We start from the raw sequence: 72,089 nt of genomic DNA on the forward strand, positions 1-72,089 counted from the left end.
TTACTTATATAGTTTATTTTATTATATATGAATGAAAATCTTAACAATATTACTTCCACCATTTATTATATTAAAAAACTAAATATTAAGTAAAAATATTTATTTAGTTCTTGAAGGAGAGAATCAGTAAAAATAATTATAATAATATTATAACAATTATTTTAATCATTTTTGCAGTCGACAATAAAATTTAAATACAATAAATATTTTGTATAAATTTATTATCGGGAGTTAATTTATAGTTTACTAACTTTGAAAATATTGCTTTACTAACTTTGTTGCATTATTTTAATTTATGCATTTTTTAAAATTTAAATAAATGTACCTCGAACACACTTTTTTTATATATATTTTCATAACATTTTTTTATTAATATAATGATTATTTTATTTTAAAAAATAATAATAAATATCAATTTATCCCATCTTATAATTTAGATGTAAAAAATATATAAATATTCTAAGATTCGAAATTAAATTGTGTTTGTAGGGCTTACATTCTAAAGATAATAGAACATAGGTTTTCAAGAAAAAAAAAAAGAAAAAAAAAAGCATATATTGAATAAAAGCTTAGTGTAATATAACAATAAAAGGTCATATTTATCACTAAAATTATTTATTATTATAAATAATAAATAATAAATAAAAATGAGTGCGCAGCATCAAATACACTTAAAACACTGAATTTTTTTTAAAGAAATAATAAAAACGCTAGATCAAATAAAAAACAAATATAAAAATACTAGTATATATTAACACATCTCCTCCCTTTAATTATTATTTTAATAATATAATCTAAATTTTTTATTACAAGAAAAACACAACTAAATTAGTTTATAATATTAATATTTCTAATTAATTTATATAAGTTTAGAAAAATTTATATAAAAAATGTAATATTAAAAATGGATTAATTTAATCTCTTTTTAACTTTTATATATATATATATATATATTATTTATCTTTAATTCATTTTTTTTTTATATTTTTATATATTTTTTTTAATTATATATATTTTTATGAGTTTATATTATTTTTTAATTTTTAATATAAACAAATTTTTGTCACCCAAAATTATTTAAATTAAATAAAATTTTATTTTAAATTTTATTTTATTAAAGAAAATAAACATAAATTTAAACTTAATAATTAGTGCATTAATTTTATTTAAATTATGATGAGTTGTTATTTGAATAAGAAAAATAAGTTTTAATAATTTATTAAAATATTATATTATATAAAATAAAATAATATTAAAATTTAAATTAAAAAAAAATATAAAATTAAACATTTTTAATTTAAAGATAAGATTTTGTTAATATTAAAAAAAGTATAAATATATTTTTATAGTAAATAACTTTAATTAGATAAAAACTAACTAATACTTTTATATACATTTTTAATAGTTCATCCTTTAAATAAATTAACAAAATAATTTATTACTAATTTTTTTTATCAAACACAAAAATATATTTAAATGGGCCCTATTATGGGTAAAAAAAATGTAAGACGATCCGACCCTGATATTGAATACTCTCTCTCCTTTCAGATCCGGAATTTGAAAATCCCAATCCCGCTGCTATTCGCCATGGCATCGCAGTCATTCAATGGCATAAACTTCTCTCTGTAAAGAAACGTATGAGAGTGTGTTCATGACTGCTTAGATCCGAAGATGTCAGCGATGGAAAAGTTGTTCGTCCAGATCTTCGAGCGTAAGAACTGGATATTTGATCAACTTAGACAACAATCGGACCTGTATAATCAACATCTAGCTTCGAAACTTCTCATCGAAGGAATTACACCCCCGCCATGGCTCTGGGAACCTAAACCTCTCTTCAATCTTACGGATCCCCGAGGTACATTCCTTTACTGTTGTTTACTTCATACTTTAGGGTTTATATTCTTCATTACATTGGAATTTCTTATTCTAGGGCTTTTTCATTGAAAATTTAGTTTGAAAAACTCAAATCTTACTTCCTTTTGCGAGGATTAACAAAGCTGAGGTTTCATTTCTCTTTTTAAGCGACCAAAGAAAGTCAGTGTTAAATTGATTTCAGTCAGTTGAGTTCGTAAATCTCCAAAACTAAAACCATATCCAGCTAAAATACAATCTTCAAAGGCCTGCCAATATCGTGGTTTAAATGAGTATAATACAACAAGGGAACACGATTTTGAGTATCAGTTTCATTTTTTATCCATTTTGACTGGTATGAATAGAAAATTATAGTAAGCTGGAATATTAGAAGTGGTCAAATAATTTTGTAACTTGAGCCTTGACTTACAAATCAGAAATGGATTGCTATGTATCCTTTCGCTAAAGTGGATGGATATCTGAAATTTATCCATGCATATTTCCTTATATACAATAAGATTTTGAGTTCTTGACCGTCCACCACTCTGGATATATGTTTGCTTTATAAAACCATCTAATGTTGGTAGTTCACTTTGCTATGGTGAAGTTCACTTTGTCATTGACTATTTTCATTGCAGAGTTGAATAAAGAAGAGATGATATCTGAACTCCTCTTTCCACATCCGAATCATGTATTCCCTTGTTCTACTGGTTTATATCCTTTGCACAACAAGTTCGTTGTCAGTGGAGAAAATATACCGTTACCAGAACTGCTACCATTACAAGTTCATGCTCCCAAGAAAAGCTTAGGTAATGTTCAACGTGAGTTGGGATTTGCCCCTGTCCTGGATATGTCTCCTCAAGTGAAGATAAATCTTAGCAACCCAGACAGTTGTATGTGGGAAGATAGGTCCCTTGTTCAAGTTCAGAGATCAAAATCACGACAAAGAGCTTTAGAACTTAGAAGTGCTTCTAAAAGAGCAGCAGATAAAAACTCTACAACTCAAGAAACAGGTATTTCTTTTTGCTGTGATACAATGTAAATATTTATTGTCAACATAAAGAGCCATATGAGTGAGGTGTTTCTGATGCTATTATTGGTTTGAATGCAGGTAGCGGGTTGCAAGAAAAATTCTCAAGCTTGAAGAAGAGTACATCCATGGAACATTCTGGTAGAGTCACAAGGTCTAGGTTTTCTCGTGAACAACTAAACCATGCAGAAGAGTCAATTCAACTGAAGGACTCCTTCAAGATCTCCAAGAAAGGGGATAACCGAAAGGTAGATTCAACAAGTGTTTGCCTAGGTAAAGATTTATTCGAGAATATAAGTTCATCGGATCTTGGAGTAAATAAAAGACGTAAGTTGAGATCTGGTGCTTGTGAAATGTCTCCAATAGTTAACGATTCCACAGGGAATGAATATCAGAAGTTGTCAAGTGCCCAAATAAGCTCAAATATTGTGGACAAACATGATGAAGAAACCCAGATTGCTGATTTTGTTGTTTATGAACCATGCCAACACCAGGAGAATTGCGGAAATTTTGAGCTGAACAGCACTGACCCTGTTGTGGCCTCAGAAAATATTGGCTTGAACGTGCCTTCTGATTTTGGTATTTTAGCGAAGCCCAAGGCTCTTGACTCCAGTGATTTTGAAAAAAATAAATTTATTAAATTAAGTGGACTTTTTGTAGACAAGGAACCATTGGATAGATTGGTAGGAGGGATATGCAGTTCAACAGAGAAGCCCCCAGAATCTCTAGAGATAACAAGAGTTGACAATTGTGATACTTGGCATCTTGAGGGGAGATCACTTGAGCTAGAGGTTTCAAACAAAGTAGATGAATTTCGAGAAAGCATATCAAAAACTCATGTTGAGGTGCATGCAGAACCCGGGGTGGAGAAATGTAAATCAGATATGAAAGAGAATCTTACATCTGATTTTAATTGTATATCTGTATCTGTCCCAACTATGCATCATCTTCCTTCAGACGGGATGGAATCCGTGTCAACCAATGACGGTTTGGGAAAGATTGCAAGTCCTTTGCTGGTAAAGGAAAAGTTGGACACTGACAACAGATCACCAGAGGAAAGCAATTTTGACAACCCAAAGCCCTTGCATCTTTCTGGGCAACCATCTGAACCAAAATGCCGATCATCAGGTTCAAAAGTCTACTTCAAAGTAGATGACATATCTGTTTCTGTCCCAAATATTCAACATCCTCCTTCTGATGGGATAAAATCTCTGTCAAACAATGATGGCTTTGGCAAGATTGCAAGTCCTTTGCCGGGGAAGGAAAAATTGGACACAGAGGTAGACAAGAGCAACATTTTGTTAGAGACTGACAACAGATCACCAGTGCAAAGCAATTTTGACTACCCCAAATCTTTGGAAGTCCCAAATGAAGTAGATGACATGTCTGTATCTGTCCCAAATATACAACAATCTCCTTCTGAAGGGATAAAATCCATGTCAACCAATGACGTCTTGGGCAAGATTGCAAGTCCTTTGCTGGAAAACGAAAAGGTTGACATGGTGGTTGACAGTAGCAGCATTTTGTTAGAGACCGACAACAGATCACCATTGCAAAGCAAGTTTGACAACTCCAAAACTTTGGATCTTTGGGGGCAATCATCTGAACTAAATTGCCAATCATCAGGCTCAAAAGTCCCAAACGAAGTAGATGGCATGTCTGTATCTGTCCCAAATATACAACATTCTCCTTCTGAAGGGATGAAATCCGTGTCAACCAATGACGTCTTGTTCAAGATTGCAAGTCCTTTGCTGGAAAAGGAAAAGGTTGACATGGTGGTTGACAGGAGCAACATTTTGTTAGAGACTGACAACAGATCACCGTTGCAAAGCAAGTTTGACAATCCCAAAACTTTGGATCTTTGGGGGAAATCATCTGAACTAAATTGCCAATCATCAGGCTCAAAAGTCCCAAACGAAGTAGGTGGCATGTCTGTATCTGTCCCAAATATACAATATTCTCCTTCTGAATGGATAAAATCCGTGTCAACCAATGATGTCTGGGGCAAGGTTGCAAGTCCTTTACTGGAAAAGGAAAAGGTTGACATGGTGGTAAACAGGAGCAGCATTTTGTTAGAGACTGACAACATATCACCAGAGCAAAGTGATTTTGACAACCCAAAAACTTTGCATCTTAGGGGAAAATTATCTGAACCAAAATGCCAATCATCAGGCTCAAAAGTCCCAAACGAAGTAGATGAGTTTCAACAGGGTTTTTCTAACATACATGTCAAGGTGTTTGCGAGACCTTATATGGAGGACTGTGAATCAGATAAGAATACTCCTGAATCCAACATAGTTGATATTTCTGCTACTGATCGAAGAATTCAATACTACCCTGATTCTTGTGGCGAAAAAAATATGGTTATAGATGATGGCCCTCACTCGGAAATGCCGCAGAGTCTAAAAAAGCATTTAACAGAAGGATACAACTCTTCATCAAATGTGCAAAGTGACGAGGTGTGTTCATTTTGTTTAATCAGTTAGTAGTTGTGAATTATGTCGGAGTCATTTGATTATGTTTGCCTGAGTTTGTCTTGTCTAGGAGTGCTAAATAGAGGTACACCAATTTCCCATGATTATGACAATTTTAGATGTGTATTGGCCCAATAGTGGCAAGTTGCATAGAGTTGGAAAATGGTTTTGTTGATTAGAGCTGACATTTGCAAGTAATACTGCATCTCTGACTGTGAATATGCTATGGTTTTGACCCAAAAAAAGTGATATTGTTCAAAGAGCTTCTTTGGGATTTTAATAGCATACTCTGAACTTAACAATCTAATCGAATCTAATAATTTTTTTTTGTCCTTGATGTCTATGGTTGAACCTGACAGTACTGTTTAATATTGAGTGTATCCAGTATCCACCATCTTCATATATATGTTTTTTGCTTAGGTGCATGTGGCAATGTTTCTTACATGTTTTCTATTTTCTATCAGGGTGAAAACGCTAATTACAGAAAGGATAAAAAGAGAATTTTCTCTTTAACCTTTCAGGAAACAGAAAACTCTTCTAGTTTATCAAGTTTGATTATCCAGCCAACTGGAGATCATAACAATTTGTGTGAAGAATTGGGGTTGGAAGCTTCAAATGGCAATACCTTTAATTATAAAGGTGGTTGTGCTGAATATAAGCAAATCCTGTCACCTGAACAAGATGACCTCAATAAGAGAATGAGAGATCCTATTTCTACAGAGATAATCATGCAAGAGAACTTTAATCTGCCTGAGAGTGGCACCTTGGATTGTGGCTTAGTCAATGGTAAGGATGGTTATCTTGGCCCTTCTTCTTCACAAGTGGAAGAATTTGATAAGTCTTGTTCCCAGAGAGGAGTAATGTTCACGAACAACTCCTACCCTCAACTTAAGCGGAGAAAGTTTGAAGGAGAAAAGAAGAGACCTTTGTCCGCTTCTACAATTGTCCTGGGCGAAAAAAGTCAGAATGTCACGCAACATCCTGTCAATGTAGAAACTAGTTTAGAAGTTTCTTCACAATGCCAATCTTTACATGTTTCTCATGACAGTGAGACTACACATATAGAAATAGATGCAAATCCCGAAGTTGAAATGCATCATAAGCTGTTATGCCATCTCACAGCAGGATCTGAGCTTCCACCTGTGCTACAGGTACTTTTAACTTTTTTTTTGTAGTTTGTGGAAGTGATATTAGTTATTCTTTGAAAATCATTAATGATTGGTTGTTTATGTTATTTTATTTTATGATGCTTACTTGCATCACAAAGCAAAACAACACTAGTTATTGGCAATTATTTGAGATATGGATTTAATAAAACCATCACTTTTCTTGCAATGTTTGTACTTTCTCTTTGTTTTCCATGTAAAAATAAAAGGCAAAGTAACTTTAAACAGAAACAAAACTTGAATAATTTCTCAAATTTGACTGGCCCAGCTGAAGTTTAACCTTATACTTACACTTGTATTGGAACACTATGATTAAAGTCCTGAATAAGTTCAGTTAATGTTGTACATTTCAAGTTTGTAGAAACTGCATAACTTTTGTAGATTTATGTGAATCTTATAAATGTTTTGGTGTTTTTGAATTAGAATTTTCATGTCCTTTGTTTGTAAAGATAAAAGGGTATTCACTATCATATAATTCATTTACTATTATTATTTGTTATAAAATGCTTGAATTGCCAAGTTCTAGTTACTATTCCTGCTGGTAGAATTGTTCTGATGCAGGAATTTTTATCTCAACTGACAGGATGAAATTGACACTAAAGAGGGTGATACAGATACTGATTCGTCATCTATTATCAGAATGGATTTCTTAGGTGACTCAATCTTGAATAAACAGAGTTATTCAGATTCCAAAGGTGCCGCCTTTTCATACATGGAATTTGAAGATCCAGCAAGCATTGTCTTTGATGTGAGAAAGTCTTTTAATATGAATACTGGCAGTGTAACACATACGGAGCATGACACTAACGTGGGTAACAACAGTAACTTGACTTATTTGGATGGACCATTGCAGGAATTGGAAGATCCTCAGGCAGAATATGGCTTACAACCAAGTAGCTCATCTGCATATACTAACAAGAAAGATCCAGAGTCAGTTGGTGCTGATTGTATAAGTCCCGAGTTTGAGGGTTTCACTAGTTTTGACGATGTAGACTTTCAAAATAAAACGATAGAACAAGTTAGTTATCTGAAGCAGCTCAGCATATATTCTAGTATGTGCACTCCTGTGCCCCAATCTTCAACTGCATTTATGTTACCAGAAAGTTTATACAAGTCGGTGCCTAATGGACTCCTTGAGCAGATAAACTTTGGGAATTCGCACTTTGAAATTGATGACATTTCCAAGCAGAACAGAGCCAGCCATAGTTGCACCCAAGAAGGAAAGCATAAGAACCAGGAGTCTGCCTTTTCACATTGTTTACTGTTTTCTGATTCCCAGTTTGGATGGAGCTCAAAACGGAGTTGTTTGCCTTCTTCTGTTGGAAATGTGCGGGATCATATGGACTTAATTCCATCAAAATCTAGCAGTTCTGAGAAGCATCGAAGCTTAAACCCCGAACTCACTTGCTTTCGAATTGAAGAAGATCCAGGGGACTATAGTGAAGAAAGCGAAAATGCGGACGGAATACCTAAAGAAGTTGAAGAAAAATCTATATTCGAATTGGTGCATTGTGGTGATATAAGAGAAGCACTAGCCGAAATTGCAGAATCACAAATAAATGATTCGGAACAGATAACAGCAGCAAACGATAGATGTCATGATAGAAATAGTTTATGTACTGAACCCAGCTTCACTGGAAACAAAAAGATGGTCAGACAGAACCCTGCAAACCGCTACAGCAAGAGACATCCCTCCGAAGGAAAGGAGAACTTTACTTTGTCTGTAGAGGTAAATCGCAAGAAAAGAGCTGAATCATCTAATAATAGATTCAGTAAGTTACAGCTATCAAGCAAAGGCAGTGAGAGGCAGGGAAGGCATCGTCCTTCAGAGAAACAGTCAAAGCACAAGAACATTGTTTCAAACATCACATCATTTGTTCCATTTGTTCAACAAAAACAAGCTGCTGCAGTCTGTACAGGTGACTCCTCTTTATTTATTTTATTACTATTTAGCCACACCATTTTTTCTATGAAGAAATTATAGTATCAGGCTATCAGCTGAGGTGGGACCAGTTAAAATATTTCTCAACTGATTAAAATTCTAAAATGGTATTAGTGAGATAGATTATTTCGTTGATGTTAATACTTCTTTTTGTGCTAATTTTAAAGAGTTTGCTCGTCATACTTCATATGAGACATTCCAGAAGTTATACTTTTTATATGATGAATTGAGAAGTACTCATGGTATTATTGTACAGGGAAGAGGGATATCAAAGTGAGAGCACTGGAGACTGCAGAGGCTGCAAAGAGGCTAGAAGAGAAAAGGAATAATGAGCGTATCATGAAGAAAGAAGCATTAAAGCTTGAGCGAGAACGATTAGCAAGAGAGAATTTGAAGCAAACAGAGTTATTGAAGAAAAAAAAAGAAGAGGAGCTTAAGAAGAAAGATGCTGATATAGCCGCGAGAAAAAGGTTAAGAGAGGACGAAGAGAAGAGGGCCAAGGAAAGAAAAAGAAAACGCGTTGAACATGCACGGCAACAACTGGATGAGCAGGAAGGGAAGCTCCATGCTAGAAAAGGAGAAAAGGAAATAAGGCCCACTACAACAGTAAGTTTTCACCGAAATTTAGCACTGTAATGTCTTATTATTGCTGAAATTGCAGCTACATTAACTATCAACACACTTATCATAGGTTGGAAAAATGAATAGCCGGGAGTCCAACGATAGATTGCATGAGCAACAGAAAATGGAGAAAGGTAGAGTTGATGACAAGGCTCTTTGCAAAACCATTGATGCTCGAGGGGTAATTCTCTTTACATTGACCCTATATGGAAACTCTATTTTCTCACAATTGTTTTTCACAGAAAATGGAGAAAGTTAAAATTGTTTGTGATTTTGTTTGTTATATGTTTTTCTTTTGGATCATGATCAGATTATTTTCTGGATCACAATCCAGAATATAGTATGTTTTTTGCTTCTTCATTTGGCATACAAAATGATTTTCTCAATAATGATTTGAATCATTGTGTAATTTTTTTCTTCATATGATATATAGATTTATTTTTTTCTCTTTTCATGATGATATATTATAAATCATTGTAGTTTTAGCAAACATATCAAATGTAGATTTTTCCGAACCTTGTTTCACATGAAAAAAATTGATATCTAATAGGTTGGATCTTACTCTTTGTAAAGGGGAAAAAACTGATAAAAAGACAAAATGACCAATAATCATGATAAAATTATAGGAATTACCAACCCTTATTTAAATATAGGCCATCTCAACTGGAATAAGATATCCATTGAATGCCTAACAAAGAACTAAGGTCCATAAGTGACAGCCCGTCGATGAAGGAGGTTAGTAAGGGTATAGAAAAAGGCAAGAGCTTGTTTGATGTAGTTGTTTTTTCTTTTCTTTAAAGTGGATTATTTTGGATTAAATATCCTTTGTATTTAATGTTTAGAATGTCATTTGGTTTGATGATTTGAAATGGAATCAAGTAAAAAAATGGAGCTTCATACTGAAAGCTGAATGGTCTGTTGTAGGTAATGGGTGATTCTGTCAGGGATACCAGATCTTATATGAAATCTCCAGAAAAATCATATGATATATCTCCATATCAAAACTCGGAAAATGAGGATGATGATGAAGATGTTGCACCTATGATGAAATTTATTCCTCCATGGGCCAGGTTATTGCTTTCATCTTGTGAAGATTGTCTGTCTGTCTTCTTGATTGCAACATAATAATAATAACAATAAGCTTGTTATTGTTTGTGATGACGAAGAATAAGGAAGGAAGAGGATGTTATGATTTTTAATGATTGTTTGTTTGTTTGTTGCAGAAAAAACTCTCAGGATATAGCTAGTTTCCTCCAGGATAAAATGGATCCAGATGTGATATTTCCTCCAGAAAGTTTTCCTACTACAGGTTCTTACTCTTTTCGCCGCCTTTATCATTATACCTAAATAGATAAACTGAATGCATAATCCTTTGTGTTATGGTTTTGTAGTTAACCTAGGAAAATGGCCGTCTTTCGATTTTTGAAGTAATATTCTGCGTAGCTGTTAACTGGAGATCGATGTACAGAGTTGTAAAAAATAATGGCGCTATCATCTATCTCATCATTGATTCGGTTTTGTTAACCTTTCCTCCTGGCTATGGAAATTCAGGAAAGCATTAATTTGTCAATTCCGATATGTTTATTTTTCTCACCGTGGTCTGGTCTTTGCCAATTGACCGCATTTGATTACTTGGTTAGATTATTTTTCGCTTTTGAAAGATTAGTTCTTCGATAACCCTGATTGTCTATGTCTCATCTACAAATCTCTATGTAAATTTTTAATACTTTTAACTTTAGTTGACCGACTAGCACTGAATATTAAGATTTAGATGTGTGCATTTATTTGAATTCAGTTTATCGGTCATGTTTTGGAATCCCCTTCCCTTTTATGCCAAGAAAATGTATATTTCAAGACATGTATTTTGAACCTTGAAGTCATTCATTATTTTATAATAATAAAATGCAAGCATATCTTACTATAATCAAAATGAATATTATGAATAAATGTGAAAATAACAACTGGTTCTCTTCTGTTCTTTAAATTACAAAGTTTGTAAGTTAAAAAAAATAGAATTAATTGGAATTTCATACCTAATTTTTTTAATATTATAATTTAGAATTTAAAGTAATTAATTTGTTATTTACATAAAAATAAATAAATAAAAGATTTAGGGAATGGAAGGTTTAATTATGATTTTTTTTAAATTTAGTATTTAAAATTTTATTGAAATTCATAATTAAATTAATGATATTGATATTTTATTTATTTATTTATAAATTCGTTTTTATATAATTTTAACACTAAAAAGTTTTAAATAATAATTTAAAAAATAAGATGATTTGAAATTCTAATTACCCAAATAAAAGATCCAATTTGACCATTTCGACTTAAAAGAAAAGAATATTTAGTGAGAACCATAGTGTTATTTAATGAGTTCAAAATTTAAATTTGATAAAATAAAAAAAGTAAAATATTTTAATAGACAGAAAAGGTCGGAAGAGAAGGAAGCTGAGGGGGCAGTCATCTTCTTCACACTTCCATTGTAGAGAGAGAGAGAGAGGGAGAGAGGCGGAATCGGGTCGGGTAGCATTTTCCGGTTAGAATGGCTCCGAAAGTTGCAGTTTTCACAGACACAAACCTGGGAACCCACATCGCCGTCCAAGTCTCTGAAGACATTAGAGCCGCCGATTTCAAGAGTAAATAAAAATCTCCCCTTTTACTTACTACTGTAAATAAATAGGTTTTCTTTTGTATATATGCAGAAGAAAGATTTCATCTTTATTTAAGATTTGAGAATTCCATTGTTCTAACTTGTCTGTCTGTCTGTCTACTAGGAGAGCTGAAGAAAGCCCATTTCAATTGTTTCCCCAAACATGGAATCATCAACATACTCTCATTGATGGTATATACATTACCATTTTAGCTAGAATTCCATTGATTGGGTTTTTCTTTATTTGACAATCAAATCATCTTCTTCTTCTTTAGGTGAAGCACAAATCGTTTTTCTACCATCTCCCAGATTCATTGCTTCTGAGAGACGTTTTTCGTCACATTAAAGGATCATGGTATATCTCTGTAAATGCCCGTTCTTGCTCCAACAACCCTCTTTCAAGAAAAATTAAATGGATGAGATTTCAAACCCTCAAGACTAAGAAGAAGAAGAAGAAGAAGAGAATCACAGTTGAAGATGATCGAATAGAAAACTGTGTTGTTGTATCAGAAAATGAATCAGTTTCAGGCATCATTAAGAAGTACTTTTCAGATTACAATGATACGGAAAGCCAAAACTCTGATTTGAGATTCAAACAACATTGCAAATATAGAACACCACCGCCACCAAGAAAGGTTATTTCTTCAAAGGAAGAAGAAGAAGGTGGTTTCATTGGAAAAGGAATTGGAAAACGTCTTCTTTCTGCTTCAAGTGATCTTAGGACCCAACAAAAGAGAAAATCATTTGGGTCCAATTCCAAAGTCAGAAACTTAGTATTTGAAATTAGTGATCATGAAGATGATTAATCAAAATCCCATCCTGTTGTATATTATTATTATTATTAAATTTTCAGTTGTAGCATTTTATATGTTAATTAATCCAGTCCTGTAGTTACATTTTGATAATTTACTATTTTTGCGAATGGAAGGAAATGATCGGTTTGAGTTTATGAAATTGTTAAGCGGTGGTAGAGAAATCTCTCTCATTTCATCATTTTTTTTTTCATCCGACAAAAGAGAAGAACAATCAATACCCAGAGAGAGGGCAGAGTCGCCATCATCATCTGCTTCCTGTTTCTCTCTCTGTATTCCATAACCATCTGGTGATGATGATGATGATGACGACGAAGACCCATTTCCATTCATAAAAGAAGTTCCTTTTTTTATACGTTTATACACATTTTAAGGAGGATTTTCTCAAGCTATAACCTCTCTCAAAATCATCTATTTCTAATTATTCCCTTTTAAGGATTCAATTCATGACGGTATGTTTTGTGGGATTATTTGAAAAAGAAAAGAAAAGAAAAGATGTAATCTTTGTGTTTGGGTTTGCAGGATCAAGGACGTCCATTGCCGAAGTTTGGGGAATGGGATGTGAATGATCCTTCATCGGCAGAAGGGTTCACGGTGATATTTAATAAGGCTAGAAATGAGAAAAAGACTGGTGCCAATCCTCAATCGCCGGCAAAGAAATCCAGACCTCAAGGACTGCATCAATCTGGGAAACCTCAAACTGTATGTTTTTTTCTGTTTTTTTTTAGGTTTTTTATAATCCAATACTTATGTGTGTTTTTTTGCAGAAAAAATGGTTCTGTTGCATGCAAATTCCACAAGCAGAGTCTTGAGAATGAAGATGATGAAATGGGACATGAGGAAATTCATAATATTTGAGTTTTAAAAAAGAAAGCTTAAATGTTATTTATTCATTCATTCATTCTCATGAATCAACCAAAAAAACAATATTGTATCAATGTGTACTGATTTTGTGGGTTGTATTTTAAAAAGCTGTTTGTTTTATTTGCCTTCAAATGGCCATAAACTATCTAGTTTTGATAAACATTTGTTTGTTGCTTATAACTTGAATGATAAAAATCAAATGAACAAAAGAACAAGTTACATCAAGATTGTCTTTATGAATGCGGATTATTATCGGAAAATCTTCTTAGAAACATGAACAAACAAAAAAAGAAAGTAACATAGTAGATTAATTCAAACTAACATTTATAATCGCCCCAACTAACGAACTTAATTGATAATAATAAAAGAACATTAATAAACAAGATAGAGTGGTTAATGCATGCATCTTCTAAACTCACCTTCTAAAATGTTAACCTTGGTTTTTTTGAAAACCAATACACATAGATGGAATGCTTTCCTGCGACAAATAAAAATTTCATGAAAGCCAGTCACATGATATAAATGATTTAATTGGTACAATTTAATTACTTCATGTGTCGATTTGAACATGAAGCTCTATTTGGTGGAGAGCCCAATTTCGTTTTTGTATAAGACAATCTGTAAGAAATTTCATTATATAGTAATATTTGTGTAACATTAATTATAATAATCATGGTATATAATGAAATTATTATTAGTGGATGATACTTACCCTGCTATGTTGGGTCCTCTTTAGAGATGGTATTCTTTTTGAGATTCCTACTTCCTAAGACACAAAGTGAGTGTTGGGTCGATAAAACGAGATAAGATCTGCTGTTCCAAAACTTGTGTTTTACTTTGTACCACCTTTATAAAATATATATGTGAGTTTTTTCTTCTCTTCGTTACTTTTGATTTATCCTGTAAAATAATTAATTTTTGGGAGAGTGGTACAATGGAACATATAATTTGAAACAACAGATTTAAAAACAACCATTATAATTGTAATAGTAGGACCTGTTTGAATTCACAATTTCACAAAGTATTAAAGTGAAAGAGAAAAAAAGATATCTAACGCCCACTTGATATCAAGACGCTTTCTGATATTAGTTCCGGAAAGTCTGTAATTAAATCGTCATTCTCGAGAACCTATGAGCTCGATATCCTATTAGGTAACGTGATTCTATTCTATTTTTTTGTGTCATATTTTATCGCTGTGCTCAAACGATTCTTGTCGTTTAATATACATTGATAGCATTTATATTATTGTTTGATTACAAAAAAAAATTAAACTCTGAACTAAAATAACTTATTGATCATATTTATAACTTATAATGGCCTTTAACCCATTAAAAACATATTTACTGTAGACTAAGAAAATAACAAAAAAAATTATGAGCTAAACAATATTACACTATTTATAAATAATTTAATTTACTTAGCGAGTCTAACTTGTTAGTAGAGTGCAAGGGGTGTTGGTTAGGAGTTAGGACTTGGGATTGGTAATGGAGCGGCCAATTAAATAAACCAGCAGATTTATTTATTTATTTTTAGATAAGTAAGTTATGTATTTGAGATTATTTAAATAATTTAAAATATAATTACTATTTTACCCCTTTAACCTATTATATTTAAATAATTTAAAATATAATTACTCTTTTTTTAATCCCGAATTATGAAGTGGTTGATTACTTCAATTATTTTCTTCAAAACTATTATAACACATGCAAAAATAAAAGCAGTATAGTCAAAGTATATGATTTCAGTTGATCAACCATCAACATCTGATGAATGAAAAAATGTGTTGATATATGATTATTTTAGTTTGGGTTTTTAAAACTTAAATTATGACTTTTTTTTTTTGTATTTGTAGAAGAAAATCTAGTTTTTATTATAGTGATGACTATGCTCTTATTTGAAATTTATTCTTGTCACATTTCTATTTTATGAGTTTCATATTTTCTCATTAAAGACTATTATTTTTATTGAATGTTATTTCAAGTTCTTAAAATAAACAGCAAAAATTAATATTTCAATTTTTTTATCATTATATTATATGAATATTAGTATAAGTATTAATAGGTTTTAAGCACCATCAAACTAAACATAACAGCAACTATTGATCATCATGTGTATTTGACACATTATTAATTGTTTATTGGGAATCTTTTCAGAAAGTTTAGAAGAATGATAATTATTTTGTTTTGGAAGATGCCCATATTATTAGTGTGCCTTATATATATATATTAGTAGATAGATCCAAAGTAAGAGTTATCTTTATGCATCATCTTTCCAAAGTTGTGTTTAAATAATGAAAAAAAAGTAAATATATAAATTATATTTTAGATAGTACATACATCATTTTACATTTTATAAAAAAAAAATAAAAATAAAAATAAAATTAAATGATAGTGCATACATTATTTATCCTTTTTATAATCAAATTATATTTTAATATACTTACATTATTTTACATTTTTTGTTATTAAAATCAAATAATAGTACATGCATCAATACTCTATTCAAGGAATTCTGTAGGGAGAAAGATGTTCAGGGCATGTTTGATTTAGCGTTTATAAGCAGTTTACTGGCGTTGCGTAATAAGCGGCTACGGCTACAGTAACTTTGCTTAATAAACTCATGCAAAAAATTATAATCAAACACACTTTTACGTTTAAACTCAAATTTCTCTCTACCTCCCTCTTCAGTGTTTAAGATTATAATCTCAGCGTTTTTATCTCTCATCAATTTTAAATATATTTTTTTATTTATTTTCTCTCATCTATTTCATTCATTTCTAATCATTTTATTCATTCTCTCTCATCAATTTAAGCTCTCTCTAATCATTTTATTCATTCTCTCTCATATATTTTATATATTTATAATATTTATATATATTTATATAAAATTATTATAATAAAAAAATACATTTAAATATATTTTTATTTATTATTTATAATATATGATCTTAATATATAAAATAATTAAGCAAAATATAAAATATAAATACATTATGATTTTTTATTTATAATTATAATTTTAAAAATTAAACTAGACTTAATTATTAAAAAGTATAGAATTACAATTTAAATGAATGATAATACAAATAAAGCGAGAGAACTCAAAAATAAATGGAAAAGATGAGGGTGGAAATGTGAAAAATATATATAATAATAATAATAATTTTTTTTTATTCATATCATTTATTTTAGAATATATTATTTTTTAATTTAAGTCATTAATTAATATTTAAAATTATATATTTAAAAAAACTTATAAAAATTAATATATTAATATAATTTATTTTAAAATATATATTATTTTTTAATTTAAATTATTTATTAATATTTAAAATTAAATTAATAAATATATATAACATTATATATGTATATATATAATATTAATTATTAAATAATATTATAAATATAAATAAATAAATAAGCTAAACGTACTAAAACTTAACGATTAAATAAGCTAAAATCATATCAAACGTATCTGAGAATAAGCTGGTTAAGCTCGCGTCAATCAGCTGAATCAAACTAGCCCTTAATGAAAATGAAGGAATTAGGTTGGCATATGAAATTTCATAGATTGAATTGGGTTACCATCTTTTAAGAGTTACATATTAGGTGTACGGTGACTTAAGTGAAAAAAATTATAATTATTCTAGTTGATGGTATAAAAACATATATTGTAGAAATAAAAATAATAAAATGACATGGATACACATATAAATATTTAACGGTGTAATCTTAAATATAACCAAATATTGTAACGTTAGTTTTTAAAACGATAAAAGATTAAGAGAGACTTACACTTTGACAAACTTAAACTTCTACAACTAAAGTCTTAAATTTATTATTTATCTCAATCTTAAACAAGAAGTTAAAAAAGTGCTAGGTTATTTAACTTTATATTTTGGTACTGTTGGTATTAATTATATTTATATCCTAGACACTCAAACAAGTGTTAATCTTACAAAAAAAATTTACTCTTAGATTTTGTAGAAAAGAGAATACAAAGAGATCTTGTTATTATTGTAGGAAAAGATGTCTCCTTGTATTTACATAAAAGAGACTATTAATAGGCAATTAATAATTAGCCGTTAGACACAAACCTTTCAGCTTCTTAACTATTGACTTTATCTATGAACTAACTAATAAATATAACTAATATATTACATATTTTTAACACTCTCTCAAGTCAGGAGTAAAGAGATTGATTATTCCTAACTTGTCGATGATGCTATCAAAGTTTCTTTTATCTAGAGCCTTCGTAAAAATATCAGCAAGTTGATCTTTGCTAGGTACAAAGGGGGTTTCAATTTCACCAGATTGAACTTTCTCACGAACAAAGTGATAATCAACTTCAATGTGCTTGGTGTGCTCATGAAATACTGGATTTGATGCAATATATCTAGCAGCATTATTGTCGCAATACATTTTTATGGTCATGAGCTCAACTCCCAAGTCTTTGAGAATATATTTAATCCAAATGAGTTCTCCAGTAGTAGCCGCCATAGCACGATATTCAGCTTCAGCGCTTGAACGGGAAATAGTATTTTGCTTCTTACTTCTCCACGTCACTAGATTTCCTCCAACAAATGTACAAAAGCCGGTAGTGGACTTTCTATCAAAACTGCCTGCCTAATCAGCATCAGTATAACCAATGACGTCAATGCGGTTGTTTCGCTTCATCCATATGCCTACTCCAGGAGTAGCTTTAAGATAATGTAAAATCCTGTAAACAGCAGAAAGGTGTGAAGTTTTTGGAGCATGCATGAATTGACTTACATTGCTAACAGCAAAGGTTATATCAGGACGAGTAACTGTTAGGTAGATAAGTTTACCTATAAGTCTTTGATACATACTAATGTCATAAAGAGGTGTACCTTCTTCAGTGTTTAATTTAGTAGTTGTTTCAATGGGAGTCTTTGCAGGTTTTGCAGCAAGCTTACCAGTTTCTTTTAATAAGTCCAAGACATATTTTCTTTGAGAAAGAAACAAACCTTTCTTAGAATGAGCAATTTCTATCCCAAGGAAATACTTGAGAGTGCCAAGATCTTTAATATCAAACTTCTCATGTAGATACTTTTTAACCTTGAGGATATCACTTGAGTTATTACCTGTTAATATAATATAATCCACATACACAAGTACAATAGTAGTAGTATTGAAAGTAGTTTTAATAAATAGAGAAGAATCAACAGAGCTTTTTCGAAAGTTATGATGAATAAGAGCGTTACTAAGTTTAGAATACCATGCCCTTGGAGATTGTTTGAGTCCATAAATAGCTTTATTCAACTTACAAACAGATTTTGAGTTAAGATTTTCCTTATATCCTTGTGGGATAGACATATATACTTCTTCTTGCAGATCGCCTTGAAGAAAAAAAACATTTTTTACATCCATTTGATGTAAATCCCAATTTTGATTTGCAGCAACAGATAATAATATCCTTACCGTGTTCATTTTTGCTACATGTGCAAAGGTTTCCTCATAGTCTAATCCATAAGTTTGGGTGTATCCTTTGACAACAAGTCGGGCTTTATATCTTTCAATTTTTCCTAAGCTATCATACTTGATTTTGTATATCCATTTACAACCAACCACTTTCTTACCTTTAGGAAGAGGGACAAGTGTCCATGTATTATTCTTTTATAGAGCCTCTAATTCGTTATGCATGGCAACACACCAAGTAGGGCTAGACTTGGCTTCTTGAAATGTTTTTGGCTCTATTTTATCAACAGATGTGATAAAAGCATGATATTCATTAGATACATTTTCATATGATAAGTATTTTATAATAGGATACTTTACCTAATAAAGATGATAATCTTTAAGCTTTTTCGATGGTTGAACAACCCTTGAGGACCTTCGAACATTGTCATCCCTTGTAGTTGTTTCTGAAATGTCTCCGGATATAGATCCATTGTTACCTTCTCCCCCTGAAGGTGTACTTAGTGTCTCATGAGTAGTGTCTGGAATGTCACTTTGAGTTTCATAGTCATTATTTGTGACCGAATCATTGTGACTTTATTCTTGTGGGATATCACATGGTGTCCCTTTTTCTACTTCTTTATTTTGAGAAATATTTGAATCACTATCAGAAAATATATTCCTACAAGAACAATTCATATCCATGGGCAATACATGATCTTGCCAATCAAACTCATTGAGATCATCATTATTATCCTCCTTATTTTTGTAATAAAATTCATCTTCATTAAAGATGACATTACGAGAAATATAGAGTTTTTTAGAAATAGAATCATAACATTTATATCCCTTTTGGGTAGTCGAATAACCAAGAAAAATAGCTTTAACTGATTGAGGACTTAATTTATCAATATGGTTTATATGCACATAACATACACAACCGAAGACGCGGAGATGATTAAGGTCACTTTTCTTGTTTTTTAATTTTTCTAAAGGACTCAAATTATTAAGAATGCTGCTAGGAATACGATTAATGAGATGAGTAGCAGTAAGTAAAGCATCAGACCAAAATCTTTTTGGAACATTAGATTGAAATAATAGAGAGCGAGTAACCTCAAGAAGATGACGATTTTTCCTTTCCGCCGTACCATTCTGGGCCGGGGTATGGACACAAGAGGTTTGATGTATTATACCTTTTGTTTTGAGAAAAAATGAAATTTTTTTATTTATATATTCAGTACCATTGTGAGTTCTAAATAATTTTATTGAAGCTTGAAATTGGTTTTCAATAAAAGAAACGAACTCTAAAATTTTTGAAAATACTTCTGATTTATCGTGTAGTAAAAAAATTCAGGTGGCTCTTGAAAAATTATCTATGAATGAAACATAATATTTAAAATTATTATAAGAAGTAGTAGGTGCTGGACCCCAAACATCAGAATGAATTAACTCAAAAGGAGCTTTAGATATACTATTTGAATTGTGAATTGAAAGTCTGACTTGTTTAGAAAAATGACATACATCGCAATCTAAAAAATCAAACTTCGATTGAAATAATTTTCTAAGCACATGCTTTGATGGATGTCCTAAACGACGATGCCATAGAAAATCAGAATTATTCTTGGATTGTAAAGCGTAACTAGAAAGTTTAATAATGTAAAGGTTATTTTCAAGTCTTCCTCTACCAATCGTGATCCCGGTCGACCTCTCTTGAAAAACAACATCAACGTCAGAAAAAATAACTAAACAATTAAGGTCTTTTGTGATTTTACTAACCGAGATTAAATTTGGTGATAATTCAGGAACATACAAGACATTATCAAGCTGTTTTGAGAAAAGTTTAATTGATCCAATTCCATGAATGAGAATACTAGAATTATTAGCTACTTTAACATTTTGATTGAGTTTTTCCAAATTTAAATTTTCAAAAAATTCTTTATTTTTAGTCATGTGATCTGTGGCACCGGAATCAACAATCCAATAGTTTGAAACGGAATTGAAATTAGAAGAATGCGCAGAAATACCTGGGTCCACTTGATTAGTGGACTTTTCTTGTCGGGTTTTCATGAATTCAGAGAATTGGAGAAAGTGTTTTAAGTTGTCTGGATCCACGCCATGTATTTTATTATGATTAGGCTTTGGAGTATTCCCTTCAGCTTGGGTCTGCTTGTTTGAAGGGAGAGCCCAATCTGAGAAACTCTCCACCTTAAAAACGTTAGAAGCCGTTTCTTCATTTGACCCAATCAGATTACAGTTTCTCATTATAATGTCTTTTCCGTTTCCTTTGGCGAGAAATCCTCTCTGACCATTTCCGGTGGCCATTGCTGGTCCTCTCCAAATCGATGAAAAAGAGAAAAAAGATTCAGATAGCCACTTGGGCTTAGAAAAAATAGAAAAAAATAATATAAGAATAATAGACAGTTATGAAGAGAATCAGAGTCTGGCGAGATTATATTGTTGTTCCTCTCCAATCCGATGAAAAAAGAGAAAAACAAAAGATTTAAAGATCCACTTGAGCTTGGTGAAAATAGAAGATCTAGTTCCTCTTCAATAGGATGAAGAAAGAGGAAAACAAAAGATCTAGAGAGCCACTTGAGCTTGGTGAAAAAAAAAAGAAGATCTAAGGTCAAATTTTCAATAGATTAGATGGAGCCGGATCAACCGTGCTCTGATACCATGTAGAAAAGAGAATACAAAGAGATCTCGTTATTATTGTAGGAAAAAGATGTCTCCTTTATTTACATAAAAGAGACTATTAATAGGCAATTAATAATTAACTGTTAGACACAAACCTTTCAACTTCTTAACTATTGACTTTATCTATGAACTAACTAATAAATATAACAAATATATTACATATTTTTAACAAATTTGATAAATATTCAATCATTTAACAAATGTTCATAATAGAGATATATAGTTAAAAACAAATTATGACCTTAGCTTATTAATCATAAGTTACAAATAGTATTAAAGAAACAAAGAAGAGGAGGTCATATAGTCATGTTTTGTTTATGAAATTCAAACAAAACATAAGCCTTCGTCATCTTTCAATTGCTTACGGGGGGTTCTCTATGTGTTTTCGAGACCATTTTTTCAACATATTCACAATACTATATATTAATTAATTTGATTTCTTATCTATTTGACCATTAATAATACTATTATGGGACCCTTTTTCTTCTTTACGTGCCTTGACCAGTATTAATGTATTTTTTATATTTATAAATTTAATTAATTCATTCCAATTAGTACCATGACAGGTGAAATTAAAAAAAAATGAGAGAACTGGACCTATAATAAGAAAATATACATCTTCTTAATTATTAAATTATTAATATAATAATATTATTATTTTGAAAAGATTAAAATACATTAAATTTTAATAAATAATAATAATAAATAAAGTTTAAGCTGAACTTAAGACTATAATAGAAGAACAATTAATAATATGGACATTAATTCAAAACTAAGTTATGTACAATGAATAGTAGTTGAGAAATATGACCATCAAAGTCAACTTTTGTTTCTTATTAAAGTGGCATATATAATTCTTTAATCACTATTTTATTTTAATGTATGTTTCTTACAATTCTTTGAATCACATTTCTTTTTAAGCTTTCTTTTTCATATCATTATATTATTTAACATCCAACACAATACTTATTTTTATCTTTTAATCAAATAAGTTAAATTTTAAAATAGATATAAGCTTTTATTTTTTTATAATATTATAATTATTAACAGGTAAATTTAGCTCAATAAGTTGAATGATATTAATGACTAATGAGTATATTTGGTTTGTGATTTATTTATTTATTTATATAAAAAGTGGTCAAGAATATATACAAAAAAATCTAAAATTTTATTAAAAAAATATATTTTTCATTAACTTCTTCCTTTACAAAATTTCATTCAATTAAACATAATTTTTATAAGGTCAAATCAATCAAATTCAAACAAAAATCAATAAACAAAAGATATTTGTCAAAAGCTAAGAATATCATCTCACAATAAAGACAATTTTGAACACATCTTCATTATATTAGAACTATATAGGTTATTCGGTTTTGAGTTATTAAATAAATTTGATTATTTGAAAGAAAAAAAATTACAGGATATTTTAATATATAATAATTTAAAATAAAAAGATATAATAAAAAAGAGTGAGAATGATGTGCAACTTTTAGGTTAACTACAACCGAACAAGAGTCTATGAACTGCACAATAAATCTCGACAATAAAAACAAAACCCTATTAAAAATTATGAAACGGCAAATATCATGACCTAACCGTTCAAATTAAAAAAAAAAAAAACAAAAAGAATTCCAAAAACATTTGTTGAATCCAGACATCTTCAAGCTAAATGTGTTATGCATGCACATTATTGGAAGGAATTCCTCTTTGTAACGTTCTTTTTTTTATTTTATTTTGTCTCCATTTAAAACTCTTTAATATGTGAAATTTTATCCTGTAAAAATAAAATAAAAGAGTCACTCACTATTTTAATTTTGACTTTTAACAATTATGACTCAAGTAAATTCGATGAATATAATTTTTTTTTTTGTCTTTTTTTTTTTTTTTTTTTTTTTTTTTTTTTTTTTTTTTTTTTTTTTTTTTTGTAAAAGCTCAATATTAAATCTAACCGACCAATTAGCCCGAATCGAACATGAGCACACTGCCGTCGTCATTTTCTTGTCCGGTTCCCTCCTGGCTTTCTGCACGACTGCACCTCTCTCTCTCACACACACACACACATTTACACTTTTCAGTCTTTAAATAGAGAGTAATCATAATGAAGAACACACAAGGAGAAGAGAAAGAGAGATGGGTTCTGGTTCTGGTTCTGTTCCTCTCTTTGAAACTAGAAGAGCAAAAGGCAATCTGATTTACAGGTCCTTTGCCCTTTCAATTTTTGTGGGTATAGCTTTAATCTTGATATACAGAGTAGCTCACCTGCCAAATCAGGGACAAGATGGGAGATTCCCTTCTATCGGCTTGCTGGTTTGTGAGCTCTGGTTCGCTTTCTATTGGATAATCACTCAAGCAGCACGCTGGAAAATCATCTTCCGCCATCCCTTAAAAGATAACCTTTCTCTAAGGTATAATATATATATATATATACACATGTTATATACAATGTGTCCTCTTACTCTTAACATATCTCTGTCTATTTTATTACATGAACAGATTCGAGAAAGACTTGCCCAGAATAGATGTCTTTGTTTGTACTGCAGACCCTGCAATTGAACCGCCATTAATGGTTATCAACACTGTTTTGTCTGTCATGGCTTATGACTATCCACCGGAGAAGCTGAGCGTTTACCTGTCGGACGATGCCGGATCCGACATAACCTTCTATGCTATGTTGGAGGCGTCTCGCTTCTCAACCCACTGGCTGCCTTATTGCAGGAAGTTCAATGTCGAGCCTCGTTCGCCGATGGCTTATTTTGCTTCTCAATCGGTCGTCTCTGTTTCTAGTCAACCAGAAGAATTTGTATCAATCAAGGTTAAATTTGATTTATACTATAAAGGTTTAGTCTTTCCATAAGTAGTAATTGAGGGATATTGACTTATTTTGTTTAATGTCATTAGAAATTATATGAAGATATGGCTGGAAAAATCACAAGGGTCACAGAGCTTGGAAAGATCCCAGAAGATGTTAAATTACAGCATCACAAAGGATTCTCTAAATGGGATTCTTATTCTTCCCGACGTGATCATGATACGATCCTTGAGGTGCAATGCAAATGCTTCTTATTCTCTCTGTTTCCTCTTATATATCGTATTTGGATTCTTTTTATTAAATCATTGTCAATTTTGACTTCCCAGGTAATAATTGATGGGAGAGACCCAAAAGCAGCGGATACTGACAGTTTAGTGTTGCCTACTCTGGTTTACTTGGCCAGGGAGAAGAGACCGCAATATCATCATAACTTCAAAGCTGGAGCCATGAACGCTTTGGTTTATATCCAAAACCCATAATCTATTTTGAACAATTTATAGATATTTACTTTTGTTTGTTTGTTGTTTGATCATATCAGATAAGGGTGTCATCAGAAATCAGCAAAGGGCAGATAATTCTTAATGTAGATTGTGATATGTACTCTAACAATTCACAAGCAATGAGAGATGCACTCTGTTTCTTCATGGACGAGAAACATGGCCCTGAGATTGCATATGTTCAGTTTCCCCAGGAGTACGCCAACGACACCAAGAACGGATTGTATGGAAGCTTAAGAACGATCGATGTGAGTTTTCTTTTTCCTATAACCCGATTGATAAAATGTCATAGAAATGATAGATTTTTATTAACTTGGTTTGGGTTTCTTATCAGATGGATTTTCGTAGTCTCGACGGGTTAGGAGGCCCTTTGTACATAGGTTCCGGCTGCTTTCATAGGAGAGACACCCTTTGTGGTAAAATACCCAACAAGGAATTAGGTTACAGCAAATGGAAAACTGAGCCTGAGTCGAGAACAGAGGAAAGCTTAAAGGAACTCGAAGAAAGAGTCGTTAATCTAGCAAATTGCGCTTTCGAAGATAACAACACCCAATGGGGAAATGAGGTTGGTCTGAAATATGGATGTCCGGTTGAAGACGTGATAACAGGACTATCAATACAATGCAGAGGATGGAAATCTGTATACATGAGCCCAAAAAGGCCGGCATTCATGGGGATTGGTGCGACATCATTGGAGCAGATACTCGTGCAACACAATAGATGGTCGGAGGGAGATTTTCAAATATTTCTGTCGAAACACAATCCTTTTCTGAAGGGATTTGGGAAGATCAGCCTTGGATTGCAGATGGGTTATTGCACTTATTGTCTTTGGGCTGTTAACTCGTTTCCTGTTCTTTACTACTCCCTCGTGCCATCCATGTTTCTCTTGAAAGGTATTGCGGTGTTTCCTCAGGTCTCGAGTGCATGGTTTTTGCCATTTGGATACGTGATAATAGCCAAGCATGTTGTCAGCCTTATTGAGTTCTTGTATTGCGAGGGAACTGCCTTGGGGTGGTTGAACGAACAACGGATATGGCTATACAAGAGGACAAGCGCGTATCTTCTTGCGTTTGTGGATACCATCATGAGACAAATTGGGTTCTCCGAGCTCAAGTTTGTGATCTCGAGTAAGGTGTCTGACGACAATGAGATGGCAGAGAGGTACGAGAATGAGATTATGGAGTTGGGAGCGGAGAGTTCCATGTTCACCATCTTGGCTAGCTTAGCCATGATCAATCTCTTGTGTTTGGTCTTTTGGGTGGTGAAGAAATTATTGGGATCTAAGAATGTGGGTTCTTTTGATGGTTTGGCCTTGCAAATTGTTCTTTGTGGTGCACTGGTTGGGATTAATTGGCCCATGTATGGAGCCCTTTTCTATAGGCAGGATAAAGGAAAGATGCCAAGTTCTATCACGACCAAATCTTTGTTTTTCTCTGTATTTGTTTGTACTTTGTTTGCTTTCTTATACTAAGATTGTCCATTATTACAACAAAATTGTATCATCTCATTAATCTATCCGGTTGTTAAAGCATTGTATGTATATTTTGGTTTATTTGGAGCACCTGTTTTATTTAAACTTAAATCTTAGAAATTTATATTTAACATTTAATATGATTAGGACTTAAAACTTCTGATTTTTTTTGGATCATGTCATGAAGGATCATGTGGCTGCCTTTTTGATAAGTTGCTCCCGCATTCTTAAGATTGAAAGACATGACACGATAACATAAAATACATAATTCTGTTATGAACATAGTCTTTTCCTTGTCTTGGGGGGCCATTAGGATTTGATTATATCCTGAGAATCCATTCATTAATGATAAAAGCTCATGAGCGGCAGCATGATTGACAAGTATGTCGATGTGAAGTAATGATAAATGATTTGTAAGCTGGCCTTTTTAGATCCCGATAGTCCAAACATACACGTATTTTCCCGTCTTTCTTTAAAACTGGAACTACGTTGACTATCCATGTAGGATAATCCACTATCTCGAGAAATCCAACTTCAAGTTGCTTTTGGACTTATTCTTTTATTTTAGTCACAACATCATCTTTCATGTGTACGAGCTATTATTTTATTGACTTAGCATCTAGATAAAGGGGAATGTGATGTCGTGTAATTCTTGGGTCGATGTCTGGCATATCCTTGTATGACCAGGCAAAAATGTCCTTATTGACTTTTAATAACTCAATTAGTTCGAGACGTTCTTCTTGGTTCAAATTTTGACCAAGTAAAACGATTTCAAAGGATCGTTTGGTGTATTTAGGTTTATTTCAATTATCTTTTCAACAGAAGAGACAATTTCATCCTCATTTTCTAAGAAGTGTTTCATTTCGAATTTGCATTAGAGTAAAATGAAAGATCGTCTTTACTCGTGGTACATTCGAAATCTTTTTCTTGCATCGCATCAAGGAGTTTATTACATGTAAGAGGAGACATTCTAACAAGACTGTCATTCTTAACTTCCTTATAATGTACACCATTTAACATCTCTTTACACATGAGAAGGTGGTGAGTTTTTTTCATCGATTAAAGTATCGACGAATGAAGGGATGTCGGTTTCGTGTAGACTTGAGGGGATGATTTCACGAATTTGATTAGTCGTCGTGGGATTCCGAGCCAGATTTTCCAGTGTGTCGCACCAATATTTCGTTCTTTTTATAATCATGCAAATAGAAGGGTTATATGAACAATTTGAAAATATTTTGAGATCTAGAAAACGTCTTTGTAAATCAAAGCTGGTAGAGGATTAAGGGAAGTTGAAGCACAATGTTCTTTGTCCTTCGCGGATGAATTGTTCATTTAGGGTTAGAAGAATGGGTATATGTTGTTTGGATATCTTTCCTTCCCAGATTTTCTCACATCATGTTGGAGCATATCCTAAGCCAAAGTGGTTTGGGTCGTAGAATGACTGAGGAAATGAAGGGATGCTGGTGGCATTCGGGCCTAGGCGCATGCCTGAGAAATATATCATTTTGCACATCATTTTTATTGAAGGGGAGACTAAATGTGCTAAAATCGAGATCATTAGATAAGTTTTTACATTCTCGGAAGATTGAACATATCTCGAACCCGTTTATTCAACCTTTAGGGTATCAATATGAGTTGATCTGATGACAGTAGTAGCATCAGTCTCACTGTTGACCATGATCACTTGATTGTTGACTATGAATCTCAACTTTTGATGGAATGTGGAAGGTAAATCCTTAACTTTGTGCAGACCCGGTCTTCTTAAAATAAGATTGTAGGATGGTTGCATGTTTTAACACATAATTCAACATGAAATGGTATGTCGGCTATTTGGATGGTGCATTTTAATTAGGCAGCCCGTCGCGAGCTATCGAAACATCTAACACATAAGTCAGATGATACTATCTTGTTTTTAGGAACGTCAATCTTCTCAAGGGTCCTCCAGGGACATATGTTGAGGGCTGAACTGTTATCGATAAGGGCCATTGGAATTGTTTTCCCCTTCATTTGGACAGAAAAGTAAAGGGACTTGGCATGATTTATCTCGACTGTTGGAAGATCTTTATCTTCGAAGACGATCATGATGTGTTGTGAACTGGCGGAAATTATTCCTATCAGTTCTACTGGGGTGGTGTTAGTAGGGACATTTGCATTACTTAACTCGTTTATGACAATTTTCCTATGTTCAATAGAGTACATAGAGATTTCCCATATGGAAATATAAGAAATTTTCTTTTTGAGTTGACTTAGGAGACTATACCCTAGATTTAGTGCTTTGGGCTCACTCTTTTCTTCTCGGGTTGTTCATAGGTTATTGGTATGTTAGCTTTCGTGGTTTTCATAAAACTTGGTTAAAAATAGGCTCACCACGAGTTACTGCGATCTCTGTTTGCGTAGTGACTTGTGGAGTTACTTTTGACTCATCTTTAATCCACCATCGTACGATTTTGGGGGGATCTGGTTAGAAGACCGACCGACGCCCACCAGACTAGAGGATCATGTCTGTGGTTTCCTCATTTTTTCTTCTTCTGTCGGATCCTCCTTATCTCCTAATCGAGCTTGTGTAGGTAGATGTTGCAGAAAATATTAAAATAAGAATCATACGATTATATGAAGAATATCGATAACCTTCCCGTCCTTATAATTATCCTAAGGAAATAATTTTTTAATGGACTCGCTTGAGTTGCTCAACCGCCCCCGATGCTCGTGACGCGCTACGAAACCTCCACCATTCCAGTCGTACTTAATAATAGAAGGATTTGACAGAAATATGTAAAATTATCCCTTCTAATAAAATTATTTTAGGATTTTCTTGGGCCAAGGGTTGATTTACGACTCGCCATCGTGGATTAGATCCAACAATGCATCAATGTTGAGCGTTATCTCATCATCTATTATCATGTTGACCTGATGATCTGGTAAATGATTCTTTGTTATCTCTGGCTTGACGATGATATTTTGATCGATCAAGTCTTGAAGGAGATGCTTAAGGGCTCTACAATTATCAGTAGCATGCTCCTACATTTGGTGATAGTCACAGTAAGTGCCCTCATATTTTACAAAGAATGGCTTGTTAGTTCTCGATGTTAGAGGTTTGATCAAGTCTTTCTTTAGAAGAAGTTTCATGACTTGACTTAAAGGCATACCTAGATCATCAAAGACTCTAGGTGGTCCGGATGCCTTTGGAATCGTGGGTTTGGTAATAGTTAACATATTTGCCTTGGCCTATAGAGGTTTACTAGGGCCTGTCTTTGGAGGGGGGCGTTCTTGCCAAGCGGTTGCCACCTGATGTATTTTAGTCTTTTTTCTTTCGGAAACCGAGTTACAGGTTGGTATTTCTTGATCATTTTCCCTCATTTTTTTCTTTCTCGTTCGCGTCATCGAGATTATTGCTTGTTTTTAACAGCTTCTTCATGTTTTGGAAGGTCTTGAATGCGAATCCTACAAATAATTGGTCGTTGACACTTTTCCAATGAGGTAAACAATCCTGAAGAACATGAGTTTTCAACATTTGTATGTGATATCGTTTCCATTTTAACTACTGTGTTTCTATCCACGGGGCAACAAAATAAGTTTATCAAAAATTTTAAGACTAAAATAACTAAGTAAGAGAATATGCATAAATGAGTAATCTCAACCAAAATGATTTAATAATTTGATACTTAATATTTGTCAAGTCAAAATCTCAAGTTAAATAATATTGTCTCATAATATACCAAAGAATGTGAATGAAGTATTCTCAAATATAGTGATTATATAATTTCATTCAAATCACAATCACTATAAAACCAACATTAGTAAATGATATTATTTCCATTTTTGACTTTTGTGTTTCTATCTAGGGCAAAAAATAAGTTTATCAAAAGAATTAGCACGTAAGAGAATATGCATAAATGAAGTATTCTCAACCATAATGAATTATTCAATTGATATTTAATATTTTTCAAGTAAAAAATCACAAGATAAATGATGTCTCATATTCATATTAATCAAGAGAATATGCACAAATAAAGTATTCTCAAATATAGTGATTCTATAATTTCAATCAGAATACAATTTTACAATAAAATCCACAAGTCATTCAAATCACAATCACTATAAAACCAACATTAGTAAGTGATATCATTTCCATTTTTGACTTTTGCGTTTCTATCTAGGAAAAAAAATAAGTTTATAAAAAAAACTAGTACGTAAGAAAATATGCAGAAATGAAGTATTTTCAACCATAATGAATTATTCAATTGATATTTAATATTTTTCAAGTAAAAAATCACAAGATAAGTGATGTCTCATATTCATATTAGACAAGAGAATATGCACAAATAAAGTATTCTCAAATATAGTGATTCTATAATTTCAATCAGAATACAATTTTACAATAAAATCCACAAGTCATCCAAATCACAATAACTATAAAACCAACATTAATAAGTGATGTCATTTCCATTTTTGACTTTTCTATTTCTATCCACATAACATAAATTAAGTATTCTAAAACATAAAGATTTAATCATTTGATACTTAATATCTGTCAAGTCCAAAATCACAAGTTGAATGATGTCTCATATTCATAATATCCAAGAGAATAGCCAAAATATAGTATTTTCAAATATAGTGATTATATATTTTCAATCCGAATACAATATTACTTACCAAATCCACAAGTCATCTAAATCACAATCACTATATAACCAACATTAGTAAGTGATATCGTTTCCATTTTTGACTTTTGTGTTTCTATCTAGAGGTAACTAAATAAGTTTATCAAAAAATTTAAAACAAACTATTAGGTAAGATAATATGCAAAAATTAAGTATTCTCAACCATAATGAATTATTCATTTGATACTTAATATTTGTCAAGTCAAAAATCACAAGATAAATGATGTCTAATATTCATAATAGCCAAGAAAATATGCAAAAGTAAAGTATTCTCAAATATATTGATTCTATAATTTCAATATGAATACAATTTTACCTCAAAATCACAATCAACCAACATTAATAAGTGATGTCTTTTCCATTTTTGACTTTTATATTTCTATTCACGGGGCAATACAATAAGTTTATCAAAAATTTTAAGACTAAAACAATTAAGTAAGAGAATATGCATAAATTAAGTATTCTCAAACATAAAGATTTAATGATTAAAGACTTAATAATTTTTTTGAAAAACATCTTAGTGTCATTTCATTAAAATCCAAAAGTGGGAGAATAGTTCAAGAGTTAAGATCAAACATATATAAGCTCTAGTTTTCACAAAGAAACAAAAAACAAATCGGAATTACAAACAACAAAGAGAATTACAACAACCAAAAACTACCTAAAGCATTTTGGTTGCCAGTGATTATTCCATAGTAGATATTCCATCTTTCGCTTAAGCTCCAGTTTTCTTCATTCGTCTAAATTCCTCTCCAAGTGTAAATTAGTGCATTGTCGTTTTCAACTACATCTTCCTAGACTTTTTCCACTAATTTGTGCATTATATTATAAATTTTTACATTATTTCCTCCATACATTGTAGATTAGTGCTTCATAGAAGAATTTCAGTAAATTTGCATAAAAGTTGTCTCTCTTCCCTTTCATCATTATTATTTCCTTGATTTTATTCCATGTTCCTGGAGAGATGTTCATATTCCTTGCAAAATTAGACCAAAGTATAGATACGAATGAACATTATCTAAATAAATGGTTTATATTGTCCTCGTTCCATACACAGAATAGACAATTAGAATAAGATATATTCATGTATTTTCGAATTTTATCTCACGTCGTCAATCTCTTCCATAAATCAGTCAAATGATGAATTGGTGTCGAGAGAATATCTTTGTAGACCAGACCACTTTATGCCAGTCGACTACCTGCTCCTTTATTCTAATGCTTTCCAATGCCAAATCAGCAACACACTTTCAATTTCTTTCGATTTCTCGAGATAGATTGTCACTTCTTTTATTGAACTGCAAATTACTAATCAAATTCAGAATTCAGTCTCCTTCTAGAATTCTCCTCAAAATTGATTCACATTTTCCTTTATAAGCTTCTCTATCCGAGAATTTTAGACAACTTCATCTGATTATGCATTCTTGAAATTCATCTTTAAGTATTATGCGATTACTTTCTAGCCAAGGATTATGTCAGAATAGTATTCCCTTTCCATTTCCTATGGTACACTACATCATTTTGTATGCATCCTTCCTTGATCTTTTGATTTTCTTTAGTGACCATGTCATTTGATCCCTAATTGCACATGTCCAGATGTTTTATTCTCATTTCATATATCTCGTATGAACTAATTTTATCCATAAAGAATCAGCTAGCTTTCTACTCTAGTCCCCATAGGTAACGTATAGTGAGTGCTTTATTTCATTCAACGCATTTCTTTATTCTCAGGCCTCCTTCTTCTTTGAGAGTATAAACATTCCCCCATTTGACTTTTTTTCTCCCTTTATCTTGTGTACCCCATATATAGTTTCTCATGATTTTATCTATTTCAGCCATAACATTTTTTAGGATGATTATTTGCTGTGTCTGATAAACAATTATTCCCATTATAACTCTTTTCATGAGTTTTATTCTTCCCGCATAAGACAGTTCTTAGTTGCCCATCCCAAGACAGAATTGTTAGAATTTCTTAGTTCTTAATTCATGATTCTAATAACATGTTAGATTTCCTTTAAATATTAATCTACAATCTTATCTAACATACATCATGAATCATAAATATACTACATATAAACGGAAGCGTACCTGAATTCATGATAAAAGGCTTTGAGTTTCTGTGGGTTGATCTTCCAATTCTACAAGCCGTTCTATATCTTCTCTCTAACAATGGAAGTTATAAGAAATAAAAACTTATTACTTGTGAATCGGGGACCACGATCCTTTTATCTTATATTTTATTTATTATTTAATCCATCATAAATAATAAATAAATTGATGGTTTCTATACAATAATAAACGTTACATACCATTAATTATGTGACTGACTCAATAAATAAATAAATACTTTAATGATCACTTTATTTAATTGAGTTCCGAATAAAAATAACCCAAACACATTATTTATATATATTAGTCCAATAAATCCAACAATCTCCCACTTGAACAATATATATAATTATATATGTAAATAATGTGGTTATCATAATTTAAAGTCACTTCCAAATCAATCTCGTCCATTAATCATATCAACATTGAACCAAAGCGGTTTTAATTACATTAGTTCGTAATTCAACCCATCAATGATCACGAATATAAATATAATTAAATGACATAGATCATAGTACGAATGTGTATCATAGAAATGACATCTAATGTGATCCATCATGTCAACTTTTAACTGGTCCCTAATAAGATCAAAATTTTCCATAAACAAAGCAACAAAATTCTTTATTATCCATAAACTGCAGTAATCAATAAGTCTGTATAACATATATATAGAAATAAACTCCCACTAAATATGAATATCTTCAAATGACATAACACTCATTTGAGCAATATGCTCTAAAAATACCTTGGGTGGTAGTTCCTTAGTTAATGAATCCACAATCATAGAGTTTGTACCAATATGTTCTATATATAAATGACTACTCTGAACTCTTTCTTTAACAACTAGAAATTTGATATCAATGTGCTTTGACTTAGTTGAACTCTTATTGTTGTTCGAATACATGACTGCTGATTTATTGTCACATTTTAACTTTAGTGGTCTTTCAATTCCTTTCACAATCTTTAGCCCAATAACAAAATTCTGCAGCCACATTTCATGATTGAATGCCTCATGACATGCTATAAATTCAGCGACCATATTGGAGGAAGCAATGAGTGTTTGTTTAACACTCTTCCATGAGATTGCTCCTCCAACAAGCATGAAGATATAACTTAAAGTGGATCTCTGACTGTCTTGTCATCCAACAAATCTGAATCTGAATACCCAACAATCTCTAGTTGGTCTGATTTTTTATATGTGAGCATGTAGTCTTTAGTTCTTTTCAAATAACGCATAACCCGCTTGACTTCTACTCAATGATCCATACCAGGGTTACTCAGATATCTGTCCAACATTTCGACAATGTATGCCAAATCTGGTCGAGTACAAACTTGTGCATACATCAAACTTCCCACTGCAGATGCATAAGGAATTTTCTGTATTTCTTTAACTTCAAGATCATTCTTAGGACATTGTTGAAGACAAAATTTGTCTCGTTTAACAACGAGGGTATTTCCTGATTTACAATCTTACATGCCATATTTCTTTAGTACATTTTCAATGTAACTCTTTTGTGATAATTCAAGTATACCTCGAGAACAATCTCGATGTATCTGAATTTCTAATACAAAAGAGGCATCACCAAGATCTTTTATTTCAAACTTAGTTGAAATAAATCTTTTAGTTTTTAGTTTCATGCAGTAAGCCTGTATCATTGCTATCGAGCAATATATCACAACATATAAAATCAGAAAAATATGTCTGCTCCCACAAAGTTTATGGAATACACAATCATCAATTACATTACTCTCAAAACCAAATGAGATAATAATTTCATGAAATTTATGATACCATTGACGAGAAGCTTGCTTGAGACCATATATGGATTTCTTTAGTTTACAAACCATTTTGTTTGATCTCCCACCACAAAATTTTCTGGTTGGTTCATAAAAATTGTTTCATCAATGTTGTCATTCAGAAACGCAGTCTTAACATACATTTGGTGCAGCTCAAGATCAAAATACGTCACTAATGCCATGATCGTCCTAAAAGAGTCCTTTTTCGAAATAGGGGAAAAGGTTTTTGTAAAATCAATACCTTCCCTCTGAGCGAAACCCTTTGCAACAAGATGTGCCTTATATCTTTCTACATCACTCTTTGAATCCCTTTTGGTTTTACATATCCATTTACAACCAATAGATTTTGCACCTTCAGGTAATGAGACTAGATCCCAAACGTCATTGTCTTTCATGGACTTAATTTCTTCATTCATGGCAATAATCCATTTATGAGAATTAGAACTATACATTGATTGATGTAAGTTGATAGGATCATCTTCCATCATTTCAATGTTATCCTGATGTTCTTGGAGAAATACAATATAGTCATTTGAAATAGTATTTCTCCTTTCTCTCGTGGATCTCCGTAATGACATTTGTTCTTGAGGTTGTTGAGTCTGTTCTTCAGGAATGTCTTCAAGAAGGTACCATGTTCCTCCACTTCCTAAGGTAGTTTGAACTCGAAAGGTGAATCAATAGTTTCTGTTAGAATCGGGGACGCCCTTGGAGGACCAGGGTGTTTTCCGGTTTCAGGGAAGGGTGGCCGCTTACGCAACACACAACTCTTTTGGTGATAGTCCGGTTAAAGACTAAAACCTTTCTCAGCACTGCACAACCTGTCACAGACTCTTGAACCGGGTTCAAGGGCGGAAATGTCTGTTTCAGGTTGAAGCAACGAATGCGACTTTTAGATGATGTTTTAGGAAGGAGTCGGTTTAATGGAGGTGAGTGACCGGTTTTGGAAGTATGATTAGTTTGCGGTTTACGTTAAGAAAGCAAGAAATGAAAGCAAAGGAAAGAAGACAAGACAAGAAATTTGTTTATGGATGTTCGGAGCAAACCCTCCTACGTCACCCCTTCTTCTCAGGTTATGAGAAGGATCTCCACTAACTCTTTAGAGTTACAATTACACTTCCGGTCGAGCCCAACTTCGCTACTCGCCGGTTACACCAAACTCACACTTTTGATGTAATACAACAATACAACACAATAACACACAAAGAACTTTCGGTTTTAGACACACCGGTTTTGGAATACAGGACTTTATCTCTCTAGAATTTGATGCTTTATGACTTTCAGAATTTATGATGCTCACAACTACAACTGCCGAACTGCTTTGAATGAAGACGATCCGTCTTCCTTTTATAGCTGAAAGTAGCTAACGGCTACTTTCTTCTCTCTCTTCTGGATTGGTTGATCGTCATCACGCCTGTTTGCAGAGAGGTTGCTTGCACGCTTCAACTTCCTCAACACCTGGCATTCATGCAGGTGACTCTGAGCATATGATGACATAGCCGGTTTTTCAGATTGTAACACGTGTTGAACATCCGCCTCCGGTTGTCAGCATCGGATCAACAAAGCATCATTGCTTTTCTCGCATGCTTCTGATCGGATCCGATCTTCTTTTATTCTTTCGAGACACGTTTCTTCCGTCATGGTACGTCACTCTTTGAATTTTGAATCTTCTGACTTTTGATCTGTACTATCCGGTTTCTGTGTCTTGTGCATTATGATCCGGTTGGAGTGTAATCTTTTGTTCTTCGTTAACCGGTTGCTTTGAAAGGTAGAACAGAAGACAGCCTTACCAGTTGTGATAAATGCACAACCGCTTGATGAGGAAGAAGAAGAAGATCCGGAGGAACTCCATCAACGGAAGAAAAGGCCAACCGGAGAATCCACAGCAACTCCAAGCTTCAGACCTCCAAATGTTCCACCGCCTCCACCACCAAGGCCAGTTTGTGCTAACTTTGATCTCAAGAATAAGGGCACCGGTCATTCAAGCGTATGGGCCGGTGTACTGATCGATGCCGAAAGACGTGCTAAAGAACACAGAGCAAGGCAAGAAGAAGAAAGAAGACGGTTGGAGAAGGAGCAAGAAAAAGAGCAACACAAGGGGGGATCATCCAAGCCCTAAACCTCTTTATTTCTTTACTTTGAACAATTATGCTTTATTCTGTTTCAGAAACTTGGTTACTCTGCTCTTTCTAATAGGTTCTAGCATATTTCTTTCAAAAATCATACTCATGTTTTTGAAGCATATTTCTTTCAAAAATCATACTCATGCTTTTGAAACATTTTTCTTTCAAAAATCATACTGATGTTTTGAAACATTTTTCCTTCAGAAACAATCAAACCCATGCCTTTAAACCAGCCATAGATTACATGTTTTGAATATTTATTCTAAATAGTCAAAAAGGGAGAAATTGATAGAAAAATTAAGTAGATTAATTTTTCTAAACTGGCTACTAAGCAAACTCTTAACAGGCCATATATTACATGTTTTGAATATTTATTCTAAATAATCAAAAAGGGAGAAATTGATAGAAAAATTAAGAAGATTAATTTTAGAACCGGCCATATACTACAATTTTTGAATATTTATTCTAAATAATCAAAAAGGGAGAAATTGATAGAAAAATTAAGTAGATTAATTTTTTGGAACCGGCCAGACGAACTAAACAGAGGTTAATCTTCATGTGCAGGTACTTCTAAAACCGTATGAACAAGTTGGGGCATCAGAAACCGGTTGCTGATATACCTCAAAGAAACCAGCCTCGAGTGATCAAGTCAAAGATCAGAGGAACCGGTTCTACCTTTCAAAGCAACCGGTTAACGAAGAACAAAAGATTACACTCCAACCGGATCATAATGCACAAGACACAGAAACCGGATAGTACAGATCAAAAGTCAGAAGATTCAAAATTCAAAGAGTGACGTACCATGACGGAAGAAACGTGTCTCGAAAGAATAAAAGAAGATCGGATCCGATCAGAAGCATGCGAGGAAAGCAATGATGCTTTGTTGATCCGATGCTGACAACCGGAGGCGGATGTTCAACACGTGTTACAATCTGAAAAACCGGCTATGTCATCATATGCTCAGAGTCATCTGCATGAATGCCAGGTGTTGAGGAAGTTGAAGCGTGCAAGCAACCTCTCTGCAAACAGGCGTGATGACGATCAACCAATCCAGAAGAGAGAGAAGAAAGTAGCCGTTAGCTACTTTCAGCTATAAAAGGAAGACGAATCGTCTTCATTCAAAACAGTTCGGCAGTTGTAGTTGTGAGCATCATAAATTCTGAAAGTCATAAAGCATCAAATTCTAGAGAGATAAAGTCCTGTATTCCAAAACCGGTGTGTCTAAAACCGGAAGTTCTTTGTGTGTTATTGTGTTGTATTGTTGTATTACATCAAAAGTATGAGTTTGGTGTAACCGGCGAGTAGCGAAGTTGGGCTCGACCGGAAGTGTAATTGTAACTCTAAAGAGTTAGTGGAGATCCTTCTCATAACCTGAGAAGAAGGGGTGACGTAGGAGGGTTTGCTCCGAACATCCATAAACAAATTTCTTGTCTCGTCTTCTTTCCTTCGCTTTCATTTCTTGCTTTCTTAACGTAAACCGCAAACTAATCATACTTCCAAAACCGGTCACTCACCTCCATTAAACCGACTCCTTCCTAAAACATCATCTAAAAGTCGCATTCGTTGCTTCAACCTGAAACAGACATTTCCGCCCTTGAACCCGGTTCAAGAGTCTGTGACAGGTTGTGCAGTGCTGAGAAAGGTTTTAGTCTCTAACCGGACTATCACCAAAGAGTTGTGTGTTGTGTAAGCGGCCACCCTTCCCTGAAACCGAAAAACACCCCGGTCCTCCAAGGGCGTCCCCGATCCTAACAGTTTCTACCTTTGGTTTGAAAGTTTTAAGGAATATATGACCCTGTCTCGAACTAAATTCACATTTTTTGCTCTACATTATGTTTCTACCCATCATTCTGTTTCTATCCCACATTTTATTTTGCCCAAAATTTTTTTCTGCCCCCACATTCTGATTTTGTTCAACATTCTATTTTGGTTCAACTTGTTCCTGTTCATTGGCTTTCTTCCATACCTGCTCCACTTTCTAGTTGGATTGCTCTTTATTGTGTAAACATTGGTTTTGGCGCATTTCAATAACTCTCTCATAGTCTCTACGGACCATCCAACAATTTTATCATACTCTTCTTTCTAGAGGAGACTCCAATCTTGCAAATAATGGATGTTAGGTTGTATAGTATATTGATGACTCTTCTCCTTATTGAGTCATATCTGATCTTTCTTAGCTAGGATCAACAGTTTATAAATCTGGTTCTCAAGAATTTTAGGTTAACCCTTTCGTTAAAACTTACTCGCCATTTATCATTCTTCTTTGTCTTCTTTCCTGTATTATTTTCCTCATTTTTCTGCATTATTATGATCTTTTTCACAAACTTTCTCTTTCTATTTCGGAGGAAACCTCTTTCCCATTAGGCCCCTTGGAGATTTTTTTATTGTTGTTGTCAGATGAATCATAAATTTCGACAGTTTCTAGGAATCACGTTTATTGTTTTCCTTAATAGTGCATTCATTATTTAAAATTTGATTTAAAGTTTAATTTCCTAGGCTATCAATATTTCATAGGCTATCTACATTTCCTAGTGTATCAGCATTTCAAAGGCTATCAACATGTATTCCAATTTATTATTATGTAGAATTATCTCTCTATCTTCGTTGAAAGAAAATATGGAAAGTCAAACAATTCCGAGAATGGAATGTTACCAGTAGAAAATTTATGGGACTAATTGATTTGCTAACTAATTGAAGATTTACTAATGGTTGTTAAATCAATTATAATTCATATGATTTTATTTAATTCATTGTGTAAATCATTTCATTTCATGTAAATGTAATTTCATTATTTAACACTAGACTTCTCATTTATAGAAGACAGGTAATACAATTCTCTACAGAATAAAATATTCACTCTCAAAATCTCAATTCTCTACATGGTATTAAAGCGTTCTTAAGCTTTTCTCTTGACGGTTTGGTCATTTTAAAAAACTGTCATTTTATATATCGTCGAATTTGTCTGTATTCGTGTCTCGACAGATTTCTATCCAAAAATTATCAGTTTTCACCTTCATCAAGTCATACTTCGGCGATTGAAAGCCAATTTGATGTAATCAAATATCCAGCGACACTCCGACGATTCAAAGTCAACTCACTGTCATCAACATCCAGCGACATTCTAGCAATTCAAAGCCACTTGCTAAAGTGAAAGAATGTCATCAACACTTCATCCCCTCAGCAACATCTTCTCCACAACTCATTTTGGCGACACAATCAACTTCAGCTGCCCCAAAGCGTTTAACGCTCAATTAGGTACATGCAACCCAAAAGATTGGATTGTCGATTTAGGGAAATCAGAGCACATGACGGGGAACCTATCTCTGCTACATGATTTTTATATATACAAAATCATCTATTCACCGTTTGTGTGGCTAACGGCGCATCCGCAAAAGTTCTAGGACCGGACCAGCTTACTTAATACATAACATTTGTTTAAAAAATGTTCTCTATGTTCCAAATCTTGATTGCAATCTATTGTCAATTAGAAAGATTTATTATGATTTAAAATGTCTTACCAAACCCTAAACCATTTCTTCACCAGCATCACATACATTCATACCTATACCAGAATCTGTAATTGAAACCACAATATCATTTCCAATTGAAGTTACGACCGAACCCACAACCACTTCTTCACCAACCTCACATCCACCTCCTTCGGAAAAAGAGCTAAAAGTCTACATTCGACAAAGAGCACAACTTGCATCCGTCCATGAATCCTCCTTAGGACCGAGTCCAACAGAAATTTCAGGTAGGATAGCTAATCATGATATTCCTTCTATTGACGTTACCCATTGCTCTCAGGAAAGGTGTCAAGTCATGCACAAATCACCCAATCTCGAAATTTGTTTCATACAAATGTTTATCGGAGTCATAACGTGCATGCATTTCCGATTATAACAATGTGAGCATGCCTACATCCATTAATGAAGCCTTCGAACAATCAAAATGGAAACATGCCGTTAATAGGGAAATTGAGGTACTTATAAAACATCATACATGGTTCCTTTGTGAGCTTCCAAAAGGAAAGAATGCATCAAATGTAAATGGATCTAAATATTCCAAACGAAACATAACTTAGACAGATCGATTAAAAGGTACAAAACACGACTAGTCGCCAAAGGATTTTCCAAATCATATGGAATAGATTACTTAGAAATCCTTGCACGCTTTTTTCAAACTCAACACCATCCGAATATTTCTATCTCTAGCAGCTAACAAAGATTGAGAACTACACCAACTCGACGTAAAAAATGTTTTTCTAAATGGAGACCTTGAAGAAGAAATCTACATGAACGTGCCTCCTAGTATTAGTGCCAAGCCGACCATCATCGAGAATGGTCAATCTCTATCATCGAGAATGGCTTCTCTCAATGCCAAGCCGACCACACTATGTTTGTCAAGATTTCTCCAAATAAAAAGACCACAATCCTCATTGTCTACATTGATGACATCATTATAGCCGGAGACGATAAAAAAGAGATTCAAAATTTGAAAGAGTTCATTAGTAGTCGATTCGACCCCTCTACGTTACATCTCGTAATTAGGTGGCTGACATACTCACCAAAGCTCTCTTCTCAAGACGAATGATAGGATCTCCACCCATACATTTTTGAGTTAGTTTTCCGTGATTAATAAGGGGTTGTCTATGTGTTCTCCTATTTGTCACTTGAGTTGATTAGTTGCATTCGAATTATCTTTTGTGGGATCATGAGGGAAGGTGCTAGATTCCCCCATAGCCCGATTCAATGGGTTACCAACCATTAGATAAAAAGGAAAAAAAATTGTATTGCAGAAGCTTAATGAGTGTTGAGATTATTAAAAGTGACAAACACAAACAAATTCGTATTAGTGAAGCTTTTAAAAAACTACTAGTACTGATAAATATGAAATTAAAGAGTAAAATTTCAATAAAACCGCATTAAATGTTGATACGACCAAAGACGACACACAAATCGCACAGATCGCACGGTTTGCACAGTTCGAACGACAACGAACAATGCGCGATTTTCTTGCGATCACAACTTAGGGTTTCTTCAGCGACAATTACAACCGCGACTATATTGTCGGCATTGTGAGGGGGCAACGTCAAAACGCACAAGGCGCACAGATTGCACATATGACACAGTTTTCATGACAACGAACGGTGAGCGATTTTCTTGTGACCGCAACCTAAGGTTTCTTCAGCGACGATTACGACTGCGACCGAGATTTGGCGACTCTTATGACCGTGACTTAGGATTTCTTCAACAAGGATTACGACCGAAGACTGAAACTTAATATTTGTCAAGTTCAAAATCACAAGTTAAATAATGTCTCATATTCATAATAGCCAAGAGAATATCTAGAAATTAAGTGTTTTTAAATATAATGATTATATAATTTAAATCTGAATAACCAACCTTAGTAAGTGATAATATTTCCATTTTTTACTTTTGTGTTTCTATACAGGGGCCATCAAATAAGTTTATCAAAAGTTTTAAGACTAAAACTATTATGTAAGAGAATATGCAGAAATGAAGTATTCTCAACCATATTGAATTATTTTTTTGATACTTAATATTTATCAAGTCCGAAATCATAAGATAAATGATGTCTCGTATTCATAATAGCCAAGAGAATATGCAGAAATGAAGTATTCTCAAATATTGTTATTCTATAATTTCAATCCGAGTACAATTTTACTTCAAACCCCACAAGTCATCCAAATCACATCATTGTAAACCAACATTAATAAGAGATGTCTTATCAATTTTTTACTTTTTAATTGATATCCACGGGACAACAAATAAGTTTATCAAAACTTTTAACACTAAAATAACTAAGTAAGAGAATATGTAGAAATGAAGTATTCTCAAACATCATGTTTTAATCATTTGATAGTATATATTAAGTCAAAAATTACAAATTAATTGATGTCTCATACTAATAAAAGCCAAGAGAATATGCAGAAATTAAGTTTATTTAATATAATGATTCTATAATACAAATTCGAATACAATTTTACGTTTCAAATCCACGATCCATAAAATCACAATCATTATAAAAGATGTCGTTTTTATTATTTTTTATTTTTGTGTTTCTATCCACGATAAACATCAAAATAAGTTTATCAATTTTTTTTTTTCTGAAACAACTAAGTAAGAATATGTAGAATAAATTATTCATTTCATATTTAATATTTGTCAAGTCCAAAATCACAAGATATATTGATGTCTCATATTCATAATAGTCAAGAGAATGTACTGAAATGAAGTATTCTCAAATATTGTTATTCTATAATTTCAATCCGAATATAATTTTACTTCAAAACCCACAAGTCATCCAAATCACAATCATCCACAAGTCATCCAAATCACAATCATTATAAATCAACATTAATAAGTGATATCGTATCCATTTTTGACTTTTCTATTTCTAGTCACGGGACAACAAAATAAGTTTATCAAAAGTTTTAAAACTAAAACAATTAAGTAAGAGAATAGTATGTCTCAAAAATCACAAATTAAATAATGTCTCATAATAATAATAGTCAAGAAAATATGTAGAAAATTAGTATTCTTAAATATAATGATTCTATAATTTAAATTCGAATATAATTTTACGTTCCAAATCCACCATCCATCAAATCACAATCATTATAAAACTAACATCATTAAGTGATTTCCTTTTTATTATTTTTTGACTCCACAATCCATCAAATCACAATCATTATAAAACTAACATCATTAAGTGATTTCCTTTTTATTATTTTTGACTTTTGTGTTTCTATCCACGGTGGATATCAAAATAAGTTTATCAAAAAATTTCAAAATTGAAACAACTAAATAAGAATATGCAGAAATAAAGTATTCTCAAATTATTAATTTGATACTTAATATTTTTCCAAAATCATAAGATATATGATGTCTCATATTTATAATAGTCAAGAGAATATGCAGAAATGAAGTATTCTCAAATATTGTTATTCTATAATTTCAATCCGAATACAATTTTACTTCTAAACCCACAAGTCATCTAAATCGAAATCATTTTAAACCAACATTAATAAGTGATATGTCTATCCATTTTTTACTTTTCTATTTCTATCCACGAGGCAACAAAATAAGTTTATCAAAAAATTAAAGACTAAAACAATTAAGTAAGAGAATATGCATAAATAAAGTATTCTCAAACATATTCTTTTAATCATTTGATGTCTCATATTAATAATAGCGAAGAGAATATGCGGAAATTAAGTATTCTTAAATATAGTGATTCTATCATTTAAACCTGAATACAATTTTACGTTCCAAATCCACAATCCATCAAAACACAATCATTATAAGACCAACATTAATAGGTGATACTGTTTTTATTATTTTTATTTTTTATTTTTGTGTTTCTATCATGGTGTGATTCAAAATTAGTTTATCAAAAAATTTAAAGACTAAAACAACTAAACAAATATGCAGAAATGAAGTATTCTTTTATACTTAATATTTGTCAAGTTCCAAAATCACAAGTTCTCATTATCATACTAATAATGAACGAAGAAAATACCTATGTCAACAAAATCGAGGAAAAACCATAGAAGTGTCAATCAACGACTTCAGCCAAAAAGTACAACGAGGTTGGAGATGAAATATATCGTCGACCATATGCAAACCTGACCAATAACAATCAATATGAATAGAAAGCATAATAAAAATAATGTGACTACAAACAAACAACAAAAAGATTATAATTAAAGAATCATAGAATTGTGTCTAGACAATTTTGAAGGATCTAACCCGTGAGTTTGGGTCGAAAGAGCAAACCCGGATTTTCAGAAATTTCACAAACGAAGACAAAAAATTCACGAGCATAGAAATTAGTAGAAGTTCAAACAAGAGGAAGAATGTTATTTTAAATAGTCCTAAAATTGATGAGGACAAGATTGATGGAATATCTTACAGACTATTTAATGGAGCACAGGGGTTTTTGAATGGGATGCATTCAAGAATGATGTTTTTTATTAGCGTTTAAAAAATTAGGTCATTATCGAATTTCATAAACTAAAACTAAACCAAAATGATCATTGACCGAATACATTGATCGAACCGAGAAAGTTTGGGAAACTAGGGTTTGATCATTGACCGAATACATTATTTTTTCTTACAGGAAATGAGAAATAATCTTGAAACACTGGAAGGAACGGTCAAGAACGCAGATGAACAACAACGATTACATAGAAAATCTCAAAACCCTAACGTAAGATAACAACTCATTCAACAGCAGAATTACCGAATCGACAAGATCTGAATCTAAAAATCATTACCTTCAGATCTGGTATTCTGAATTTCGGCGCATTTAAGGACGACGTTACGGTCGTTGAGAAGAGAGAGAGAAGACGAGTCCGATTATCGCACAAATCGGATTCAAATTAGAGTCCACAGATCTGAGAGTATATATTACGTCCCCCATTTTGAATCGCTCTCGGTAAAAGAAGAAGAAAGAGATTTCTCTGCGATCATCCTTCCCTTTTTCTCTCAACTGCTTAAACTTGACGGCAAAGAAAAGATATGTGATTTCGAATAGTATTTATAGAGTTTTAAATTGAATCCGCGTCATTAAGTTTATTTTTTAACTTGTTTATTTTAAAATATAGTTTTTTTATTGATCAATTTATTTATAATTTATATTAAATTTTTATATAAAATAATAATTTATTATTGAAAAAAATAAAATACGGCGAATTTTCGCAAAGAATGACGTAGATACTATGGTTTCTCAAATATGACATTTTTTTTTTTATCAGTCAGTTTTTAATTTGAATTTGAAAAAAATTGATTTTTTTAATCTATTTATATATAATTAATATATATAATAAAAAATGAATTCAATTTTCAGTTTAGTTTTCAAGTTTAAAATTAAGTTACAATTTGATTCAAAACTGAAAATAAAATATTTAACACTTTTTATTTAAAAATTTGGAATTAAGATGAATTTAAAATAAAATATTTAACACTTTCTATCTAAAAATTTGGAATTAAGGTGAATTTAAAATAAAATATTTAACACTTTCTATCTAAAGTTTGGAATTAAGGTGAATTTAAAATAATTTTGGTGGATTTAAAAGAATTGGGTGAGCATAAAAATAAAGGAGAAAAATTAAATAAATATTTTATCGAATAATGAATGAAATTGAAAAAATTAAGAAATTATAAATAATTTGACTTTAATTTATTAAAAAGAAAAGAAATCTTTCGAGGTGAGTCTGCTGTAAATCATCACACGATTAGGATCACAACTAGGCATGCAACTTATTAGAGTTTTTAATTAGGTTAAGATATTTGTTTTACTTATTATTATTATTATAATACAATATAAGATTCCATAAATAGTTTTTATTTTTAATTATTTTAATGTTTCAAATAAAATATCTTATTATTAACACATTACTCACTTTAATTTAAGACTCTAATGGAGAAAGAATAGCATAAATCAAAAGATTAGAATAATTTGTTAGACTAATTTGATTCTAAATATGAAAATGCTTAACTCAATTGACCCCTAATTGACTTCGCTAATTAAATATCTCATTCACTTGTTTCAGGGGAAGGATATATTATTTTTGGTTTCCACTTTTCTCTTCATTATTAATTGTTTAGTTATAAGAATTAGTCTACATAAATAATATTATACGATATACTTTGTTCATTTTTTCTTTATTTTATTGAAATTCCATTATCATAGTATAAAGTTGTTTTAAAATATTTTACCAAAATCGATTATTTAATTGATTATCTTAATAATAATATAACTTAATTAGTTAACGATCAAATGAGGAAGAGTAGCATTCATAAATGATTAGTTAACGAAACATGGGTCATTCAATTTCCGAAAACTCAAATCCAAATTCTAAGTCCCGGGATATCTAATCATTGCCCAATCAAGATGACTTGGGATAAGAAAGAAATAGTTAAAAGACCATTTAATTTCTTTAATTTCTGAATGAAGAGTAGAAATTTTATTGACATTGTGGATAAGTTGTGGGCTAAGCAAATTCATGGATCTAAGATGTACCATGTGAGTAAAAGTTGAAGCTTCTTAGAATCAAATTTTAAAGGGTTGATAGGAAAAGATATAGCAATATTTCCTTAGAAGTTTTAGAACCTAAATCCAAGATGGAAATAATACAGAACATACATCTACATTGTCGCAGTACGAGCCACGTGTTGGGAAAAAACTGACAGAAACAAAAGAAGAAACAAACGAAAGAACACACTAATAAAATTTGATAACGGAGTTCGACCAAAATATTATCTACGTCTTTGAGCACTAAGACTATCAATTAATAAGGAATAAATATACACTTATTGGGTGCAATAAACCAAAGAGGGGAAAATTTCTTTTATACACTAAGAAACTCCCCCAACTCATATCATCTTCCGACGTGGGATTCTAATTGTGCCAAAAATATCAAATCTCCACATTGGCACAATATCAATACAAATCTTCATTATTAAAATGATTTGATCAGATTAATTAGTTGTTGAAAGAATTCTTTATTAGAAAAAACTTCTTCTGTATAGTCATCCATGGCATAAAGTGCTTCAATTACTTGAAGAATCAAATCTAGAACAATGTACCTGGATTCACACATTAAATGGATGGAATAGACTGATAAATAGTTATGAAATATAACATCTATCAAATTTTATGTTATCTATGTACACAATACAAATATAGAAGAATGACCAAGACGCCAAGAAAATCTTTGTGGCTTAAAACTACGAAGGAAAAGTATATCATTGTATAAATAAGTATAATCTATTATGAGAATAATATATCAAAAGTATATCTTTCTCTCCATTTTGAAAATTCCACAAAGATAATTTTTCAGATTGAATGTAACTCAAAGGAAGAATGAAGATTCATGAAATATATGCACCTGTCAAGCTACATCTACAACCTAACAAATGGCAACAAGGGTTATATCACATTCACTCTGCTTCTAAGCATGCAGCAGCCATTTACAAAAAGGAAATATATTGTCTGAAATTTACCCCAGAAAAAATAAGAGATTTCTTTTTCTTTCTAATTTTCTGGAGTACATATAGGGGAGAATTAAAGTTTCTTTGTACATTGCTAAAAAAATCATTAATCTTCCTTGTTGAAATAGTGGCACATTAACATCTAAAAGGGGGCCTTAAATTGGAGGGGGCATCATAGATCTACTCAACCACACTGATCTCCTTTGCAAAGAGGTTCTTGCAAGTTTATAAAATATGGCAACAATATAGACCAGAAGCAAGCAAAATGACTTTAATAAATCAATGTTCCTTTTGATTTATATCAAAAAATAAATCACAGGGAAAATTGATTAGAAATACCTGTCTGGTGCTCTTTCTCTTGTCAGTCTATCCATCTCAAATGTCAAAAGCGACAGAAGAAGACTTGGAAATCCCAACTTTAAGTATCATCAATAAGCAATATAAGTGATTATTCATGATACACACCGTTGGTCCAGGCAACAAAGAAGTTCCAGAATCAGCAATTGCGGCACAACCACCGGCGCAGAAACCTGAAAATTAAAAACGTATACTTTTTCAAAAAAAAAAAGCAAAATGAAGAAAGGATGCAGATCATTCATTATAGTGCAACTAATTACATGTTGTTTCCCCATTAACTGTGACATCGCCCATCTCAAACTGCATATATTATGGAAAACAATCGATTCAAGCTACGAAATTTTTCCACTTATGGTATGAATAACTTAAGTAGATATTGATGGAAATACTCAAACTCAGACCTGCCAGTAGCCTTTCTGTGTCACAGGAACATAAGTATGTTCACCCTTGTAGTGGGCAGGATTCTTACCACCAAAGACAAGTTCACCTCCTTCCTTCTCTGCAGCATTTCGATTGAACCAAAAATGAAAAGATGGGGTCTTGGATAAGACCTTGTTCAACCATGTTGTACCTGCATAAAAGTTTAGACATATATCATAAGAAAACCGGCTCATAAGTTCAAACAAATCATTTTCTTTCCACCAGAAATTTATTAGCTTACCACACAGGGACAACATTCCCCACAGATATCTCTTGAAAACCAAGGCCAAGAATACCATCAAATTTTGCATCCAAGAAGGTAATACCAGGCTCTCTAGTTGCCTCAATGAAGTCCTTTTAGTCAGAAGCATTATAATATTAAGGGTCTCAGTGGCATTTAGAAAGGGAGGTACATTACAAAACAAAAACAAACAAAAAAAGGAAAAAGCTTTCCTTGTCCTTGAAGTTACCTGGCTCTTAACAACAAGGTCACCAACACTGACATGGTCCTGGCTGAAGAAACCAGCTATAGATCCCGTTCCATAATGAATTTCAGCAGATTTTCCTGCAATATTGATGTGATGAATCATTCCATGAATTTGAGAAATGCAGGGAGTTTCATGAATTATTTGTGAAATTATCCAGGTTTCGATCATTACTCAAATTCCAAAATATAGAAACTAAATACAAAAATTGCAACCCACCTTTTTTCTTGTAACTACTGGATAGGCCTGACTTGTACTTGGAATGGAAATAACAAGAGACCTGCTCCATCAATTTGGAGAAAAATTAGGCACCACGTTTTTCGTAGCAAAAAAAATGGAACAAGCAGTTTCCAGACATTTGCAAAAAGAAACTTACAGAGAAGTAGCACTTTGTAGAGGGTACCCAAAGATTTGAGCTCCCAGTGTCAAATATGACTGTAAACTTCTGGGAAGGAGTGCCAATGCCTATCTCTCCAAAATACTGAGCATCCATATAATTTTTTAATTCAACAATACTGGAATCAGAATCCCCATTACCATGGAGATTGTAACTCCTGTGGGAACCTCTGCAGGATTTCCCTCCATTCATCTGACCTTGTTGAGGAAATCTGTTTAACTGGTCTAGTTTCTTCTTCTGAAGTCCAACTCTAATCAAGTTACCACTAGATGCTGAAAGGACCGAAGAAGCCAAAAAAGAGGACAGTAGCATCACTAGCAAACCAATCTTATATTTGACATCCATGATGGAGACCTGTAATAGGAAAACATATAAAAATAAAGTTGTTTCAGATCTTGCCATCGCTACAAAGAGTAACAAAACTAGGAAGCGGACAAAACTATGTTTTCAAGATGGTACAAATGGTTTGGGAAAACCCTTAGTCAACGAGGAGGAGGAGAAATAAGGGGCTAGGTCTAGATTCTAGACTTCATCAGCTTACCCTTTTCTGTAGACGAACAAGTCGATTCTCAGTTTCCCTAAACGATAATCAAAGACTTCTTTAACACCAAAGTGAAAGAAAAGTATTATCCTTTAACTTGACAACTCAGTTTCCAATGATCGATTCATCAATCAATCAACTTAAACAATAAAAGGGTTATGTGAAATATACATCAAGAATCAAATGCATGTTAAAGGATAATCGAAAGGTGTCTATCTATTATGTATAATCTGGTCGTTCAATATCGACTTAACTCCAACAAAACCTAGATCGAATCAAACACCGATGTATACAAAAATAAGTCTTTAGAAAATAAACAAAATAAATCACCTGGGGTTCTCCGTTAACTACTGATATACAATCGGTACAGCCAACAAGAAGCTCGGATGTCCCTAGTGGCCTAATATTCACCGCTACCGTCACAGATTGAGACGAATCCTTAGCATCAAAATCCATAACCGCAGATTGAGAACTTGAAACCCTAATACAATTTTATTGAACTCAACTAGAAATGATATAACTTTAACAGACAAATCCGCCCCCGTTTCAATGAATGCGTAGATCTCGATCTCAATCTCAAGCCGAATCGACAGAAGAACAAACTTATGGGTTTCCGTTCGTCGTATATGTAGCTAGATCTTCGTGAGCTAGTAAAATGACATTAAAATGGATTGAATTGAAATTCTTGATGAATGGATAAGCACGTATCCACCTGAAAATGCCTATTAACGGGCATGAATAGCGGTAGAGAGAGAGATAGAGAGAGAAAAAGAAGGTTTTTTACCCTCCATCAACCTCTGCTGAATCTGCGGTTACTAAGGGATCAGAATCGCAGTGAAGGACTGAAGCAAGCGTGTCCAGAAGGAGTCGCGCATGATCAAGCGAGATCTGGAGAGTTTCGGAGATGGCAATCGAATGAGAGAAGGAGTCCTGGTGAGTTGACGAACTAGCTGAGAGATTAAGAAACTTGTCATTGATATAGGTTAGGGTTTGATTTCCATCTGAGAAAATGAGCTTAGGTATAGGAAGAAGACCGTGCTCGGATAGCTCCCTTCGAGGGTGAATGATAGGGTCCGATTCTCTACTCGTCGGATTATCATTATCAGTCATCTATTATCTCTCTTTTTTTACATTCCGTGCCGCTTAAAAAATTTTTGTGCCAACGTTCAAAATTTTGTGTCACGTAGATGATTCAAAAGGTGAGTTCAAACTTTTATTTTTATTAACATCCTTCAACGAGAATATCCAAATCTACATTCTTTCTCTTAAAAGTTATTACTAGTACAAAACAGAGTTATTTGAATTTGACAAAAAGTCTGCTTAATTTGAATATTCATTGAAATGTAAAAGATATAATCTTCGGCTAAGTGGAGATAGAAGCGGAAGAAAGATCACGGACGAGAAAGTGATTACAACTAAAGCATCTGTTTCATAAAATTGTTCATCACCAATTTTACAAATCACAATATCATAGAAATATAGAAATAGAAAGGAATAGTTTCATGTTTTTTCTCTATAAATTTTTGAAGATATAGAATACGGTCTAATATTTTTTTTTATATAAGTTATTTAAATCAAATAATGAAAATAAATGTAAACATATTATAACACAAATTTTTAAATATTTTTATTAATTAAATCATAATTTTATTAATTTATATATTTGTAAATGTTTTCAAAATATACTAAATAAAAATTATTACAAAGATAATTTATTATTATATTTATTTTTATTATTATTATTTATTATCATTACTATTATTATTACTATTATTTATTTTTATTATTAAAATTTTAAATTATTTTTTATTATTTTTTAAATAAATATTTATATAATATAATAAATAATAATTAACTTTTGCAATTTTAATTTTATTAACTATAAAACTAAAATAATATTTATTTTATTGTTATTTATTTTTTAAAAGTATATTATTATTTTTACTTTTCATTATAATTTTAAATATTATTATTTGTATGATTAATAATTTTCTTTATTATTTTATTAAATATTATTATAATAATAATATTTGTTATTATTATTATAATCGTAATAATACTTATAATTATTAATTTATTATTGTAATAATTATTATTTTTAATTTAATTTTATGATATTGTTTTTTATTAGTTATAACATAAATAATTATATATTTTAATTAATTAAAAAATAAACTAAAAAATTCAAATCTATAATATATATAACATTTAAATTTATTATCCATTAAGAAAAATAATAAATGTTCTAGTTATATATATATATATATATATATATTAAATATTTCAAAATATATTAAATAAAAATTAATAAAATATATAATTTATTATTATATTTATTTATATTATTATTATTTGTTATTTTATTTATTATTATTATATTAATCATTTTAAAATTTAATATTTATATAAATATATAATATAATAAATAATAATTAATTTTTGTAATTTTAATTTTATTAATTATAAACAAAAAAAATTATTTCACTTAAAATATATAAAATAAAATAATTTATTTAAGATTATCTTTATCTAAATATTAGTTTTCTGAAAATAGTTGTAAAATAAATTTGTAAAATAAATTTATAAAATAATATTAATTTTATAAATTAATATTATAAAACTATAAATTTAATTTTATTAACTATAAAACTAAAATAATATTTATTTTATTGTTATTTATTTTTTAAAAGTATATTATTATTTTTACTTTTCATTATAATTTTAAATATTATTATTATTAATTTTATAATTTGTTTTCATTATAATTTTAAATATTATTATTATTAATTTTATAATTTGTATGATTAATAATTTTCTTTATTATTTTATTAAATATTATTATAATAATAATATTTGTTATTATTATTATAATCGTAATAATACTTATAATTATTAATTTATTATTGTAATAATTATTATTTTTAATTTAATTTTATGATATTGTTTTTTATTAGTTATAACATAAATAATTATATATTTTAATTAATTAAAAAATAAACTAAAAAATTCAAATCTATAATATATATAACATTTAAATTTATTATCCATTACATTAAGAAAAATAATAAATGTTCTAGTTATATATATATATATATATATATATATATATATATATATATATATATATATATATATATATATATATATATATATATATATATATATATTAAATATTTCAAAATATACTAAATAAAAATTAATAAAATATATAATTTATTATTATATTTATTTATATTATTATTTGTTATTTTATTTATTATTATTATATTAATCATTTTTAAATTTAATATTTATATAAATATATAATATAATAAATAATAATTAATTTTTGTAATTTTAATTTTATTAATTATAAACAAAAAAAATTATTTCACTAAAAATATATAAAATAAAATAATTTATTTAAGATTATCTTTATCTAAATATTAGTTTTCTGAAAATAGTTGTAAAATAAATTTGTAAAATAAATTTATAAAATAAATATCTAAATATTAATATATATTAATTAATTTTATTAATTAAAAAATAATTTTATAAAAAAATATTTATAAATTTTATTTCAAATTTTAGAACATATATAACATTTAAATAAGTATAAAATTTGTAGTTTATGCTCAAATTTATTATATAAATGTTTCAAAATATACTAAATAAAAATTATTATACAGATGATTTATTATTGTTTTATTTATTATTATTATTATTATAATTAATTGTAAAATTAATATTTATATAAATATATAATAAATAAAAATTAATTTTTGTATTTTTAATTTTTAACATCAACTTTGTACTTTTACTGATAGTTAAATTCTTATTATTAAAATATATGTATTATATATATATTTTTTAATTATTCACTTATAAATTAAAATATTTTTATTTTATTAATATAAATTTTAAATATAATAAAATATTTAAATAATTTAATAGATTGAAAACTCAACTATTTATTATTTTATCCAATAATATAATATAATTTGTTTTTAAAAAACAATAAAAAAAGTCAAAATAATAAAACAAATCATATAAACATATTAAATTAAATTTTATTCTGTATAACATATAAATATTATTTTATTTTTTTTATTATTATTATATTATAATTAATATAATAATAATAATTAATTATGTTTTATTATTATTATTATAATTAATTTAATTAATAATACGTTTATTATATTAATAATTTATTTTATTATTACATTTTTAATATTATGATTATACTAATTATTTTATTTTTATAATAATATTATTAGTAAAAACAAATAATACTTTATTTATATATGTAATCATACTTTATTAAAAAATAATAATACTAATAATACATTAATAAAAGAATATTAAATTTTATATTTTTAAAAATTATTCATATTTATAGTTTTTTGATAAATTAATTAATATTTTTAAATTCTTAATAAATAAACTAAAAACCATTATTATGAAATTTGAAAAAAACAATAACAGTTATAATATTATTATTTTCATTTCTTTATTTTAACTAAAAAATTGTTTAGTATATATATATATTTATTTAAATTATTTAATTATAAATTAAAATATTTTTATTTTAAATATGAAAAATATTATTTTAACACTCAATTTTTTTTAATGTTTATCAATCTTATAGTAATCACTAAATTATAAATTAAATATTAATCAAAAATAAAACTAAAATATAAAATAAAAACAATAAAGATAAGAATAATAAAATAATAATAATAAAGATAATAATAATAATAATAATAATAAAAATAATAACAAATATTAATAAGAATAAGAATAAATATGATAATAATAATAATAATAATAATAATGATAATAATAATAAAAAAAATAATTAATAAAAAATTTTATAATTATAACCATTATAATTATAATTATATAATTAAATTTAAATAATAATAATAAATAATAATAAATAAATAAATAAAAAACTATAATTTTTGGAGTTAAATTTAAGGATTTTATAAAATTAAGTATATTTTTTTTTGTTATATACAAAATTTTAATTATAAAATTATAAATCTTTAATAATTATAATTTTATTAGAAATGTGTGTAAAAAGGTATATTATTTTTTTATAATAAAAACAAATAATAATAAAATATTATTAATATTTTTCATATATTTTTAATTAATTATATTTTATTTATTTATTATTATTATTATTAATTCATATTATAATGAGTATTGATAGTAAATTCTTGAAAGATAGCTATAACAGAAGTCATTAATTGCAATAGGATCTAATTTTCAATAAACATCCATGTACATGCTTTATTCAATGAAGGAACCATCGCCAAATGATATTGGTATTTAGGTCACATTCGTAGATTTATATATAGAATGGATTACTAAAAACATGTGTGTACATTGTTTTTGTCTCTACCATGGCCACAGTAATTTTAGTTCAATTTATCCTAGATCATATTTTAAGATGTTATGATGGGTGGTAGGAAATAATAGTCAAGTGATATATTTTTTGAAGTTGCGTTGTGACGAATAAAAGAGGTTATTCCCAATGCTGAAAATTAGTTACGAAATATTCCATTTGAGACGTGGATTATGTCTCACGACGGAGGATATCATTACGTTCAAATAACAACAAATATGGTCGAAAGATTTAACAGTATCTTAAGGTCTATCTTAAGGTCTGTTCATTTTTTCCGATCACGTCAATGATAAAATATATATTACCGCTCTATAAAATTTGTTACAGAAAAGCATACTCAAACTTTGAATGATTTTCAAAGTGGACATACTTATTGCAAATTATCAACAAATTTATTTGAAAAAAACGAAAGAAAGATATCAACATACAAAATTGCTCCATACAATTAGCAAAGTGGGATCTTTGAGGTGACTAATGAACGTTACAAACGAATAACAGTTTTTGGAAAGGTGGCAACAAGCATATCATTGACCTATGTAAATGTTTTTGTTCTTGTAGAAAATGGTATTGATATCACTCTTCATGTTCACATATAGTTATTGGTTGTATAGTGTGCAATCTCAATTGGGCTCAATACATTGAGTCATATTACAATCTAACAACACTTTCTCAGTTGTGGCAGTATGATTTTCATCTTATACATATCGAATCATATTGAACATTTCCGGTAACACATGATTGAGAGAAATATGGTAATCTTATTCCTAATAAAAATTTGAGAAATAAGAAAACAACAATGTTAAAATTAGTACATTCGAACTGTGTTGGATAACTCACAAATGACCATTTATTGTGGGAGGTGTGGCCAAAAATATAATATGAGACATAGACAACAATGTTCTAAGCAAAACCGTTAATAATTTAGAAAAGATGATGTATTTTATGAATTATTAAATTGTTATGCGAAGATATTTTAAATTTATTAAAATTTACTAAAATAGGTAAAATGAATACTTATAACGCAAAGTTTTAAATATTTTTATATTTTAATAATTTTATTAATTAAAACACAATTTCAGAAAAAATATATATATTTATAAACTATGATATATAATTATATTTCAAAATGTAGAATATATATAACATTAAAATTTATTATCAATTAAAAGAAATTATAAAAAAAAATTAGATACCAAATAAATATGCTGAAATTTATTATATATATATATATATATATATATATATATATATATAATATTCTAAATAAAAATTATTTCAAACATAATTTATTATTATTTGATAGGGTCGGTACTAACAATAAAGACTAGGGTCTAACTATCGTGAACAGCTTAGGATAAACGATTCGATAATAATTCTGTGAGGAATTAGTATCTATTTCTATTCTTCACAAATCCTTCGAATTCTTGAAACGGATTCAAGTGCGGAAGTGTTCATCGGATTTGAAACTTTGAACAATTGAATGTAAATGTAGAATTAGTGTGTTGTTGAGAGAGGTTGATATATACATACATACACAAGGTTGGATGCAGTTGTCAAATCTTTGATCTTTCAACAATTATGCCTGCTGTAATTGTAATTTTGCGGAGATTTATGACCAATCATTTTCGATGCAACTCAAACATGCAACCATTATCGGAAAAAAAAACATCGTCTCTTATTAATATATGTGGGATTTAAGTGAATGTATGTATATCTCTTCCTCTAAAATTCTTACTATTGGATTTGTGTGATGCAACGAAAGGTTGAGATATATATATACAAGAGTGAATGAGTAAGCAAGTAACTTCGTGTGTTCAATTTATAATAATCTCACAGTTAGACAGTAATTGATTTTCTCTTTTGATCTTGAAGAATGTAAGAAGTCAGTAAGAGCAAGAGTGAATGAGTAAGCAAGTAACTTCGTGTGTTCAATTGATCCAGTGATTCGTGAGTTGTCATTGAGCATCGATTTGTAGTAGAAGGACACCAACGGTCAAATCTTCTTTGTGGACACATGAGAAATGTCCGTTGGAAGGTCGCCCATAGTACTAGAATACAGCAGACTCTGAGCAAATAGATCGTGGTCGTACTAAACTGGTAGTGCGTCGAATATCCTCTAATATTGTCTTGTACAAGACAGACAATTGGAAGGATATTTGCGTATGTGGCGTTCGTTCATTTGATACAATTAGTTGGCTTGACAGACTGCACAGAAGTGAGTGGAGCAGGAGTAGCAGACAACTAGTTGATCGTGGTTAGACGTATGCTTTCTTCAGTCGGCTTCTAAAGCAAGGCATTAGACGTGCTCCGTTAGACCTCGTCTAAGGGAGTCAAACGTCCTCATCTAACTACGCATCCCTTTAGAGCTCGTCTAAAAGGAATTAGACTACCTCGTCTAACTACGTTTCCCTTTAGACTTCGTGTAAAGGAGTTAGACTATCTCGTCTAACTACATTTCCCTTTAGACTAAAGAAGTTAGACTACCTCGTCTAACTACGCATCCCTTTAGACCTCGTCTAACTACGCATCCCTTTAGACTTCGTCTAAAGGAGTTAGACGACCTCGTCTAGTGATTCGTGAGTTGTCCTTGAGCATCGATTTGTAGTAGAAGGACACCAACGGTCAAATCTTCTTTGTGGACACATGAGAAATGTCCGTTGGAAGGCCACCCATAGTACTAGAATACAGCAGACTCTGAGCAAATAGATTGTGGCCGTACTAAACTGGTAGTGCGTCGAATATCCTCTAATATTGTCTTCTATAAGACAGGCAATTGGAAGGATATTTGCGTACGTGGCGTTCGTTCATTTGATATAATTAGTTGGCTTGACAGACTGCACAGAAGTGAGTGGAGCAGGAGTAGCAGACAACTAGTTGATCGTGGTTAGACGTATGCTTTCTTCAGACGACTGCTAAAGCAAGGCATTAGACGTGCTCCATTAGACCTCGTCTAAGGGAGTCAAATGTCCTCATCTAACTACGCATCCCTTTAGAGCTCGTCTAAAAGGAGTTAGATTACCTCGTCTAACTACGTTTCCCTTTAGACTTTATGTAAAGGAGTTAGACTACCTCGTCTAACTACGTTTCCCTTTAGACTAAAGAAGTTAGACTACCTCGTCTAACTACGCATCCCTTTAGACCTCGTCTAACTACGCATCCCTTTAGACTTCGTCTAAAGGAGTTAGACGACCTCGTCTAACTACGTTTCCCTTTAGACTTCGTCTAAAAGAGTTAGACTACCACGTCTAACTACGTTTCCTTTTAGATTTCGTCTAAAGGAGTTAGACGTCCTCGTCTAACTACGTTTCTCTTTAGACTTCGTCTAAAGGAGTTAGACTACCACGTCTAACTACGTTTCCCTTTAGACTTCGTCTAAAGAAGTTAGACTACCACGTCTAACTACGTTTCCTTTTAGACTTAGTCTAAAGAAGTTAGACTACCACGTCTAACTACGTTTCCCTTTAGACTTCATCTAAAGAAGTTAGACTGCCACGTCTAACTATGTTTCCCTTTAGACTTTGTCTAAAGGAGTTAGACGACCTCCTCTAACGTCTAAGATAGCCTACTTTAGACCACGTCTAACGTAGCACAGTCATATATATATATATATATGCACTTGCACATAAACAAATAGACAACTTAGCTTTATTCTATTTGAACATATAGCTTAATTCTGTTGGAACATCTAACTTTATTCTATTTAAACATTTCTATAGTGATGATTCGAGTCATTCTACGACACTCTGGTTGGAATACTTTGATGGGTTAGTGCAGCGGTGTTCGAAATCTGCTTATTTGTTTTCTTCTTCATCTCTTCAACTGAAAAGTCTACACCGGAGGCATGTGATACTTTCTTGTAGAGACTTCAAAAATCTGGAAGATGAATGGTAAACTCAGAAACAAAGGATATCAATGTACCTTGTTTGACTCCTTCCGGAATACCCTTTTCGGAATTGTATCGAGCTATATAGAAAGGATTCTTGAATGATCCAAAGATTCCATCGACAAGTCCTAATGGGGATATGGTTTTGGTAATCTATAAGATAGAACCCTCGTTTAGATGCTTGTGTTTCTCCATCCCATGGACGATAACTAGTTTCTCACTAATAGATTGGACTTTTCCAACGGAACAGTTTTGTGTTTAGATTCCAATTTTACCTTTATTTCAGGAACAACAAGTAGAATCTCATTTTAATCTTCTTTGTCATTATTCTTGCTAACATCTTCATTATCGCTCAAAACAAATATGTCATCAACATTTGAATCCCGTATCTCTCCTTCTTCCATTTTAGAGTAACCACTTATTCCTCTCTTCTCTCATTCATTATTGTCGCCCCCCGAAACAACTGTGTCATTAACGTCTGAATTTCTTATCTCCCTTTCTTCCATTTCCGGGTCATTTATTGATCTCTTCTCCTCTTCATCTTGATCTTGATCTTTTTCGCTACTCTGGTTAACTTCTTTCTTCTCTATCCTTTCGTCACCATTCTTGATTGTATCATCTCTATTATCAATGTCAACAACACCTAGTTCATCCGACTTACTAATGTCAGCATTCTTGATTGCATCATGACCCATATTTAATGGAAGAATCTCTCAATTTTATGCATTCAACTAATTCAGCTTTCATTTATTCCACTTCTTCAATAATAATAATACAGTAAAACCCTCCACCAGTGGCTACTCCGGCCACCAGCAAAGACATCAGAAGTTTTTCAAGATTCTTAACCTTAAAACTCTGATACCATATTAAAATCTTGAAGAAAAAGAAATGTAAACTGAAATTGTATTATTCAAAAGTTGTTCAAACAATTACATATTTTCTTTATATATGAGTTTTAATATTACCTAATTAATCAAATTAACTAATCAGTTGCTAACTAATTAAACCGTTAATTATTATTTTTATAAGATGAATTTTAAAAGGTTTATTGAGGCATGCTTTGGGTTAATGGTTTTTGTACTCATAAATAACGGAAAAAGAATGAATTGAGATGTTTGGTTAATGATTTTGATTTCAGGATATTAATTTGATTACCCGATACTTAGAAATCATCAATTTATTTTTAAATTGGGAGGAATCAATCTCATTTCCGAGCTATACATTATAATATTATCTCTACTCTCTTATTTTTTCTCTCATAATTATAATTATAATATTATATATTTTATAATTATATTATAGGTTATTTTATAATTAACATAATAATAATTTTTTTTATTTATTTATGAAAAAAATAATTTCAATTATTTAAATAATATTAAGGAATGATTTAAAATATAATCAATAAATAAAGTTTTAATAATAATTACAATAACTAATAATAATAATATAATTATTTTTATATAATTAATTTTAAATATTATATATTAATAATAAAATTATAATAAATAAATAAATTAAAATATAAAACTAAAAACAAAATAACAATTTTTTATAAAAAATATTGCATAAAATATATTTAAAAGGTTAAATATGAAATATTTTAATAAAAAATATTATTAAAAAAATTATACCATGTTATAATATATTATTAAATAAAATGCTATATTTAATTTAAATGTATTTATCCACTATTAATATATAATATTTGAAAGTGTTTGTCTTATATTATTTATGTTTAATAGATAAAAAATTTTATTTATAATTAGTAAAAAATTTCAAACATTCAACTTTATTTGTTATAAGTATTTTTATTTTTAATTTTGAAAAAAATATAATTAATATGGAAAAATATTAGATATTTATATTTTATTAAATTATGACACTTAAATATTTTATATATTTTAAACAATTATGTTATAAAAATAATTATATTTTATATTTTTAATTAAATAAAATGTAATAAAAAAATAAATTAAAATATTAATATTAGTTTTAATAACAAAATTATCTTTATAATTTTTTTCCATAAATCCAAACATTATCAATGAAAATGAGAATAATTAACACTCTTAACCAAATATTACACTTTTACCAATCATACTCATTTTAATTTAATTTTGCACATTTATCTATAAGATTTATATTCTCATTCTTATATTTGAACCAAACATCCTCTTAAATATATATATATATATATATATATATATATATATATTTTGTTGAACTTCAATCAAGAAACTAAATAAGAATTCAAGAAAGAAAGATGGAGAACAGTTGTGTGTATTGATTGAAGAAACTCAATATCTTTGTTACATGATCAATTTGAGAATTGGGGATCGAGACATATTCGATCCTCATATGGTAAAAAATATAAATGGGTCCTTAAACTAATATTATAACTTAAAGAAAGAGAATAAACTTTATAAACTCTTGTTTGAAACTGGAAATATTAAATATGTAATTATAAGAAAATAGAGATTATTAGTATAAACTAATAATTAAATAAATAAATATAACTTATTTCAATACTCCTCCCTCAATATGAACATCTTGAAGAAATAAATGTGATTGAAGGTCTTGAAATTGAGCAAAATTCAATGCTTCGTTAAAACCAGTCAAATATTGATTTCTAACTACATGATAATCTATATCAATATGCTTCGTTCTTTCGTGAAAAACCGGATTCTCAGATATGTGTATGGAAGCTTTATTATCACACTATAAAGATATTGGTAACTTTAATTTAAAATTCAGGTCATTAAAAATATAGGAAATCCATTGAAGTTCACAAACTGTAGTAGTAAGGTTATGATATTTAGATTCTGCAGAAGATCTAGAAAATAGTTGTTTGTTTCTTGGCTTTCCAAGATATGATTGATTTACCAAAACATATACAATAACTTGTTATAGATTTTCTTGTTTCAACACAAGAGCCCCAATCAAAATTAGAATATGTAATTATGGAAGAATCATTTTCATATAGATAAAAAAAAAATACCCAATGATGTTGTACCTTTTAAGTATTTAATTAAGTACAAAGTTGCATTCCAATGACATAAGAGAGGTTTTTTACATGAACTGAGATAATTGTTGAACAACATATGCAATATCTCGTCTAGTGTAGTTTAAATATAGAAGTCTCCCAATTATCCTTCTATACTTAGAAGGATCACATAATATATCTTGAGTTTCATCTTCAAATTTTATGCCTTTAATCATTGGCGTGTTTGTGGGTTTACAACCCATTAGACCTGTATCATGTAATAAATCTAGAATATATTTCTTTTGGTTTACATAAATACCAAGATTATTTTGTACAATTTCAAAACCCAAAAAAAGCTTTGCATTTCCAAGATCTTTGATAGGAAATTTAGTATAAATCATATGTTTGATTTTGATATCTTCATTGTCATTCCCTGTTATTAACAATTCATCAACATATATTATTAGACCAAACATATTCATACCATTTTGTTTAAAATATAAACAATGATCATATTGTGATTTTGTGAAACCAATATCAATCAAAAAAATAGATATTTCATTATACCAATATCAATCAATATCGTCTTCTAAGTTTTCATGAAAAAATGCATTATTTATGTTAATGTGATTCAAGATCCATCTATTTGAGGCTGCTAAGGCAATTAACAATCTTATAGTTACACTATTATCCACTGGTGCAAAACAATGATGGAAATCAATACCATCATTTTGATTAAAACCTTCTGCAACTAAACGTGCTTTGCATTTGTTTAAAATACTATCAGAATTAAGTTTTCTTTTATAGACCCATTTACAACCAATGGATTTCATGCCTTTGGGTAATTTAGTTGTTTCCCATGTTTGATTCAATTCAAGCGCATTTAGTTCATCATTCATTGTTTTTATCCACTTTGGATCTTGAGATGCATGTTTGAAATCAAGTGGAGTTGTGGTTAGATCAAAGTTAGATAAAGAGTTTATATACTCTTGATCGTTGTACAAAAAATGAAAAGGATAAGTTTGTGGAGTGTAATCTAGATCAAAATTTTCTTTTGATTTAACATGATTTGCAATAAAGTCTTGAATCCAATTTGGAGAATATTTAGTTCTTGGACTTTTCCTTTGAATTGTTTCAGAAAAATCATTATTTTGATCATTTTTGTCAAGGTTAATATATGTTATTGTAATTTCTATAATATTATTGAGTTTTGATTGATCATTGATATCTTTTTTGAAAGGTATAATATTCTCAAAGAAAACAACATCTCTTGAAACTACAATATCACCTGATTCAATCTGATAAAAAGTATACTCTTTCTGATTTGAAGGATATCCAATAAAGACACATTTTATGTCTCTATCTTCAAATTTTGATTTTTGTAGAAAAGTATTTGTCATGTAACATAAGCAACCAAAACTTTCAACTCATCATATTTAGTTTCACACTTATTAAGCATGAAGAATGGTGACTTCCAATTCAAAATTTTTGTTGGCATTCTATTTATTAGATAGGTTGTAGTAAGGATAGAAAAAGGCCAAAATTTGATCGGTAGGTTAGAATGTTTTAAAAGTGATCTTGTTACTTAAATTAGATGTCTGTATTTTCTTTTTACAACTCCATTTTGTTGTGGAGAATATGCAAAGTCTTTTGATGTATTATGCCCATTTCTTCAAAAAAATATATTACATTTTGAATTCACAAATTCAGTTCTATTATCACTTCTAATGATTTTAATTCTTTGAATATTGAGTTTGATCATTAAATAAAATTTTTAAATTTTGTCAAAAAACAACAGTTTTATCAAAAATTAAAAAAGTTCAAGTGTATCTAGAGTAGTCATCTACAATTGTAAGCATAAACGGTGTTTTAGTGTATGATTATTCTTTACAATGTCCCCAAATGTCAATATGAACAAGATCGAATTTGTCTTTAGAAGATGAAGTGCTATTATGAAAAGGTAAACGATGTGATTTACAAATTTGACAAGTTTCACAATGATCCATATTATTGATAAGAGAATGAAACAATATTCTAAGAACTTCATTAGAAGGGTGTCCACATCTATAATGCACAGTTTTACAATCTAAGGTAAGAAAATGAAATTTCAGCATCATTATTAGAATCTTTAAGGAAATCAGTAACTATAGAATATAAATACAAGTTTCTTACACGTTTTCCAAGCTCAAGGATATCATCTAATTCAGGGCCCTGCATCAAACATCCATTTTCATAAAATATGCATTTAACTTTTTCATCTGCAATTAATCTTATAAGTGATATTAGATTATACTTGAAATCTAGAGAAAATAACACATCCTTAAGAATCAATCTATCATTTAATTTGAGATTACTAGTTTCATTTATTGTCTTCTTAGATCCATCAGTAAAAATAAATCAATTTCATGTTCTGTTTTCTTAATATCAAAAAGCAATTTTCTATTATTGCAAATATGTGTACTAGCCCCTAAATCTATTAACCATAATTGCTTTGAACTGTTTAAACTTTTCATGCTCATTGTAAATTCTATATCAGTTATAAAATAAAGATTGAGTCTAGAAAACTTACCTGCTTCGAAGTTGATTTCTTTATTTTTAGCATACACGTTAGCTTGAGGTCTAGTATTCCCTTCAATTAAGCTTTTCATCATGTCATGCATCATCTTCATTTGATCTTGTAAAGAGACTGTTTTTTCATTGTTGTCAAATGATACTGAATTCACAACATTCTTCCTTTTGTTGTTATCCCACCAATCTTGAAAACCAATTAGTCTATAACATCCTTTTTAGAATGACCCTTCATATTGTAGTGAGTATATGAGAGATTTCTTCTTTTGTCATTGTTGTAGGCCCTGCCATCATTTCCTTTGAATCGTTTTGAACTACCTTATTTTAAATCTCTTACTGTCATGGCAGATTGTAAGTTGGATTGTTGATGTTGTCGATTTATCAGATTCTTTGATTCAACATTTAAGAATATCGTCAAAGCCTTGTATACACTCGGTAAATGATCCATAACTAGAATACTATCCTTTAGATTCTCATAAGAATCATCTAGACCCATCAAGAACAGCAGCAAATTATGTTTTTCATAACTAGTCAAAACTTGTTTTTTCCAGCTTGCATCCCACACAATTTTCAATTTGAGATTTATCACAAGAACATACATGATTCGGTTCAAGATGTAACAATTCATCCTAGTTTAGACGTACCTTAGAATAATACTCTTCTAAATCAAGATTGTCCTGCTTTGTTGTACATATATCATTTTTAACTCGATACAAGGTTGGACCATTGTTACCTTGATACCTCGCTTTCACTTCATTCCATAGCTATAAAGAGGTAGTTGTGCTCTGAAAGTGAATTCTCTTCTTTTTATTGATTGTGTTCATTATCCATGATCGGACCATTGCATCAATCATTTTCCATCGAATGACATCTTGAGATACAGTCGGAACTATGAATGATCCATCAATATAACACATCTTCATTTTCATAGTAAGTGCTAATTGCATGCTGGTAGACCATTCAAAGTAGTTCTGGCGGGTCAGAACTGTGTGAGTCAATATTGCTCCTGGATGTCGCCAGGATGAACATGAAGAAGATCTGTGCAATCTCGCTTTAATGGTGCCATTGGTGGAAAAACTTGAACATGAACTTGAAATGGAATTTGAACCGGATTAATTGTGCGTTCTTGGCGAGCTTTGAAATTAGAGTTCAAAGAACGCACTAACTTATCAAGAAGATCGTCGTTGTCGAAATCAAATGGATTATCATTGTAGAAATCAAATGGATTATCACTTCCTGAAGGTTTTTGAGGGTGTAGGATCGCCTCCTACTCGGATGTCATGTTGAACTTTAATCAAGAAACTAAACAAGAATCAAAGAAAGAAAGATGAAAAACAGTTGTGTGTATTAATTGAAGAAACCCAATGTCTTTGTTACATGATCAATTTGAGAATTGGGGATCGAGACATATCTGATCCTTATATGGTAAAAATTATAAATGAGTCCTTGAACTAATATTACAACTTAAAGAAACAAAATAAATTTTATAAAGTATATAATATATATATATATATATTTTTTTAAAAAAATGTTTTTAAATTAATAAACTAACACGACTTAGGTGAAAAAATGATTGATATTAAAGTTATATTGGAAATAACGCACCGTAATATATCGATTTTTAAGGTATGTCAAAAAAAGTAAGGTATGGTATCGAAATTATTCGTACTGTAAAAATATGAGATGTTTAAAATTTTGATATATCAAGATAGACCGAAATAGTATTTATAAATTAAAATATATAATATTTATAAAGAAATATATAGATTTGATATTAATTTAATTATAAAATTATAATTTTTGAAAATCATTCAAAATATAATTATACCGAAATATTATTCAATATATGTCATATCTAACGATGAGAATGAAAAAAAATCCAACTAAATTTTCAATCTTTTTGAGTGGTGGAAATGAAGTGAAACTTGGTATTCAATCCTTTCAATTATTGTTAAGGATATTTTTGCAATCTAATCCATAACGATTGTTAGTGAGTCCGTTTTCAGCTTGGTTAAAAGGATAATGGACCATTTTAGGAGCAGTTTGAGTCCTAAAATGGTAGAAACATTAGTGTGCGTAAATGATTGACTAAAATGAAAAGAATTCAACTTATAGAAATGTCTTACAGATGATGAACTTGAATTGTTTAAGAAAATTAAAGGAAATTATTTTTTTATTAGTTAAGTCTAAATTAACTAATATTTGATTATTATTATTATTATCTAACCTGAATAATTTTATCAATTTATTAAATAAATTTGTAGATACAAATACGTTTGAAAATCGTTTTCAATTTCATTCTCTCGTATTTACTTTAGTCTAACTTGAAGGCTATATTTATGTTTAGTTTTGTTAATTCCAATTTTTTTAATTAATTTTAATTTTTAATATTTGTTATATAGTTCTTACAAGTATTGAATTTTAAAAAGAATATTTTATTTTATAATAAATATTTTTATTTTAAATTCAATTTTTTTTTAAGTTAATATGTTTTTGTAAATATATTAGGAACATCAACAAAAATGATTTAAAAGAAAAAAAATTATTAAAAATATAATAATAATTATTAGAACTCAAAACAAAACTTTGACACGGATTACCATAATAAGAATACAAAACAATCCAACTAAATGCAATTATAAAAAGTCATTTCATTAAGTAGAAGTGCTTTTACAGCAAGTTCTTGCGCCACTGCCAGTAACTGGCTCTCATTTGATCCACACGTTCCAATGTCGAACAAATCATGTTTCCCAAATCATAATCCACTTTTGGTGACTCTGAATTCAAAGCAGCAACTGCATCTTTGAATTCCTGGCTCGGTTGGAATCCGTGGCAGAGAAGATCCAAAAGAGTGCTCAATGCAAATATTGGATTTGTATTATTATTACTATTACTCATATTCAGAATCTTCAGACATACCAAAGACACAGCAGGGTTGTTCGCTAATGATCTTGCATCGTTCTTGTAAAGCCCCGTGAGGTATCTCCATGGACTTTCATTTTCCGGGTTAGATATGATTGCTTTTATAGTATAGTTTACTTCCGATTCCCTCATTGCCTCTAATCCTCCCAAAAGAGGTGATCTTGTGATCACAAAATATCTCTGATTCCAAGCAGAATTATTAAAAATGTCATCTTCAAGAAGCTGCTGGCAATAAGCAAGTTCATCTTCCCACCCACCTAGTGTCTGAAGAACCCACTTCCTATGGGACCATGCATGATAATTCTTAGCATCTTCAGCAAAAATCTTCTTGGTGAAGGCAAGCTCCCTTTTTATGGCATGTTTTCCCAGTTTCTCCGCAAGCCATCGCCTGTGATGCCACATCTGATAATTCTTGGAGTTAGAGATGGCAACATGTTCAACAAAATACAATTCACTTGATAAATCTGCATTGAGCTCATCCAATATTCGGCGCCTAAATTGCCAAACAGTGTAATTTCCAGGATTCATGTCGATGGCTTCCGTAGTGAGATGCAGAGCACGCGGAGAACGCTCGTCAGCAAAGTAAACAGCCCTGAAGTAGTTCATTGTTTCCAAAAAATCTTCCGTATATGCGATCGAACCGACAGGATTCGAGCCTTCGTCTTGCAGTACAGGAATCACATCCGACCATTCCGGCCTCTTACTCAACGGAATCCTCTTGTCCTCGTCGGAGTCCATTCTCCTCAATTAAAACAAATAATAGAGCAGAATCTTACTTTACAACCGAATCGAAACTAAGGGATATAAAGTTCTAAATTGTTTCTGAAACAGTTCAATCTCGTTTCAATCTCGTGATAGTTACCTCCGATTTTGTATAATCTTATCATGTACAGGGCAAAAGACAAAATTTTGTAGCTCATGAACAAAACTTGACTCTAATATTGTAGCTCATAAACAAAACTTGAACTCTAATACCACGTTAAAATAAAGAAAAAAAATTATATTAAATATTATTATTTAGAATTCCATAAGTATATAGACATTACATCATAAATACTTATAAGGAAACTAATATAATAATATAAAATAATATTGATATTATCACAATTTATCGTAATATCTTACTGATATATTATCTTTATATTATAACAATCTTAATAAATTTTCAGCATATGATATAATTATCGAAATTATAGGTATATCGAAAATACTGTACCGTAATATATCGAAAATACCGATACTTTTAGTATACCGAAAAAAATGTAAGGTATAGGTACGAGATTTTCATAACTTTTGTATATCGAGATATACCGAAATACCGAAATAATATTTATAAATTAAAAAAATATATATTAAATAAGGAAAATAAATAAATTTAATATTAATTATTTAATTACATAAATATTTTAAAAATCAAATTAAAATATAATTATATTGTAATATAATTCCATACATGCAATCACATTCTATTTTATAAGATATAAAACTAATTTTATTTAACTATAAAATATTTGATTTTTTTTTTCAAAACAGACCTAATGAATTCTAATATTTTATCAAGTTAATCTCAAATACAAAATACGATTGAAAAGAAAGTAAGATTAACTTAAAAACTAAAACTCTTAATAACTCCTAAACAGAGTAAGAGTATATTTAAGGAATAATGTGAAAAGAAGACAAAAAAGTTGGTTGATTGAAGAATACAACCAATCGAGGTATGCAAGTACTGTCAAATTGAGATTCTAGTCGTTTTTAGAAGTACTAGTGGGTTGAAAAAGCAATTATTAAAAATGTGTAAGTTTAGTCCAATCTATGAAACAAGAAGAGCCTGTATAGGGGATAAAAATTAAACTATATTGACGAACGAGATGATAGGGGCAAAAAAGTGATTTGCTTCCACATACTTTTAACCAGAAAATGTGTGAAATAAAAGTGACCGACTATGTGATCCTCGATGAAGTGTCATTTTTAAAGTTGTCGAAGGAAAAAAGTTTGTTAGCTTATTACATAAAGCACAAATGAGGTTCAAGGTTCCTGATCTAAAGAAAGTTGCAAGTATGGTTTTTGATTTATTCTTATTTGAATTGATTTTTTTTTAAGTTAATATATTTTTTACGTATCAAATGATTTTGTTTAAAATCCAAGCTAAACAACCTTTTAATTTGATTTTTAACTTTAGTCTTTCTACCATTATTATGATCTTCTTTTCTTTTTCTCAACTTTGTCAACAAATGAAATAATATATAAAACAATCTATATTTATAAATAGATTTTTTTTAAGTTAATAAGTACCGTATCACATTTTTATTAAATTGAAATAGTATGTTTGAATTATAACTAATTTTAATAAATATTAATAAATTATAATTATCATTAATTTCTTGAAAATAAAAAACTAAATTTCCAGTTCCTTTCTTATTCTAATTCAATTATATATATAAATAAATGATAAGGACTGCTGCCCTTTTAGATATATTCAACAATAACTATCGATTACTCATTTTAAATGATTAAGAATTGACTTCATTTTTAAGAAATCATTCATCGTCTTTTTTATAACATTATTACTAATATTTTTGAAAAATAAAGATAAATATTTTCGATTGCACACGTTACTATATAGTTTAGGATACTGAAGGAAAATTATTTCATTATCAATAACAATTAATTAAATAATTAATTTTATTAAACATGAAATGAGATTGCATATATTTAACTTTAACTCTTAATTAAGTAAATGAAAGATGTTCCATGTCAACCCTTAATTACAAATTAATTAGTAGGCCCAATTAACACTACCGATTAGATTAAATTAAATTAAGCTAATTTTGAATAACATTAATTAATTTATATTCCAATATTCTATATATACCTCATAATCTTTGTTTATTCTATATTTAAAAAATCAAATATTTATTGTTAACTTTTATCAATATTTTAAACTTATAATAATGATTAAATATATCAATTAATCATTTTAGTTAGTTGGGGAGTAAATTAGGTGAGGTTAAATTTCAATAACATTAAATCATTTTACTTTACTATATATCATGAATTGGAGTTCACGACTTCATGAGGTTGATACTTTTGACCAATCTGACTAAACCCCTACTATTTACATCTCAAAGAATATTATTTCTTTTGATTTTCTAATCCATGGTATATGATGTATACATAATACATAAGAACAAATAACAAGGAATTTCTAAAGAAGGCTCTTCCAGCCTTAATAAAAGAACATAATTTCTGGAATTCAGGTACCAAGAGAAAATATTCTTAATTTTATATTGATTAAATCATTCACGGGTTTCTTTAGTTTGGAGAACATATATCGCCTAGCTTAAGAGAGTGTAGAAAATAATCCATGTTTGCTAGTTATATATAGGAATATTTGGTATGATCATATTTGGAATATTTAATTTATTACTTTTGTTTATGTTTATTTAAGGCATATGTAATTCATTCAAGATTTCCTCAACTTATTTAGGAATATTTCAGGAATCCTCTACAAATCTTCTTCCTCCTCCTTCAGCTTCTCGCAAGATTAGAACCAAAATCTTAACCTGTAGTTCTCTACTGTCTTCTTTCTCAGGAATATGGGAGAAACCAAAGAACACGTTGCTTACGAAGAAGACGATGAGAAAGCTCTCGACCTTGTCACTGGCAAGGTTAACGGTGAATCCATCAAGAATGCGTCTATCTTGTCATATTTAAGCCCGATATCAGTAATGAATTTTTTACTTTCTTAGTATGAGTTTGGCAATTGAGCGTCAATCGGTAATATGTAGTCTTTAAGCAGACGCAGCAACATATCGAAAGAAGAATTTGTCCATTGACATACATTTTTTATGTGAAGTAGTTTTAGTAGTGCTGATGATTTTGTTATTCGAGCACCTTCATACAATGGCCGTTTGCAATCATCAAGCAATTTATAAAATCTATGCGCATCTTCGACTGGTTCATCGTTGTTCGGAACATCATTAACGTTGGGGAACATATCGTTTATAAATTCGTGCATATAACGTTCTTCATTGACCTCTTCATTAACTGTATTATTCATCTCCGGTCTCGCATCGTTCATTTCTGGCACGGTATTCTCCGACTGATCATCGTCATCATCATCATC

The 72,089-nt window shown here is 30.3% G+C and overlaps 7 protein-coding genes and 1 long non-coding RNA gene across 11 annotated transcripts; 4 read left to right on the forward strand and 4 right to left on the reverse strand.

Annotated features, from left to right (window-relative positions):
* Positions 1-1,531: 1,531 nt before the first annotated feature.
* On the forward strand, positions 1,532-10,759 carry LOC124919242. Of its 2 annotated transcripts, XM_047459440.1 has the most exons (11): positions 1,532-1,855; positions 2,490-2,864; positions 2,963-5,340; positions 5,820-6,506; positions 7,105-7,269; positions 7,375-8,440; positions 8,720-9,069; positions 9,155-9,265; positions 10,009-10,154; positions 10,308-10,393; positions 10,476-10,759. In XM_047459440.1, exons 1-11 carry the CDS (start codon positions 1,672-1,674, stop codon positions 10,508-10,510), a joined length of 5,583 nt encoding a protein of 1,860 aa, XP_047315396.1. In that variant the 5' UTR covers positions 1,532-1,671; the 3' UTR covers positions 10,511-10,759. The 2 variants fall into 2 exon arrangements, with proteins under 2 accessions (XP_047315396.1, XP_047315395.1); XM_047459439.1 differs by having other exon boundaries at positions 7,105-8,440.
* Positions 10,760-11,535: 776 nt separating this feature from the next.
* Positions 11,536-12,713, forward strand: LOC124922278. Its single transcript, XM_047463012.1, has 3 exons — positions 11,536-11,723; positions 11,862-11,929; positions 12,013-12,713. Exons 1-3 carry the CDS (start codon positions 11,630-11,632, stop codon positions 12,541-12,543), a joined length of 693 nt encoding a protein of 230 aa, XP_047318968.1. The 5' UTR covers positions 11,536-11,629; the 3' UTR covers positions 12,544-12,713.
* A 266-nt stretch (positions 12,714-12,979) lies between these two features.
* Positions 12,980-13,384, forward strand: LOC124922776 (protein NOI4). The gene is made up of 3 exons (XM_047463486.1): positions 12,980-13,001; positions 13,072-13,251; positions 13,317-13,384. The coding sequence occupies exons 1-3, from the start codon at positions 12,996-12,998 to the stop codon at positions 13,359-13,361; spliced, it is 231 nt and encodes a 76-aa protein (XP_047319442.1). The 5' UTR covers positions 12,980-12,995; the 3' UTR covers positions 13,362-13,384.
* A 10,242-nt stretch (positions 13,385-23,626) lies between these two features.
* On the forward strand, positions 23,627-26,369 carry LOC124921038 (cellulose synthase-like protein E1). Its single transcript, XM_047461639.1, has 6 exons — positions 23,627-23,932; positions 24,021-24,339; positions 24,426-24,569; positions 24,663-24,794; positions 24,875-25,081; positions 25,168-26,369. Exons 1-6 carry the CDS (start codon positions 23,658-23,660, stop codon positions 26,302-26,304), a joined length of 2,214 nt encoding a protein of 737 aa, XP_047317595.1. The 5' UTR covers positions 23,627-23,657; the 3' UTR covers positions 26,305-26,369.
* An 18,071-nt stretch (positions 26,370-44,440) lies between these two features.
* Positions 44,441-45,514, reverse strand: LOC124915029. The gene is made up of 2 exons (XR_007096841.1): positions 45,291-45,514; positions 44,441-44,639 (listed from the first exon to the last, which is right to left on the reverse strand). It is a non-coding gene; the product is annotated as an uncharacterized LOC124915029 (long non-coding RNA).
* Positions 45,515-48,159: 2,645 nt separating this feature from the next.
* LOC124920593 (aspartic proteinase oryzasin-1-like) lies at positions 48,160-50,691 on the reverse strand. The gene is made up of 7 exons (XM_047461106.1): positions 50,540-50,691; positions 49,648-50,022; positions 49,491-49,551; positions 49,257-49,351; positions 49,028-49,140; positions 48,768-48,937; positions 48,160-48,666 (listed from the first exon to the last, which is right to left on the reverse strand). The coding sequence occupies exons 1-6, from the start codon at positions 50,663-50,665 to the stop codon at positions 48,850-48,852; spliced, it is 858 nt and encodes a 285-aa protein (XP_047317062.1). The 5' UTR covers positions 50,666-50,691; the 3' UTR covers positions 48,160-48,666; positions 48,768-48,849.
* A 23-nt stretch (positions 50,692-50,714) lies between these two features.
* LOC124920594 lies at positions 50,715-51,376 on the reverse strand. 3 transcript variants are annotated; one of them, XM_047461107.1, is made up of 2 exons: positions 50,994-51,376; positions 50,715-50,856 (listed from the first exon to the last, which is right to left on the reverse strand). In XM_047461107.1, the coding sequence occupies exons 1-2, from the start codon at positions 51,317-51,319 to the stop codon at positions 50,715-50,717; spliced, it is 468 nt and encodes a 155-aa protein (XP_047317063.1). In that variant the 5' UTR covers positions 51,320-51,376. The 3 variants fall into 3 exon arrangements, with proteins under 3 accessions (XP_047317063.1, XP_047317065.1, XP_047317064.1); XM_047461109.1 differs by having other exon boundaries at positions 50,790-50,931; positions 50,994-51,373; XM_047461108.1 differs by having other exon boundaries at positions 50,790-50,921; positions 50,994-51,371.
* A 16,335-nt stretch (positions 51,377-67,711) lies between these two features.
* Positions 67,712-68,701, reverse strand: LOC124935719 (protein farnesyltransferase/geranylgeranyltransferase type-1 subunit alpha-like). The gene has a single exon (XM_047476176.1). The coding sequence runs from the start codon at positions 68,699-68,701 to the stop codon at positions 67,712-67,714; it is 990 nt and encodes a 329-aa protein (XP_047332132.1).
* Positions 68,702-72,089: the final 3,388 nt, after the last annotated feature.

The sequence above is a fragment of the Impatiens glandulifera genome, chromosome 1 (assembly GCF_907164915.1).
Source record: "Impatiens glandulifera chromosome 1, dImpGla2.1, whole genome shotgun sequence".
In the NCBI taxonomy this organism is placed as follows: domain Eukaryota; kingdom Viridiplantae; phylum Streptophyta; class Magnoliopsida; order Ericales; family Balsaminaceae; genus Impatiens; species Impatiens glandulifera.

Bases quoted from the DNA above. Each gene is read 5' to 3' on its own strand.
- LOC124919242 (XM_047459439.1), top strand. From the start codon at position 1,672: ATGTCAGCGATGGAAAAGTTGTTCGTCCAGATCTTCGAGCGTAAGAAC. The intron at 1,856-2,489 runs GTACATTCCTTT...TTTTCATTGCAG, and splicing joins CAATCTTACGGATCCCCGAG to AGTTGAATAAAGAAGAGATG. The intron at 9,266-10,008 runs GTAATTCTCTTT...GGTCTGTTGTAG, and splicing joins AAACCATTGATGCTCGAGGG to GTAATGGGTGATTCTGTCAG.
- LOC124922278 (XM_047463012.1), top strand. From the start codon at position 11,630: ATGGCTCCGAAAGTTGCAGTTTTCACAGACACAAACCTGGGAACCCAC. The intron at 11,724-11,861 runs GTAAATAAAAAT...TCTGTCTACTAG, and splicing joins TAGAGCCGCCGATTTCAAGA to GAGAGCTGAAGAAAGCCCAT. The intron at 11,930-12,012 runs GTATATACATTA...CTTCTTCTTTAG, and splicing joins TCAACATACTCTCATTGATG to GTGAAGCACAAATCGTTTTT.
- LOC124922776 (XM_047463486.1), top strand. The intron at 13,252-13,316 runs GTATGTTTTTTT...GTTTTTTTGCAG, and splicing joins AATCTGGGAAACCTCAAACT to AAAAAATGGTTCTGTTGCAT.
- LOC124921038 (XM_047461639.1), top strand. From the start codon at position 23,658: ATGGGTTCTGGTTCTGGTTCTGTTCCTCTCTTTGAAACTAGAAGAGCA. The intron at 24,340-24,425 runs GTTAAATTTGAT...TAATGTCATTAG, and splicing joins AAGAATTTGTATCAATCAAG to AAATTATATGAAGATATGGC. The intron at 24,570-24,662 runs GTGCAATGCAAA...TTGACTTCCCAG, and splicing joins ATCATGATACGATCCTTGAG to GTAATAATTGATGGGAGAGA.
- LOC124920593 (XM_047461106.1), bottom strand. From the start codon at position 50,665: ATGGATTTTGATGCTAAGGATTCGTCTCAATCTGTGACGGTAGCGGTG. The intron at 49,141-49,256 runs GTAACTTCAAGG...TCTGACTAAAAG, and splicing joins ACCTTGTTGTTAAGAGCCAG to GACTTCATTGAGGCAACTAG. The intron at 48,938-49,027 runs GTAAGCTAATAA...ACTTTTATGCAG, and splicing joins GGGAATGTTGTCCCTGTGTG to GTACAACATGGTTGAACAAG.
- LOC124920594 (XM_047461107.1), bottom strand. From the start codon at position 51,319: ATGACTGATAATGATAATCCGACGAGTAGAGAATCGGACCCTATCATT. The intron at 50,857-50,993 runs GTAAAAAACCTT...TCATTTTACTAG, and splicing joins TCAGCAGAGGTTGATGGAGG to CTCACGAAGATCTAGCTACA.
- LOC124935719 (XM_047476176.1), bottom strand. From the start codon at position 68,701: ATGGACTCCGACGAGGACAAGAGGATTCCGTTGAGTAAGAGGCCGGAA.